The sequence below is a fragment of the Cyprinus carpio genome, chromosome A19 (assembly GCF_018340385.1).
Source record: "Cyprinus carpio isolate SPL01 chromosome A19, ASM1834038v1, whole genome shotgun sequence".
Classification (NCBI taxonomy): domain Eukaryota; kingdom Metazoa; phylum Chordata; class Actinopteri; order Cypriniformes; family Cyprinidae; genus Cyprinus; species Cyprinus carpio.
The window spans coordinates 7,429,632-7,501,720 of record NC_056590.1 but is presented as its reverse complement, the minus strand read 5'-3'; the positions used below and the strand labels follow the sequence as shown (position 1 = coordinate 7,501,720).

The 72,089-nt window shown below is 38.7% G+C and overlaps 5 pseudogenes; 3 read left to right on the top strand and 2 right to left on the bottom strand.

Annotated features, from left to right (window-relative positions):
* Window positions 1-1,040: 1,040 nt before the first annotated feature.
* On the bottom strand, window positions 1,041-7,525 carry LOC122148722 (annotated as a pseudogene).
* Window positions 7,526-21,001: 13,476 nt separating this feature from the next.
* Window positions 21,002-27,543, top strand: LOC109112459 (annotated as a pseudogene).
* Window positions 27,544-35,731: 8,188 nt separating this feature from the next.
* On the bottom strand, window positions 35,732-51,223 carry LOC122148767 (annotated as a pseudogene).
* A 5,272-nt stretch (window positions 51,224-56,495) lies between these two features.
* On the top strand, window positions 56,496-62,787 carry LOC109082809 (annotated as a pseudogene).
* A 2,559-nt stretch (window positions 62,788-65,346) lies between these two features.
* On the top strand, window positions 65,347-70,392 carry LOC122148721 (annotated as a pseudogene).
* The last annotated feature ends 1,697 nt before the right edge of the window (window positions 70,393-72,089 follow it).

The window sequence follows — 72,089 nt, the reverse complement described above, 5'->3', positions numbered from 1 at the left end:
ACAAAACATACAAATGACAAGTCGTGTGTGCAATGGAAATAATCAACTTAAGGGAAATAGTTCATTCAAAAAACAAAAAATTTACTGAAAAGTTCCAACACAGGCTGTGATAAACAACTCCCAAAAAAACATTATCCACAAGGATTTTTTAGCAGATTGTTTGGGGGGGGGACCTCTTCATTCTGACGGCCACACATTCACTGCACGGATAAATTGTTGAGCAATGATGTAATGCTAACATTCTCCAAATCTATTCCCATGAAGAAACAAATAGTCATATCTGCATGTTGGAGGGGTGAGTACATTTCAGCAAATTTTCCATTTTTGGGTGAACTACCTTTAAAAAGACCAAACGCAAATGTTTGCACCTCAATTCTGAATCAATTCAAAGCTTCAGGGGTGCATTTACGATTAGTGTTATTAAATGTTCTTAAATGACATAAAATAATGCTTATGAAACCTCGAATAAGCTAGCACATCATATATCCTCATTGCCCATTTAAAACAACACATAAAGTATTTAATGATAACATGTTATATACCAGCTAATATGTTGCTAAAGCCTGTTTACAACCAGTATGTAGTAAACAAAGCTTTAGCGAATCCTCCTCAATATTTGAATGGGGGGGGGGGGGGGGGGGGGGGGGGGGGGGGGGGGGGGGGGGGGTGGGGGGGGGGGGGGGGAATTCATGCCCATCTCTATTTATTTATTTTTTCCCCCAATCCAACATCAAAATTATTTTTGATTTTTAATTTTTTGGAAGATTTCATTCTTGCGTATATTGAATACATATATCATAAACGGTAGAAACGCATCGAGAGTTGAGTTTGTAATGGGATGAAGTGTGTTTGATGCTCTTGAAGCTGTGTGAAAATCCAACACCCTCATTTCATCCCAAATCAGTTTAAATCACCATTCAGAGCAGTTAGCACCACAGCAAGAAAACATGAACTCGCCATCATCGCAGAGATCTGCACGGTGAATGCCAAGAAGCTACATGACTGCCAGTCCCGTGAATTTGACAGTAATAACAACAATGTTTGAGAGCATTTGGTTTATTAAAGAACCTCAAACAAGAGAGGAAGCCAAGCTGGTTCTGACTGATTGCTGGACTCAGCGGTTTCTGGCGCGGTGGCAGCCGCAGTGGAAGTCTGCATTAGGGTCGAACAGCAGCGAGTCTCGGTTGTGGTTGTGCGTAAGCATGTCGAGGTGTGGGTACCAGGCATCGCAGTCGTCACCCTGGATCCACTGCACGGTGGTCCTGCTGCGGGAGACGACAGTGAGCCGCTGCACAGGGCTTCAACGCCCTGAGCCACAGCCATCTCATCATGGTCTTCTTCAGAAGGCTGATGATGAAGAAGAGGAGGAAGAGCTGGAGCTAGAGGAAAGATGATGAAGAGGGAGACGGCAGGGAAGGCTGTGGTAGCGGGTGTTTTTCTAGGCCTTCCACGTCGACGCCCTGCCAAGAAAAAAAATTAACAAATGCAATTAATTCATAAAAAGGAAACTATTGATAAAATTTTTTAATGGATTTATTTTTCTAAAAAATGTTTTGACTTATATTTATTATTGTACTTTTTATTTAATAAAAAATTATATTATACATTTTAATCTTTAAGGAAAATATTTACTTTCCATCACATTTTTCAGGACTTAGAATCACAGATCCGAGATATAGATCTATAATATCGATATTAAATATATCTATATCTAATATATATTATATATATATAAAACATCTTTATTTTTAAATTAATAAAAAAAAAAAATTAAACAATTTTTATGATTAATTTACATAAATTGCCCAGACTTGGAATCACAAATTCCTTCATTTTTATATTAATATATACTTCTTTTTTTTTTTAAACATATTCATATTAGACTATTAATGACTAAACACATAAGTATATAAACATATTAGTATATTTCTAATGCTAGTAAATATTAGAATAAAAAATGATATGTACTTCTATATAGCTTTTTTGCTTATCATTCCATATATTTTTCTTTCCTTGAAAATCACCAACTTCCCTAATATTTTTATCTAAATGAATGGAATTAAACTACAACCCCAATACCAAAATCAAGAATAGTGATGTGTTCATTCTCTTTATTTACTGATAAAAGCAACTACAAAGAACAGATTTCCAATGACTTCATGGCCAACTTAAATAATTTTGTAATATGAATAATTTTGATAGCTATAAACAAACTCCAAAAAGTTGGGACAGAGGGCATCGTTTATAACGACGGTCAAACAATCAACTTCCTTTTCGAATTGACACATTTTATCGTCTCTTCCCAATATCACTTGATACAGGACTGCAGCTGCCTCATACAGTTACTTCAGTCTTCGTAGTATTGCCCTCACCTCAATGAATCCCTTACTCACACCCATGCCAGTGCACCACACTGCTGTTTCGCACTGGAGTACAGGCCATAGACGTCGAGTTTTGCTCTGTAGAGAAATGCACCCTTGGTTTGCCTTTATGGCATGCCTTTTGTCTTTTACCCCCCTCGTGTGCCTGTCTGTTGTTGTTTTCCCCCCCCACAAGCTGAAACATGGGATTATCTGAAGACAGCACCCATTTTCCACTGTCTTTGGGGCCACCTAAGATGAACTTGCTGACAATCCCTTGCCTAGAATTGATATTGTATAGATTTCTCCTTGCTGCGTAAATAGAGATTCAAGTTGCCTTTCTTGATGCAGCATGTTTTCTGAGGGTACTCCTGAGAACATGTGGCTATATATAGCACGGACGGTGTCTATTGCAGGGCCATTGAGGGTCAAAGGTCACACACATTCAGCTGAGGTTTCCTGCCTCACCCCACAGACTCAGAGGATAATTTCTGGAATTCCCTGAATCTTTTCACAATATTAGCATGGCAGGTTGTGTGAAAGACCTAAATTCTTTGCAATTTTGCATTGAGAAATGTGATTTTTGATTTTCTTTGGCACAAAGTAACGAGCCGTGATCCAGCTTTCCTGGCAAAAGACCTGAGATCCTGCTTTACACCCCAATCCCACCTTAGTACCAATTCACCCTGCTTTTTGCAAACTTTTTCAAAACAGTTTAACATGGATATTCTAAAATCTTTTCACTTTTATTATGCGTCTTTGCCAAATGTTTTTGGACTCGTTGTGGATGGCTGACAGTTTCAACATAATATTATTTCTATATATATATAAGAATTTACCATAGTTTACAAAATAACATTTAAAGGTTTGGTCAGTACATAACAAATTTGAAAAATCTTTTTTTTCTTGTGTATTTTTGTTTTGCCCCCCCCCAATTTAAAATTAAAGGTTAAGTGAGAAATAAACAAGTAAACCATGAATTTCTTGGAATTTTATTTGCATTTTTTAAACAAAAGTCCCAACTTTTCATAAGCATTAGGGTTATAGCAAAGTACAACTCACTATTTATTTGTAGAATTTTTCCTTATTATCTTTCAAGAAAATAGAATTACCAATTTAAGAAGAAAAGAATTTAGAATCAACTTTCCCATAAAAATTTTTTCCCAAAGACTTGGAAACAAAAACCACAGCATTAACGACTTATTTAAAATGTAATTTAAATAAAATGTAGTAATAGATACCTGGTTAGAAATATCAATTAACAGTGTTTGTAACTTTTTTTTTTTTTTTTTGAAATGGAGAGAGGCCACAGAATTCCACAAAAATCACTGTTTTTTTGCACTAGGTTCTTCCTGGACTGTGGACAATTCCCGTGTGTAAAAACTATCAAATTATTACGCACCCCAGTTTTTTTGGGCAGGCCTGGAAAGGCTGAGGAAAAAAAAAACAATTTGACCCTTGCTTTTCTCTGGTTATTGGGGGCATTCTCCCTCGCTGAACGGGGCGGGAGGGTAAGGTTGGTTAATTGTCTCAACTTTCCCCACATCACCGAGGGTTGTGTATATCGGAGAGAGTTTGCCCTTTGGTCCTCCTTCAGGGGGGAACCAGAACATGCAAGGGGGAAGCTCTGCTGGCGGGAGAGGGGAGTTCAAAACTGATTTGCCGTTTTGGCCTCTGGGTGGTGGTGGAAACCGATATGTTCAACACATATGATTGAAACTGCCTGTTTGGGTGGGCATATTGAAAAAATGTTTGCGTGCCGGGGCCGGGGCGACCCTGGTGTTGCATACCACATCGGTAACTGGGGGACGGCAGTATATGATCGCTGCTTTTTGGGTCCCCCTAGAGGGGGGGACTAGGACAACTCAGAAACCCTTGTGAATCTGACTTTGTAAAAAGGAGGGCGTCTTTCTCTGGCCTTGGTTTCCAACTGCGTCCGTAATCCCAGGGTATCTTGCAGGTTAGAGGGATCGTAAGAAAACTTGGCGGAATCAAGAAGACAAACGGTGGGGGACAGGGGAAAGTGAGGCGGATATGGGGAGGGATAGGGGAGGGGGGGGGGAAAAGGGAAAGGGGGAAGAAAAATGGACCAAAAGAGGACCCATCTCATTTGCGGATATTTCCCGTGTCTACTTGTCCGCTTCGTCGCACCCCTGTGCAGCAGTGTCTCCGCTTCGGACTTGTTACCTCCCAGCGACACCTCCCAACCCCTACGTCGACACGGCCCACCAGCCGGTCCGGGTGGCCCCCGTCCAGCTTCGGTTTTGTGGGGCCCCACACCCCAATGAGCCAGCCTGACCCAAAACACAAAGGGCGTAGTTTAAGGTGCTTCGCTTTCTGGCTCTTTTTTAAGGGTCGAGGCAGCTTGCCGTTTCATCTGGCCTTCAGGTTTTGGGGCCGGATTGGAGTTGGAGGATGGGGACCGGGGGGCTATGGTGATGGCCAAGCTTTTGAAAATGGGTCCCGCCGGGGTTGGTTACGGTGGTTTTTTCTTCTGGTAGTTTGTTGTTTCTTTAGTGTTGGCAGTTCCTCTCACCGCTCTGCGATCTGCCACGGTGTGTTTGTCGTTAGTGTCCGACTCTGGTGAATTGGACGTTGAGCAAGTGTGTTTTATCCCCTCTCACCCACCACGCCCCCCCGCTTTGGGCCAACAGTGAATGGCGTTTGTTGTCCCCCGACCCGACCCACCCCTTTTTTTTTTTTTAGTTTTCGATAATGGGTTTTCTCCTCCCTCCGCTTTTCCGGTTTATTTTTGTGCACACGAAACGTTCTGGAAGGAGGGGAAGTGCCCAAGCACAAAGAGAACGACTGACGTCTTGCCAGTCTGGAGCTAGGGCCCGTCCTGATTGGGACCCACCCAATGTTGAGAGGGTTCTGTCGCCAATCAACAGATTTCCTTTTAAGGGGGACCCATTGCTTGGAGGCGGCATTTCATTTACCACATGGTGACCTGGAGGGGGGGACAGGAGACGAATACATTTAAGAAAGGAGCTTTATTTGTCTTCCAGCCCGGACTCATAATAAAATAATTTACACGTTGTCCCAGGAAATTGCAAGGTGTGTAGTTTCATTTGCCCACACATACAAAAACTACCAATTTAGGGGACAGTACAAGCAGGGAATTATCTGAAACAAACCCAACAAATAACACTCGTTTCCAGCAATACTGCGGGCAATTTGTGAATAGTTTTTTTAGATATTGAAAATTTCATCAAGTTTATTATTTCAAAACTGTTATATATGCAAACTCTATCTTACAACTATTAATGATTTATAAATTAAAAAATTAAAATTATATTTTACTATAAATACTCTGAAATCTCATCATTAAAAAATAGGATTGGTATCTAAAAACATCGTACCATAAACAGTTAATATACAAATTTATTACAATATAAAAACTGATATTTTTTCACTCAATTTCACTTCCACTTCTCTAGAGTATTAATAATGTAAAACACATTATATATGTAAATACAAAAATATAAACTTGATAAAGATTTCTAAACCAGTTATAATTAAATTTGCAATATACAATATAGTCGGGGGAAAATAAAAAATATATAATTGTTTTTTTATATATTGAAATCATTCTTAAAATGGTAAAATCTATACATACACACATACATATTTATACTATGAAACTACTTATAATGGATATATATATATATATATATATATATATATATATATATATTTGTAATTATAAAAATAATCAATATAATAAATATATTGTATATGATATGCGTTCCTAACACACCATAGCTGCTGCGGTCCTTCACTTGAACTTTCCAGCTTTCTTCTCCAGAGACATCAGTTTCTCTTTCCACATGGAGCTCTGCATGGATACGGGACACGATCGTGGACTCCAGAGTGACGTCACACAGCTCTGGGGCCCGTCCCAAACGGAACACACACTGGGTCAGTGCGGGCCGGAAAGTGTACAGGTCACGGACGGAGTCTGGGCACTCGTTTCCATGAGCGTTGCTATTGTTTGTGTCAGACAACCCAATCTCAACAGCTGAAAACACGGCTGGACTCCTAACGACATTCTGACATCCCACAAATAAATGTGCAGGAAAAACTGCAACACACCCGGCAAACCGCAGAGCCTCTCACATAACACTGGGCTAAACGTCCTCCATCGAAGATCCTCCAGTTACAAAGACTTTCGAATATGACCCGTATTATGAATGCTTATTATGCCCAGTAAAATAAAATCTGACATGCTAAAAACAAATTATTAAAATATTTGGAGGACAAACTAAAACACTGCAGCACAGATATTTCAGCACTAAATATCTAGGTAGACGAAATATTAAAAGTGGATATGTAGCAGCCCCGCCAGATGCTCAATTGCTGGTCTTCATTCTGGAAAACAGAACAATGCAGGGCTTTTAGAGGCACTATCAATATCAACCAATAGTTGTTTTTTAAATTGCATTTATTTTATTAAAAGTGCATATTACAGTATAATATATATAAACATTTTAATATTATGCTATTACTCTTTATACAGATTAATACAAAATATAATAAAAAGGCATGTAAGAAATACATTTATTGCATTAAATACCCATATGTATATGCACACAAACATATTATATATATATATATATATATACACACACACATACACAAAATATATACAAAGACTTGGTGTGTGTGTGCGCGCGCACAAACTGGAACATGGTTTTTCTCCAACAATACATAGATTTCTTTACATTGACACTTATGCATGCCCAAATACCAAAGATACAGTTGTGCATCGTCTACCAACGCCTCTGATGTACACTGCATTGTAGCTTAAAGATTTCCTTCCGATACAAATGCTAGTTTAAAAAGCGTGTCAAATCAGTTTTCCAAAGTGTAAAGCATTTAGCATAGCACGTCGTTCGTTTGTTTGTTTATAGATATTCGCTCGTCGCTAAAGGAAATTAGTCGCGTGCAGGCAGAGCAGTGATCGCGAGCACATAAAAACACAGTCACACAAAGCGACCTGCAAACAGCTGCATTACAAACGCAACCACTTCATTCCGTCGAACATTTCGATGATTATAAAACACTTACAAAAGCGTGACATACCCGCAATATCAAGGTATATGTTTTGCGAAACGCTACATAAGTCCTTATTTGTGCTCCGTGGTAACTCTTATCTCCTCCTCTCCCCAGGAAGTGCTTTGAAATTTGGCGCGCCAGGAGAAGAACGAGTTTCCTTGCGCGAAATTTCCACTTCCACTTCCGTCCGTGTTGTCAAAGAGACCGTCAATAATGACAAAGCAGAGCTTTTACCATATTCAGTTTTTTTTTTCTTAACATAATTATTGCAATTATTTCTAAACTGTCACGCACTGATGGATTATTCAATATACTTTTTTAATTGGAATTACAAATTTGAATACAGATGCAACACACACTATATAAAAGGGTTTAAAATTCATTCATTTTAAAACAGAGAAAAAAAGACAAGAACACCAACCATGAGGATTTTTAAAGTCATCGTTTTGTCCTTTTCCTCTCTTTCAGTCAAGAGAGAAAATCGAAGCTGTGCTTGAAGTAAAACTATAAAGCCCCATGTACATAGTACTAAATTAACAAAGCAGCTGACAACAAGATCCTCTGCATTGTACTTTGAGCATGAATGTTGAAGTATAGTTAATATTCTTGTGTTTTATGCAAGTCTGTTATTCATCTGTTAATATATCTTGTCGTGAGAGATGGTTTTCAATGCTCATCTGAAAAAGGAAAAAAATGCTATAATGTTACAAATCATCTTCAAAATCACAAATGTTCCAAGATAGCTAAGATGAATAAAGCACTTTGAGAAACTTGTCTCCTGAGAATTCTTACATGTAAGCTGACAAAAGATCAACTGAACAATGAAATCTCCATAAATGGATGAAGAAAGCACACACTCCTGAACTCATTTAATGTGTGTGTAAACCACTGCTCAAACCTGAGCAGACTTTACAGGATGGACTTGTATTGCCACGCCTCCTATACCATCGAAAAACGTCTTTTCAGTGCAAACTTTTCAGTGTGAAAAGTGCATATTCAATGCAGAATTATAATTTATCCAACTCAAACTAATCAGGGTAAAGTTCACTCACATTTCAACACATTTAAAAGCAATATCCTTTGTAAATCTGAATCACACTTAACTGAGGGGTGAACGCATTTGTTCAAGTATAATCAAGCTTAAACTCTATATACAACTGTCTGTAGACGTGATTTCTGTCCTAGTAAGAAATAAAAAATTATATCCATTTCCTCTAAATGACCAGCTCACCAGTTGTGATTGTGCTCAGTTATGCCTGAGGATTGGAAATGTGCGCACCACTCAAAAACTGTTTTCTGTCCATGATTGTAAATTGCATAATCATAAAATCTGACATCCATTTTTACCAAAATATAAATCAAATTAGAAAACATTTCCATATTAGCTGCTAAAATAACACTGACGTTAAGAATACTTCTCATCAGGGATTCAAGATTCAAGGTTTGTATTTGTCACATACATGGTTATATGGAGAGCATATGACCAGCAGTGAAATGTAAGTCAGGTCCACTCCATGGACAGTGCAATTATTAAAGAACACAAACACAAGAAAATTATACAAAAAAATATGATATGGAAAAAGTAAGATACAAAAATAAGAATAAAATAAGGTTATAGAAAAAAAAATGCGCGGGACAGTATACTGTAGACTTAATAAACTTAATAAAGACAAAGTAATGCAATGAAATCTCATCTCTAATAGGTAACCTCTAGTTCAGCATGCTTCTGCAACGCTTTTAATTGTGTATATAGTAGATCTATAACATCAGAGAACATATAGAGTATAATTAGCAATAATATAGTCTCAGTGAAGTGCAAAGATTCAGAAGGGTTTCTGCAGGTTTTGTAAAGGTAAATTTAAGGCTATTGTAAGACGACTAGTAGTAAAGAAATATAAGAAATATATTGAAGGAATGCAATTCATCACTATGTTCTCTAAATGTCCAGGATGCTTACAATGAGTTGTATTAGTAACGAGTAGTGTTAACTTAAAAATCAAGTGCTGTGAGAACATTAAAAAGAGAGATATTATAACTATACACTCTTAAAAATAAAGGTTCCAAAAGGAACCAACGTGGAACAATTTTTGAAGAATATTTTAATAATCTAAGGAACCTTTTTCCACAATAAAGATTTTTTTGTGAAATGAAAAGGTTTCAGGCACATAAAAGGATCTTCATGGAACCACAGAAGGCAATTAAAAGTGCATGAATGTAAAAGGATTCCTCCATGGAAACATGCATACTGCCAAGCAAAGAGCCCATTATTTGTTAAGAGTGTATGGTATGTCAAGATGATCCTTTTGTCCAATTATTAAATCTGAATAATTTCTAAATGTTTTCAGTAAGACTGCAGAAGCAAAATGTTTGAGCATGTTACAGTTGGAAATATAGATGTGTTTTATCCTGACTCGTAGAAATGAGTCAAACACAAATGATTCAAACCTACATAATGAAACCAGATTAAATATTTTGAATATGAATATAGAATGTTTCCTGCACTATAGAAGTTGGGTCTTATTGGCAACTCATTTCTCATGAATAAATGTCAGTGTCTGAGATTTCCAATAAGCAATTTTCTGCAAGCCTTACACAATCCAAACCTGCTAAAATATATTCAAATGAGACCTGAGAATAAAGGATCGCATGAGAAGCGCTAGAAAGGAGATCACCGGAAAGGCCCAGATCTGGGGAGACACCCCCGCAGAATCAGCACCTGAAACTGCTGAGACAAGCCGTTCCTTTCAGAGGTGTTCCTCTGATTGTGGGGCCAAAACCTCCATCACAGCCGCTGATCCTATTTACAGTGGTAAGCCCCGTGATCAGATACCTGTCTTCCATACGACGCCTGATTCATCAAGGTGTTGGCAAGGATTAGCAGTAAAGCACTACAAAGCCGGCGTAACTGCAGACGGTCAAAAGGGAAACATTCGCACCAGGTGTAGCGCTGGGGAGCAGTTCTCCAGTAACAATGCATTCAGGCTGATTTTGAAATAAATCTATCTTGATTTGGAATTCTCAAAATCTCTCTTGTGTTATTTTGTAGATGTAAGATCCACTGCAAATCTGCTTCAGGTGTTTGTTTGTAGAATCCGTGGAGTTTCAGGCATTTGGACTCTCTCATAAAAGTTCATTGCTTAGTAAAAATTAAAAAGTATTAAGTCTTACATGTGTGTCTTAAGATGTGCTTTTCTTCTTCACATGCACTACATGGTCACTCTAATCAAGCCCTTGGCTTTAAACCAGTCTTTAAACTCCTCAGTAATTCAAAGGCAAGTTATTTCTTTGTGAATTTTGTTGACTTCTCTTGGATTTGTTCTTTTGTTCTTCTAGAATCAGTGTTTCTGCTTGTTCGACAAACTATTCCATAAACATCAAATGTCATTTTAGACGTCAAACGGTGAGATGTTACGAATGAAAAGTGGCCACACTGGTTAGTGTGACTCAGTTTACTTTAAAGTGCTCTAGTTTACATTTGAGAAGGCTGGCTCAGGCGTGGATAGGTTGGTAGACGCACAGAAAATTACTTGGATCCAACGTCAGCATGGTGGTGAAGCATCTTGCTCATCTTTGCATCCAACTCATTTGCTTTTTGCCATTTCCTCACAAGAAATGCCGGCAGGACGCCAGTGAGACTGTTAGGAAGCTGGTGAGAGGCGAAATTGACAATGGGTCCGTATGTCTCACTGGGTCGCAGATGGAGTGCAACACGAGCGGAACTCAACGCCTGAGTCAGTCATGGTCCTGAGGTTCGTTCCTCAGATTGGAGGGCCTGGTACTCGACCTGGTTTTGATACGTCACCGACCCTACAAGAATTAAATCAGAAACCAAAAATTGTAAGATGAACTATACAAATATCTAAATACAAAAAAAACTATATATAAACTATAAAACAACAAATAAATAAAAAAACAGACCAATAATGTTCACCACCAAAATTTGGTCATTATTTATTATCCTTATATGTTGCCGCCTTTTTTAACTGTATTTATGTAATTTTGATGGAGCGTTTGAACTAATGACAACAGTTTTGGCATAAGAGTGGCATAGAACACTTCTTTTAAATATTAACAGAATATTACTGCAAAAATTAAAAATATTGATGTATAAAAAAGTATCCACATATTGTGCTTTAGAGGTACTGAATTAGAAGAACCAAATATGAAAATTACTCTTTACTTAAATTTCCCACAATTTGTTTATTGTATTTTAACTAAATATGGTTCCATAGAGAGAAAAACAGCCTCCATGTTTTGTGTTATGTTTAGCATTATTATACATACTATTACAGTGTTTCTTAATGTTTTGTATCATCTTTTTTTTTTGTATATCATATGCGTTATTATATGTAGTCATATTATAATTTTGTCTATATTAATTAGTTTCTTCCTTAAATATTACTATTTTAGTGTTTGAACCTGATTGATTTCAGTTTTATTTTTTATTATCCAAGCTCAGTACTTAAACTTTTTAAGGGCATATTTTCTAATTTTTCATTTCCATTCCTCAGTCTAACGGTTCTCTTCATCTAATACTTATACATTTAATTTCATTTTAGCGTTTTCAATTAACAAAATGTTTATTTTTAGTTAATAAGAATAGCCTTGATTTGGAATCACATGAGGGTGAGATCATTTTAATTTTTAGGTGAACTATAATTTTAAAATCATGTTGGCAGACTAACTAACTTCCAAAGAAAAACAAAATCACTTAATCTAATCCAAGCCTCTGTGTTTTTGGTGTTGTTCTCCCATGTGGACTGTATGGTGGGATCCTCTGTGAATCTAGTATAAGCTTCATGAACCACCTGAAAAACATCATCACACACATGTGAATCAGCATACTGTGCTGTGGGGGGTCTCATAATAAAATAAAAATCATAGCAAGGGCTTTTTCACACTAAAGCTTGTGTGTTTGAGTCCATGTGACGAGTTTGTTTTAACTCCCTTAACTGTCACGTCCCAACCTGTGGACCGCTTGGCGCTCTTTTTTTTGTTGTCCTTTTTTCTCTATAAAATCTTTTAGTAATCATCATAAATTTATATTCATTTGAAAGCTTATAAGCCCAAGAATCGTGCATGAATCTAAAAATTGGAAAATGTATAATTACAAAATGCATTACGGTCTTTTTAGAATCAAAACTTTTTATAATCTTGCAAAAATCATATCATTGGAACGGTCGAGTCTAAGTGAGGATTCCATATTTAGTGGGTATTTTGTGATAGGAAGTAATCATCGAACAAGACATCTAGACATTTTGGACGAAAAAGCTTTTGAAAAACTTCATGGAGTTTGGATTGCAACCCGGGGTGGCTGTTTGTGGGGAATAAACCGCCCTAAAATAAAATCTCACAGGACAACTCAGTTTTTTCATATCACTTCAAATTGATGGGAAACATAATTGGGATTTTTTTATAGCAAATTTTAAGAGTAAAAATCCTGTTTGTGAAACATTTATTTTTTATATAAAAAGAAATTAGCCCATGGATGTATTTTCTGGTTCTTCACAGTAAAGTTAAACTTTATAACTTTTTAACATATACTTTAAGCCTTTTGAAATTCCACTTTTCCACATATCTGCTGGTTTTTCTAGGGTCGTATTCCAGGGGAAGAAGAGTGTTTCATAATTACAACTATTTAAGTGGGTATTGGATAGTGCAGGGGGGGGTGGGAAACTAAAATTTCACGCCTAGTACAGGGGAACAGTTAAGGGATTAATCTTTGTATATAAATGAATGTTTCACACTATACCTCCAAACCCGCTGACATGTTCTTTTACCATGTTTTGTAGTATCAGTGTCAGTGTGGGGGATTAGACAAATGCAGGTACTTGAACCTGTTTACAAAAAAAAAAATATTTACAGCAGCTCACATTCCTCCACGGCCATAATATTATATATTTGAAGACTATTATGTGTCCCATGACTGAACTGCGAAGGCTTGTGATTGTTGTCTGTAATTGGGGGGGCTAAAACATCTGGAGGATACACCTCTAACACCAACTCCGCTAACTAAATTATGATGTGAAACAGATTTTAGAACGGACGATAATGTATCTTCCTAAAGTGCAGTTTGATATGATTTTCCTAACTTAAAGTACTAAAAGTGCGTGTAAGTAACTGTGTATTTTGATGCTTTTGTGACAAATCAAAATGATTCCAGCATAAAAAATCAAAGACTGACTATAGATAGCACACGTATGTCGCAAGATGTCTGTATACAGCGATTTCAGTCTTGAAGCATCTTGCTTGTTTAAAATCGTCAATCTAGCATAAAAATCTTCACAGAACAGATACGTCTTGCAGAGTGTAATGCGATGAAGAACATCAAATAGACGCTGCCTTCGTGAATGTACTGTCTGATCCTTCACATGTGCACTCATCTCACGTACACAACTGTACATAACCCTTTGTGACTCTTTATAAGTGCATTTGAAGTGACAAGGTGACTTTACAGATCAACTATGGTAACAATCATGAATTCCATTGTTTCATTGGTCAACGATTAATTTCTAGAGTCGTGGCGGACTTAAGATTTATTTCTGTTTATAGCAAACTACCTTTGACTTATATGTAATTTTGTGCATAGTGTGCAGTTGTCTGGCGGTGGTACAGTAGAGATAGAGGCAGCATGAAATTTGTATCAGGTCAGGTAAACTGGGAAATGTTATGACGAAACTGTGAGTTTTCACATGTTCAGCAATTGTCCACTTAATTGATAAGCCTGAGAGATTAAGTTTTGAATTAAACCTGAATGCACTGAAAGCCAAATATTTTTAACAGATGTGATAACGACTACGGCTCACTGAGTCAAGCGCGGACATAAACACTTATGTTACATCTGTGGCTTCATTCCGCCGCAAGGAAAATTCCGATAAAACGCTGCCTTTTGGTTCAAGTTTTTCCCCAGTGAGAGCTTTGCAGACCACCCACATAAGCAAAGTTAGGACCCCATTTTCCCAATGACCGACAACGTGGAATAACTGTTTGAATGAACAAACATGGGAATCTTGAGCTTATGGTATACTCATGATATATCTAATTAAAGTAGATACAAAAGGGATGTATTGGTTATACTCTAATGGTAATGTTTTCCACTCCTTACACATACACGTAGCACAAACAGAAGTTGCTCTCTTCCCAAGTGGTTTATTATCTTTTTGCAACATGAGGCTGCTTAATTGCACACCACCCTGTTATCCTAACTAGCTGAATTACTCGTAAGAGCGTGTCTGCTAAATGACAATTCAACACTGATGCTGAATAGAGACATAAAAAAAAGTTGACGCTGTCTATGTGTGGAACAGATGGGATTTTCAGAAGGAGCGTGGCCCCCGGAGAGGGGATGCAAAAAAGGGTGTTTGGTAGTCAGGGGGTCTGCTGCGTCCGTGATTTCATTCTCTGGTACTTTTTAAACATCAAAATATTTCCTGACTCTCACACCCCGCTCAGAGCGGAGGCAAAACAAAATTGGGGTACAATTGACAACTACGACATGTTCTCAATGACTGAATATTTAAGAAAAACTCTGTATAGTGGCGTGAAAGAGCAGTATCTGGCTAAACAGAGCTCTTAGGGAATGGACCGCTGCATAGCACTCAGTTTTTGTTTATATTGTGTTCATTAAAAAAAGTAATTGCAGAAAGAACCGGAACTCATTGACCCTAAGTGAACACGCTATGTTAGAAGATCTGGACCCTTTGTTTCTTACATCTTTCCAACCACACAATACACATTCACCACAGCAGCATACAAACGGCACAGATAGACACCAGGAAATATTATTCACGGCTCCATATATATTTGCTGGGTGGTTTAACACGGCAGAAGGGCCTTTAAAGATGCCCAGTGTGTATGTACCTGTTATACCTATTGTCCTATTAAGAGTTCAAAACTAGCAGATCACGTGCAATACACCTAGAAGCTATCTCATCTCAGGAGGTAACTGAGAGGAAACTGAAGGGAATAACGGAGCAGAATACACATGTCACTAAGAGTGACCGGAAAGACTTTGTCTCCCCGTTGTGCTATTAGGCAGACACCAAATAGCAGATTCATGAAGTTTAGCACGATGGGTAAAAAGTACGACACCATAATTGTCAAGCTCTAATCACACCCGCAGGTGACGCCGTTGACGATCCTTTAGGAGGGAGACATGCAACGCAGCATGGAAAGTGTATATGAGCAACCATCAATACAAAACCCTCTTTTTTGCCAAACAAATGTGGTTAGTGTGAAACTCAAGGAATACAATCATTCAACCTAAAATAACACGTCTATAGTAGGAGCAGATTATAACTTGAATAGACAGATACTGTGAAAATAGGTAACCGTATACAAAGAAACCACAACAGTGGACAACGCGATGATTTGCAAGTACATCAAAAAAAGGGAATATTTTCGTAAAGTACTGCAGCATTATGCTTTTAACACGTTTTCTCTCCATAGTGTAAAAAGGGGGTAATAACGGATTTCAAGATTCAGGAATAGTTTTTTACTTTAAAAACAAATAAATTATGATAAATAAATGTATAAGTGATTTTTTTTTGGGACATAAAAAGCACTACAGATATAAGAGAATAGCTTTATTTAAATTAGAATATTTTTAGAGCGCTGTTAGGGGTAGTTATCTAGGGGTCAAAGTTCTAAAGTATCTTTTAAGCAGACATAAAACAGAAAAAATAATATACAAACTGAACAACACTTTCCCACAAGAAAATGGCAAAGAAGTTTCTCGTTTTATTTAATTGCTAATTTTGACTTTGTTTTTCTGAGGACAAATAAATATCTTACTGAGACCAGCCTGGCTTACGGAAGCCGCACAGTTACAACCCATTCGGTGTATAAATCTTGTCAAAATTATTTCTCATCAATACCGACTTGGATGAGATATGTGAAAGACTGAGATAACGCTGCTCGCTAAGATTTAAGAGAGCTGTATTCGCAAATTTTTATCGCGCGTTGCTATCCTAGGCTCTAAAAAAGTTTTCATGTCTGATAGTTCACATCATTAATTTTGTTTTCAAATAGGAATAAGGAATAAACTAGATTGTATTGTACAAGTGCAATGTAAACCGCGTAATTAGGCGAATGAATGAAGGACATCTTTCTTTAAAAAAAATTATTAATGTGCACTAGATGGACTCACCATCACTTTTGAACATTACAGGTACAAGAGTACGAGGCCAGAAAAAACCGAAGGGGGGCATAAGACGGGGAATCCGACTGGCATTGTACGGAAATAATCATGTTAGTACACCAAGCCATTGATGTTCCCAATTGATAATTACAATTCCAAGTGGTCAAAGATCATGGAAGCCTGAATAGATCAAGTGAAAAAAGAAATTAAAATGAGAGTTCCCAACAGGAGAACCGCTAAGATCCCCCCACAAAACCCCCACTAAGGTACTCCGGGAAGCAAGTCACATGATTCCTAAGAACGATATCATAGAAAACATTTAACAGAAGATGATAAAGGGTAGATCATTTAATATTATTTTCGTTATGGATTATTTTTCGACATGGGAGGGAGAATTTGTATATAACACTATATTAAATGTTCACTTGTACATGGTAAATAATAAAACATCACCGCATATAGTATATAATAACACCTAAATGAAGGCTAACTTAAAACTTAGAACTGCATATTCCACTAGATGTCTTAGTATAAGGGCCTTGTAGATATCTATAGATGGTGAGTAGAATACTATTTTTATTGTAGTTAATATATCAAAATAGAAATTTATTATTCTACAACCTTTTATTAATAGTATAAGTATTATTAATGTTATAATATAATAAATGTATTTTGTTATTATTATTATTATTATTATTATTGGTAATAATAAGCATTTATTATGTATTATTGTCAATACTGATATCCCCATCATTGTGCCAGTACCCGAAATCTGTATGTTCAGCTTTGTTTTAGGGCTGATTTTAGATTTATCCTGCCAAAATGTCACATTAAATTGTGCTTTTCACTTTATATGGTCAGATGGTCCTTTTTCTAAGTAAACTGTTCTTGGCAATAAGCTGCAATGTGGACCAAAATCAATACTGATAGATTAAAGTCTGACAATGTGAGTCTACTTAGCCGCTTGTCCTATTTTTGATCTTTTATTTTCTGTCTTTTACACTATTTCAAGACTTTGGCACATTAGTCATCTAGGCCTGCTGAAACAGTCTCCTCATATAATGCACTCACAAACACTGATTTTTTTCACCTTTCAATGTTGAGGCAGGCCCTCATTCTAACCTTTTCGTCACTGTCCACGATGGCGTAGCTGCCCACGTCAGCTCCGGTAACCAGATGGAGGTTGACCCTCTTCTCGCACACAGTGAGGCGGTGCTCTTGCATGGGGATGCCGGTCTGGTTGAGAACCAGCACAGGCGGCTCTTCTGTGGTCTGGTAAAATGCAGTTTGAGCTTCAGGCCTGAACTCAAGGGAGTACAGACCAATCGAAGGGTTGATTGGAATATGATACGTGTCTTCATATTTCACCACACTCTCTAGTGCACAGTCTAGAAGAAGAAAAACAGATTTTGAAATGCATTGACACACTTATGAGGATGCTGACTTTTTTTCAGCTACACACTTGGAAACAGAATTATGAATAATTCTGTGTAATGTTTTAATTGTGATTCAGTGTCTAAATACAAAAATATCAATAATAATGGTCTCATCTTCTCTCAGCTGTGAATGTTATATCTATAATCATTTTCAGAATTCATTCTAATATGCTGATTTGTTGCTCAGCCGCCTGTTACAGTAGCTAAATTTCACAAACAAGCTTTATTGGCTTTCCCCCAAATAAGTTATGTATCTTTTCTTAAACACAAAAAATCTCTCTTCGTTAAAAGTAAGTAGGCTATAAAAATAACATTAGTTAAACAACTTTTAAATTCATGTGAATATAATTATTATTTAGCATTTATTTTGTCCATCACATTATTTCTTGCTAACGCATACCCTCTCAAGTAGATCTGACCACCGCCTGAACGAAACTGAATGGCAACCTCATCTATGGCAGCTCAGTATGCCTATCCGGGCCTATTATGTACTTCCTCAGGTGTGGGCACATTATCGCTTATGCTATAAGTTACGAAGCGAGCTCTAACATAAGCCACTATCGACATTAGTTCACCACAGAAGGAGAAAGTCTATTAAAATATGTAGCAAAGCAACATGAAAGCCTATACAATACAAAGTATGTATTCAAACTCCATACATTGTGTTCAGCGTGTTTAAATTATTATGACAGCTGGGATTTAAATTGCAGGATTGTGTACAGGTTTTTAAATAGTTAAACTTACTGCACGACAAGCTGAAAAGACACACGGAGCAACAGTCTTTAAAATCATTACATTCATTATCACACTTGTAATTTAAGTAGCTTCGAAGTCAGTTTAACCATATTTCTCCACTCTGCTCCCTTCTCCAAGAGGGAAAGGACATCTAGTTCAGCATTATTTATTTCTGTTCCACCTCGGGCTTCATTAAAGCGCCTCCTATTTCTAAGCTACTTCCACCGCTTCTGTAGTTCATTTCCATCGTTAAGGTCTTTTCGCACTTCTGATATTTTCTGATGTATAAGGAGTTAGATGACGTCTTAAAATTTATGTGTATGATTGGGAAATCCCATATCCACGGAAGCTATAACTAAAGATTTAAAACACAGCTGCAAAATAATGGTTCTGATTCTACAGTTTTCTATTGTCGGTCACGTCAAAAATATTTCGTTATAATATAGTTTTTTCCCTCTCTCCATCTGGATTGCCCTCATGGTGTTCTGTATTCAGTTTGTTTCCTTTCGTATTTGAATTCTAATAATGCAATAAATAAAAGGAGCAACTGTCAAAGACGTTTAGGAGCATGTTTAACTAAAAAGTGAAATGCGAAAAAAAAAATTACTTATGTGTGAACAGACCCTATTTCACAAAATAGATGTTGATTGGATTCTCAATTTGAGGTGGTGATGGGATTCATCGATTAATCGCATTCCTGTGCTCCAATACCGCAAACGTAAATCTGCAAACTGATTTCACATGTAGTGGCCATAGGATATAGTGCCACACACAGACCCATGCGAACGCGTGCTCCACACCTGGGAAGAGTGATCCATGAGATGGCGCCAGTCGGGCTGCGTGTCCGGGCGGGGCTAAATCATCATCATCATCATCTATCCGTCACCATAACCCATGCTATAGTCACAGCCGCGGATTACTGCGCCTTTACGCATTGTTGAAAAGCACCCAGTATCGTGCTGTTAGTCTACCTCGAATTACTATTTTCTATCCCTTCATCCAACGGTAAGAGTTTTTCTGACGTCATGAGGTTCCTGTGCACGCGCGTTCCAATAGCTATTAGGTCTGTCGTGCCTGCTATGTAAAACAATCGCCCGATACCATGTTGCGAAGTTTGAAGGCGATGTTATTGTTTTTATCTGTTATTTCTCCCGTTCTGACTTTAGAACAGTGCAGTCTGATGATGTTGCTTCAGTAGGCTGAGATAACAGGCAAAATGTACTTGGTTTTAATGTTATTATATTACTCAATGACAGTATAGGAACACCTCCTAATGCACGCTGCGCGCTTAGACATCTCCACCGTCCAAAATTAATAAATAAAAAAATAAATGCAATAGCCTATTAAAAAAATCGTAAATGTATGTAGGCTAATATGTATTTAAATCAAAACTATTTATGAATAACAACGGGAGAGATGCTTTTATTTGACAATCTGTTACACTTAGTAGGCTACAATTTAATAAGTTAATAGACTTGGATGCTTTTTCTCCAGAAATGTATCAGTAAATGTGTATTTAATAAAAGCTACCACAAGCCCCACCGTTGCCCAGAAGCGAACACGCATCAATCAATCGATACTACTTCAAAGGCATTACTGGGTTTATGATGCAGATTGTAAGCATATTGTGCCATTCTGTATACACTAGTAAATACATACTTTAAACAGAATTCGATTTCAGGTCGTTTGAATAGATTTCATTTTATTTCCTTAATTTATTTGAGTTATTGGACCCCCTATATAAATAAGATATTTTCACTTTCTGCGTTTCAGCATATTTGGTAAGTACACACACACACAACACAATCACACACACACACCGTCTGGTTCACTATCCTTTGTGGGGGGTACTCTCATAGGCCTAATTGTTTTTATACTGTACAAACTGTACACCAATCCTACACCTAAAACCGAACCTCACAGAAAACTTTTTGCATTTTTACAATCTCAGAAAAAAAAAAAAAAAACTTATCCTGTATTATTTAGAAGCTTCCATGGGGACACAAGTCCTCATGAGTTGGTGTGTATTCAGGTTTAAGTCCCCATCAGTTATAGAAAAAATATGTACACACACACAAACACACACACACACAACATATATATAGCTATATCTTTATACTATATATATATATATTATATATATCTATAATAATAACAGTTGTTGTTATGTGAAAAAATTAATCCATACTGACTTGCTTTTTTCCCTGCGCATATGGTTCTCAAGTGATTTTAATAGTGTTCTGCTCTTCTCCATTCCTCTTGGTTTCTCCATAGTGTGAAAATGTTTTACACTTGCGGCCCCAATGAAGCAATGGTGGTGTCGGGTAAGACTAAACATCTCAGAAATACGTTAGAGAGATATTTTCAGTAGAAATCATGAAATCATGTTCACGTGTGTGATGTGACTCCCTGTCTCAGGTTTCGGCGCTCTCCACCCGTCATGATCTCTGGCGGGAGAGTGTTTGTTATATTCTCGCCATGCGTTCAGCAGATACAAAGGTTATCATCCAGTCTCTGTGTTTGTGTATATGTGGTGGCATGGTTTGCATTAACAAATCTCAGCCTTTTCTCTCTCTTCCCCCACAGGATCTCTTTGAACACCCTGACGCTGAATGTAAAGAGTGATAAAGTCTACACACGTCATGGAGTGCCCATCTCTGTCACTGGAATCGCACCACATCAAGGTTAACTGTCCATCACAGACTCTAAATATAGCTGCAGCTAAACAAGATTCCAAAGCAGGTTCTTCAGAAAAACTCAGAACTGTCGCTGTATTGTTTTTTTTTTTTGCTTTCAGTCTCATTTACCATAAAACAAATGTTTTTGTCCCCGATTATATGTGCTGTTTTTAACAACTTTTCTGTAAAAAAAAAAAAACAAATTAAAATAAGTATAATAATAATAATTGATTGTTATGTGATTAAACTGAACCTGAACTCTCTCCAACAGATGAAGATTCAAGGGCAGAATAAGCAGATGTTGGCTGCACAGTCATGGTCAGATGTTTCTGGGGAAAGTTCAGAGAATGAGATTGCGCACATCGCCTTGGCTAAACACTGGAGGGTCACCAGAGAGCCATCGATTGCTCACCTGACCGTGGAGGTAAATAGACATAGTTAAAAGGCACAGATAATGCTCACCCTCTCAAATGTACTACACTCTGCAACATCACAAACACGCAGTAAAAACTAGATATAGTATTTAAAATCTTCCTGACTTCACTGAGCATGGGGACTTTGATATTTCTTTACAAATAAGGAACTAAGCAAGTGGGTTTTGTCTTTGTTCTTTAGGAGATCTACAAAGACCGCAAGAAGTTCTCCGAGCAGGTGTTCAAGGTGGCTTCATCACGAACCTCGTCAACATGGGCATCAGTGTGGTCAGCTACACACTCAAAGATGTTCACGATGACCAGGTCTGTCAGGCCCATCCATTTGTGGTGTTGTGTTTTTATCGACCTTATTAAACAAGGCCAATTAGGCATGAGAAACACAATCCAACAAAAGCACAGATGAGAAGATAGAAGTTTCTGCAGATGATTTCCTGGAACAAAATGCAGTCTTCATAATGACCGCTGCAATCTACCAAGAGCAGCACAAAAAAGCATAGGGTTGCAAACATGTGGAAGCGGATGATAATCATGTTGCATCAATCTACAAACAACACAGGTGCAAAATGGGTTAAGGATTTTTTCTGGGTGCAATTACTAGTAAACTGACTACCACAGACCTTAGTAAATCACATAGCATGATTCATTTAAATATTCTCCTCCTACAGTAAGGTTAGCAAAAAATAATGTGTCCTTTTCATTGCGTCTCTTTAGTAAATCATGACAGTAGTGTAAAAGAGGGTTAGTGTTGGATCGAGCTGTTAGTAAATATCTGTCCCCTTTAATAATTTAAATGCTTTAAATATATAAGAAAGATCTGTGAGAGCGGTGAAATCAAGGTTTTTTCTTTCAGGATTACCTGCACTCTTTGGGAAAAGGCCCGTACGGCACAAGTGCAGAAGGATGCACGGATTGGAGAAGCCAAGGAACAAAAGAGATGCAGTGATCAGGGTGAGCCTTTCCTGAACTCCTTTTCCAAATACAACATGTTTTTTAAATCTCACTGAGCATTCCCTGTTAACGTCTCTCTCTCATTTCTCTCTTTTTTCTCTCCTGTAGGAGGCCAATGCTATACAGAAAGGTATTTTGCTCAGGAATGAAGGTATTCTGCTCAGTAACACGAATGAAGATCGAGGCTAATGAGCTAAGGCTCAGAGAGACTACGAGATGAAGAAGGCTGGTCTACGCCATTGAATGTCTTCACCAAAAAGCATTCAGTCATCTGAAATGGCCTATCAGCTCCAGGTAGTAAACACAAACTACAACCTGTTAAGCTAAACCATTTTTGTGAAAGAAGATTCAGCATTGGTGAAAGAGACTTCATTTAATTTATGATAAAGCAAAATTCCAATCAAAAATGTCAATTCTGTCATCATTTAGTCCCCTGCTATGTTGTTCCAAACCTGTAAGACTTTCTTTATTCTGTGGAACGGTTTTGGTTCATATTGATTACCACTGTATGGACAAAAAGTACCATGAAATCACCATGGTTATCAATCTGAAATGTGACCCTGGGACCACAAAAACTTGAGAGATGAGAAGTTGATTTGTACATCATCTGAAAGCTGAATAAATAGTTTTTCCATTGATGTATGGTTTGTTAGGATCTGACAATATTTGGCTGAGATACAACTATTTGAAAATCTGGAATCTGAGGGTGCAAAAAATCTAAATACTGAGAAAATCGCCTTTACAGTTGTCCACATGAAGTTCAGAACAATGCATATTACTAATCAAAAATTAAGTTTTTATATATTTATGGTAGGAAATTTACAAAATACCTTCATGGAACATGATCTTTACTTAATATCCTAATGATTTTTGGCATAAAAGGACAAATTTATAATTTTGACCCATACAATGTATTTTTGGCTATTGCTACAAATATACCCCAGCGACTTAAGACTGCTTTTGTGCTCCAGGGTCACAAATATATTCTATTGTGTTCAGCAGAATAAAAAAAATACATACTTGGATGATCTGTCCCTTTAATTGTAGAAACATAACTGTGACATAATTGTGTGGGTAAAAAAGAATTTAAATTTACTTACATTTATTCAGTAAATCTTCATCCTCCTGTGTAACTGTTGCATTAGGTGGCGAAGACAAAGCAGCAGATCGAAGAGGAGAAGATGCAGGTGATGGTGGTGGAGCGCTCGCAGCAAATCATGCTGCAAGAACAGGAGATCACACGCAAGGAGAAAGAGCTGGAGGCCAAAGTCAAGAAACCAGCCGATGCTGAGCGATACCGGCTGGAGAGAAACTGGCGGAAGCTGAACGGTGAGAGCCCTGTTGGTTTTAAAATCCCATAAAACATGATGGTTATACTCCACAAATATTCACCAGTTGATTTTGTCTTAAAAAGTGTGTAATTTCCACACTAATGTCACCATACTGAATTGCAAAAATGGCTCCGCTTGTATTAATATTTTTAAATCAATAGTTGTTCATATATGTTAATAATTAGGTTTTGACTGTAAAGAGTTCTCTGTCTGACACCATCTGGTCATTTTGTGCTCTCCAACAGTCTTCAGCTAATCATGGAGGCAGAAGCTGAGGCCGAATCTATCAAAGTAAGTGATCAGCCATCTTGGCTATATTCAAAACAAAATAGTTTGTGTTATACATACTGTGTCTCTGCAGATGAGAGGAGAGGCCGAAGCATACGCTGTGGAGGCTAGAGGTCGTGCCGAAGCCGAGCAGATGGCTAAGAAGGCCGAGGCCTTCCAGAAACTACAGGAAGGAAGAGCGATGGTGGACATGCTGCTGGAGGAGAAACATTTTTTTATTCTAATGTGTAGGCCAGATTTTTTCATCAAAACTTGCACTCCAGGTCCAAACAAATCCAGACATTTATTTCCAAACCTCATCAAAGATTTTTGCATTGTACTGCAAAAATAGTAATCATCTTGCAAGAGATGATCCTGCATAGAGAAAAAGCAGTTTAAGTTGAAGTACTATATTGATGGTTAATTGTGTTCTTTCTATCCATTAGATGGCAGAGGAGATCAGTAAGCCCCTGTCAGCTGCCAATAAGGTCACCATGGTTTCCAGTGGAGGTTCAGAGATTGGTGCAGCCAAGCTGACAGGTGAAGTGCTTGACATCATGACCAGACTGCCCCGAAACCATTGAGAAAAACTAACTGGGGTCAGCATTTCCCCAGGTAAAAAACCGTATTTCAGTATTTCAAACAATCTATTTTTGTATTTTAAGTGAATGCAGAAAATGTCGTCATTCACATGATCATGAATTTATTTTGTGTGCATATTCTCACATGCATAATTGATATAACTGACAGAATGTCTCTTCCTCTGTAGGTGGCCCGTACTGGTTGAAGAAATTCTCCGACACTCTCTCTCCTCCATCTGTGACAGTTCATTTATTTTCCTTTTACTGTATCTTCCACACGGCATCTCTTTTGTTTTCCCTTCTTTCTCTCTCGACGTACACTTCCTGTCTGTCTTGCCTTGCTGCCAAAACCCAAAGTGCATTTTAATCTAAAACTCCAGGGAAAAGAATGCTGTACTTTATATCTTTAATGCAATAATAAGAAGACAGTGAAGTCCAGGATCTGTCGAAACGCCATTACCTACACCGCCACTTTTGACATTTTGAAATGTTACACCTTTAGTTTTTCTTCTAGAGTACTTTTTAATGCTGCAGTTCACTATGAGCATTTCGTTATATTTGAGCTCTCCGTTAGTAACCTTTTGGAAGCCAAAGTAACATGACGGGATTTATAAGGACTGATGCTGACGTCTTGAATAGGATATACATTCACTTTACCTCAAAAGTGTATTTTCACTATATTAGTTAGACGTAATGGTGTAGGAATTATTGCAGTTATCTGCTTCAAATGGTACTGTGCTCTGAAATCTGAAGATACTGCCAATAATGTCAGATCTTCATTATCTGTGTTTTAAATGTTTACTCAAGTCAACAGTCAGATGTCTATATGTGTTATGCAGAATTATAGGTCAGTAATTATTCTATTAGTAACTTATTTATTACACACAATATCATTTGAAGGTTTTTTGTATAGTTTGAAGTGTTTTCATGCACCGATTGAAGTGTGCGATTATATAATATATATATATATAATATATGTATATATATATATATATATATATATATATATTATATATATATCTGTACTGTTTTGTCCTAAAGCAGATGTTGAACATGATCATTACCATGCCTAGGATGGAACTTATTTGTTCCATCTTTAGACCGTTCTATTCATTATATGAGACAGAAGCTGAATTTCAAAGTTGTGTCATAAAAACGGGGGATTTTAAGGAGTTCTAAAATATGTTTTGTTCATAATTATACAGTATTTAATACTGGTTATACTACATTGTTCTTTGATTGCATTATAAACATTTTCTTTTCAAATGATTAAATGTCATTAGATACATAAGCATGCATAATTCATAAGCACTAATTACATAATTTCTCACTAATTTTATCATTAATAACATGACTAATGATATGTTGACAGAACAATGTTACGGTACTTTATAGATGTTTGTGTGTAATGCAGACTGAAACTAACTACACATTTATGTCACTTTTGTATTTGTTTTGAAAAATCTTCATATTTAATGATTTATGACTAATACATGTGAAGTGGGATGCATCCCTTGAAGGCTAATTTTTTTTTAATTATTATTATTATTGGTGGGCAGATGTTAGTTAAGCCTATGCAGTGATGTTTGGATTGATTTAGTATGCTGGGGCATTAGGTAGACCTGCTGATATTCTGTGTAGGCTAGGGCTGCTATGAAAGAAAAGCTGTATTGTCAATAGATGCTTTTTTATTCTTCATACAAAGTATCTACAATTATGTTAAACTGATCAAATATTTTAACTGTTAGAATTTTATCTGTTTGAGCATGCATGCAAAGACTAACAAACCAAACCACTGTATGTCTGTCTGTACTTATGATGCCTTAAGTAACCTCCCTACTAAAATAAACATTTACTAAATTATGTGTTCAGTCTAAATTAGTTTAAAATCATCTCAAACACACATTCCCGGCCAGGAGAATGCCCAACTCCTGGAAACGTAAACACGGTAAAGTGCTTTGACATACCAGCTGCTTCACAATCTGTCATCTACCTTTCTAACAAATGTTTTCAACTGTTAATCATTTTGAAACATTTAAAGCAGGCAGGGTTAAACTTACAGTAGTACTCAGCACTGATTACTGTTAGAGATTCAAAACCCTTCATCACTTAAATTAAGATTATGTAAGGAATAATTGATGTAAATCCCTGAATTTGCAATACATTTGAATTTTAAAGTTATTTTAAAAGGCAAAAATCTTAATTTTAAGCTTTCTAGCTACCCACTGTGATGGGTATTGAAGGGAGAGGACTCAAATGCGAGGGCAAAATGACAGTCTTTAATCAAACAAAGGAAAGCCACAGGAAAATCCAAATAAGGAGTACAAAAGGTGAAAACCAAGGCAGACCCGCAGGCTGGGTAATAAGTAACACAGGAGACCCTCTGTGGCTGGAACAACCAGCAGGCTGGCGAGGCGGACGGCTTGACCGGGGACTCAGGGGAGATCCGGGGATCGGAGCTCGCAGAGCGGGGGGACTCGGGGGGAGGCCGCGGCGTTGGACAGAAGGTAAAGGTTCTGTGGGGTGCAAAGGGGTGTGAGCACAGAGACGAACGGGCAGGGATAGCAGAAGACTAACCTAACCCCGATTAGACCGGACAGGACAGGTGACAAGACTCAATCTCTTGTGCAGACGGCAACAGCTTCATTAGGAGTAACAATCTGACAAAGAGACACGAGAACGAGAGGGTAGAAGTAGCCCAGATAACAAGGCAAGTATGAGAATATGCAGGCTGGTAGGGGAAATATCTTAATGAGAAGTGAAGTCAGCTGTGACACAGACGCGAGAAGGCGGGGGAGGACAGGAGGGGAGAAGAACCCAGCAGGGTACAGACAGAGAAGAGAAAAAGAGAGAGATAGAGACAGGATCATGACAAGACCATGACAGTACCCTCTCCTCAAAGAGCGCCTCCCGGCGCTCCAGCGGGGAAATGCGGGCGAGGACTGGAGGAAATCATCAATGAGCGAGGGGTCCAGGATATCCTTAGGGGAGACCCACCTCCTCTCCTCAGGACCATAACCCCTCCCAATCGACTAATTATTGGGTGACCACGACCCCGACGCCGCGCATATCTAATGATCCTGCGGACGGTGTAGACCGGGGAGTCCTTCGATACGAACGGCAGAGAAAGAAGTGGGGGGGGGGAGCGGGAGAGACCGGTTTAATGCAGGAGACGTGAAACACCGGGTGAACACGACGAAGATTTTGCGGCAACCGGAGTTTGACCAGCGACAGGGTTGAAACGACTCTTGATAATGCGGAACGGGACCGATGAAGCGGGGGGCTAGTTTACGGGAGTCAGACTGGAAAGGGGTAAATTAGATGTAGATAGCCAAACCTTCTGACCCGCGACATAGCGACGGACTTTTGACACGCGATCTATTAGCAGCCACGCACATGCGTCTCTTTGAACGACATAGTGCAGATCTCACCCTCTTCATCAGGTTCGCTTACAGCGGCACTGATAAAGGTCTGAACGGACGGGCAGTACTTGAGAGTCGGTCTCTCCTTGGATGAAAATAAGGGTGGTTGATAGCCGAGGCAAACATTGAAAGGGAGAGAGATACCAGAGGCCGAGGAAGGGAGGGAATTATGAGCATACTCAGCCCCAGATAGCTGTTCGGCCCAAGACGAGGGATTGCGAAAAGGCTAGACTGCGGAGATGCGGGGCAACAATCTGATTGGGCTCGCTCGGTCCTGGCCATTAGTCTGTGGGTGAAAACCCGAGGAAACAGGCTAGCAGTGGCAACCTATGAGACGGGCAAAATTCTCTCCAGAACCTGCGAGGCGAATTGCGGGCCCCTATCGGACACGACGCCGTCGGTGGGCAAGCCCGCCATGAAACTTAAACACATTATCAATCATAATCGGGCCGTTTCCTTAGCAGAGGGCAGTTTGGTAAGGGGGAATGAATGCGCCGATTTTAGAAAAGCGGTCGACCACCGTCAGGATGACCGTATTACCGGCCGAGGGCGGAAGACCGGTGATAAAGTCGAGAGCGATACTGGGACCGCACGGGCGAGAGGGAACAGGTAGCGGCCGGAGGAGGCCAGCAGGTGGGTGAATTGCCCCTCCTTGGTCTGGGCACAAATAGATACAGGCGGCGATAAACGGCGCGCATCACGTTCTTAAAGAGGGCTCACCAAGAACGCTGGCGGATAAATGCGATAGTACCCTCGAACACAACACCGGGATGAACCGCTAGTCTAGAGGAATGAGCCCATTGTAGAACTGCCAATCGTGTGGAATTGTGCACGGGGACAAGAGGCTGCCCCCTAGGGACAGTTACGGGGAGTAGTGCGACGTGAGAGATCATGTGCTGCGCCGCTTAACCTGTTTCTTTCCTCTCGACTTCCCCAGACCGTAGCCCCCACCACCCGACCGGGAGGAATAATTTTTTCCTCTCGGGGGGTGCGGACCGATCGAGGGCAGTCGAAAAGTCGAGACAACGCGTCCGGCTTACGTAGTTCTTAGAGCCCGGCGACGGTATGAAATGACAAAATCAAAAACGCGTAAGAAAAGGGCCCAACGAAGCCTGACGCGAATTCAATCTCTTGGCGGAGCGAATGTATTCCAAATTGCGATGATCGGTATTGTTCAAAAACTATGAAAGGGACAGAGGAACCCTCTAACCACACTGCCAGCCATTCACCCAATGCCAGGCGATGGCGAGGAAGCTCACGATTCCCCGACATCGTAATTACGTTCAGCGGGGGAAAAAAGGCGGGCGTGGGAAAAGTACGCGCAAGGGTGTATCTTATTATCCGACGCTGACCGCTGGGAAAGAAACGGCTCCCACCCCTACCCGGAGGCGTCGACCTCAACGATAAACTGTCTTGAGCTTATTCTGGTAGTGGTGGAGGATAGGCCGCGGCCGTAAAAAGAGGGTCCCCTTAGCCGGTCAAACGCAAACGCCTCCTGCGCAGAACCGGACCAAGACCGTAGAACGAGACTTACACCGAAGTGAAGGGCGGTGAGCGGCGCGGGCCACCTGGCTGAAGGTTGCGTATAAAGCGGCGATAGAAGATTAGCAAAACGCCGAGAAAGCGCTCGTAAGCGAGACACGAGAGAATCCAACGAACGGGCCAATCGTGAGCCACGGCGCTGAACCTTGGATCAGGAGGTCCATACTGACTCCGGGGCTCCCTCTGCTGAGATAACTGGAGCCTAGAAACGTTATAGACGAAGCATTGAAGGATCACCTTCTCGGGGCAGCCCTTAACAAATGAGTCGGATTCTCAACCGCAAACCTAACGTATGGAGCAACGCGTCGAACGTGCTGCACGCTTGAATCTGAGAGAGGGCGAAAAAATCAACAAATGTCATCGAGATACGACAAAAACACGAATAAATGGAGCATATCCCGAAGGACGTCATTGATCAGGGCTTGAAAGACGCTGCGGGGGCGGGAGTTTTTAACCAATCCGAAGGAGAAGGAACCCTATACTCGAAGGCTGGCCGAGGGGTGTGTTAAAGGCCGGGTCTTCCACTCTCGTCATTCCCTCCCGAATCAGCGTACGATGATGGTAAGCGTTACGCGTAGGTCGAGCTTGGGTATAAAGACCTTTGCCCCCTGCAATGATATCAAAGGCTGAGACATCAGCGGCAGTGGGGTAACGATTCTTAACAGTGATGTCGTTCAGCGCCCCCGATAATCGTAAGCATGGGCGCAAAGAGCCGTCTCTTTTCTTAACACAAGTGAAAAGAATCCGCGTCGCCGGCAGGCGACGAGGAAGGTACGATTGTGCCGGGCACTGAGGGACTCAGATAAATATGGAATTCTCTAAACATGCCTCCCGTTCGGGGTAGCGGAAAAGAGAGTAGAGCCTACCCCGAGGGGGCCGATGGTCCTCCCTAGGGCGGAGATCAATAGCGCGAGTCCATACGGCGCGATGGGGCGGAAGAGACATGGCTCGGAGAACGGCTGAAAACCCCCCGCAAATCGTGATACTCTCCTCCGGTACCCCAGTCAGATCTCCCCCGTCTCCTCCATGCAACACAGAAACAGAAGACACGGGGGGAAACAACGCCGAGGCTAAACACTTAACATGACAGCATGACACTTCCAGACAAAACAGATCCCCTTCGCCCAGCTCACCTGTGAATGGATGTCGCAGTTCTAACCAAGTGGTGCCCCAGTACTAAAAGGAGTAAAAGGAGGAGACTGAACAAAATAAAATAGGAAATTGTCTCTTTATGGTTGCCCAGAGATGGTCAGAGTTGATGAGATCGTCTGTTTCGTACCCTAGTAGGGTGCTGCCATCAAGGGCAAATAAAAGGGTGGAGTCTCCTTGGCGGTGTGAGCTGAATCCATTGTTTGGAGCGCCCACTCTTCATCCAGCAAATTTCTTCCCTCGGCCCCAGAATCCGCCTGAAAAGGCCCTGCACAGGAGGCCTTTTGCTCCTGACAGACTTCCCCCTAGCCGCCACTGGACGATGCTTCATGGCAGTATTATGTCGTTCCGCGTGCAGTGGAAGGTGGCAAGGGATGTATGTGTACTTATTGGTGGTTGGTCACTTGGCGCTTCATTCATCTTCTTTGCCGCGCCAGATTACCAACCCTCTCCTCTCTACGGGCTGGTCTTTCTTCATGGGACCTGCACGAAAGCGTCTTTGGCTTTTTTAATCTAACTCGGACAGTGCCCCAGAGGGAAAGCATCAGCTAAAGTGATGGAAGAGCATCTAGCATCAGTACATACTCTCGACGGCGCACTGCATGTGTTCTACGAAATCCCTTCCGCTGACGCTCCTGATGAACCGAAATACGGCAGACTGGCTCACATACCAGCGGCAGAGGTTCAGCTTCTGTAGTGGGAGGGGCCTCGACACGTAGGCGCTAGAAGAGAGTATCCGTGCCTGGACTCGCTGATGCACCTCGACGCGCCAGCCGTCTGAATCAGTCAACAACGTGTCTCCTCCACAAACGCATTGGCCAGGTCTAATTAGATCGTGTCGAGTCCGGGCGGAGGGATCTTCAACGTTCACGGACGAGGACCTCGTCCCGCACCTCTGGAGACAAGCAGCTCCCAGTGAAGCCGTCGCGGTGTGTCACCAATCCATGCAACCTCCTCGGGCGGTTGGTTCCTAATTCCGCATGTGGTAGCGAGGGTCCGGACTTCTATGGAGAAGTCCGGCAACGGATCGCCATCCCCTGCCCTGATCATTGTGGAACGCCGACGGGAAGCCTCCTCTCTCCGTAGGGGGAGGCGAGCGTCGAAAGAACCCGGATCATCTCCTCCTTTAAGTGCTCATAAAGCTTTGAGGTATTCACTCCGCCTACATTCTCCGCAGTTTGGCCGTTCCCCACTTCGCAGAACCCGCCCGTGGAGGAGTGGATAAAGAACGAAAGCAACCTTGGCCCTCTCCTTAGCATATGTGACGTGCTGGAGCAAGTATAGACCACCTCGCACTGGGTAATGGAAAGCGGCGGCACTGTGTTTGGCTCACCCGAATAGGCCGGAGGATTATTTTATCCGAGGCTCCGTCTGAACAGGAGGACACTGAGAGGCGGACGCGGAGACGGAGGTTGTGAACCTGGCTGACAGCTCGACATCTGGGCGGCCAAAGAAACCGACGGCGTGTCCCGGGTAGCGAGATGTCCTCCTCATGCTTCCCGATAGGACTCCCTGGTGTCACGGCGGTCGGACGGGCTGCCACCTTCGCTGGTAGAGTCCATCATATGGTCGATTGTTCTGTGATTGGTATTGATGGGAGAGGACTCAAACTTCTAGGGGCAAAATGACAGTCGTTTAATCAAACAAGGAAAGTCCAACGTGAAAATCCAATAGGAGTCACAAACTGTGAAAACCAAGGCCATACCGCAGCTTGGTTATAAGTAACACAGGAGACCTCTGTGTCTGGAAACAACCAGCAGCTGCGAGGCGGAGGCTTGACCGGCTCAGGGGAGATCCGGGGATCGGAGCTCGCAGAGCGGGGAGGCCGCGGCTTTGGACAGCAGTAAGGTTTCTTGTGGGGTGCAAAGGGGTGAGCACAAGAGCCGAACGTGGCAGTGATAGCAGAATGATTAACCTAACCCCGATCAGCTAGACAGGACAGGACAGGACAAGACTAATTTCTTGTGCAGACGGCAACAGCTTCATTAGGAGATAACACTCTCACAACAGAGACACGAGAACGAGAGGGTAGAATTAAGCCCCAATAAACAAGGCAATATTGAAAATCAGGTGGATGGTCAATTATCTTAATGATAAGTGAAGGTCAGCTGTGACACAGAGAGCGAAGAGTCGTGTGAGACAGGATGGGAGAAGACCAGCAGGGGGAGACGAGAGAGAAAAAGAGAGAGATATAGAGACAGGATCATGACAAGACTCAGACACCCACGAGCAAGTTCTCCTAACCTAAATACTGGTTTATACAAACTGTATGAAAATGAACACAGTTAAAGTTTTAGCTCAAAAAAAAAAAAAAAAAACATACATACATTAAATCAGGCCTTTCCATCAGGACTTTTTCAGAGGGAAAAATATAACTATAAAAAAGAAAGGCATTCAAAAAAGATATTCAACCTCGATTCTCGCTAAAATAAATTTCCAAAATAAAGTCAAACCACCGGGGGGGGGGGGGGGGGGGGGGGCAAATTGTGATTATCAAATTGCACTGGACAGTAAACAAACACTTATTCCAGATAAATGTTTTATCGTTTTTTTTATTGTTCACATTAGAGAAACAGTTACGTCAAGATGAAGGGAGTGGTTGATCTTATGACAGCAAAGTCATCTTAAAGAGTAGTTAATAATAAGTATTATGAGCGACAGAAGTAACATTAATAATGAATATTGAGAGAACCGTGTTATTTTCCAAAGGACATATATATGGATACAACAAGGTTATACGTGGGGATCAGCCAATCACTTGGCTGCTTACTGGAGACAGATGGCATCATGTAGGTCAGGGATCAGATGGTTTAGCAATATGTTAACATCCCATTCTCTGATCTCTAATGTTGCCTTTAATACATTTTTTAAAAATCACATTTCAGCTGGACCAGAAAGACAATCCTTCCCCTTTTTGAATGAACATGTCATCTCTCTCTCTCTCTCTCTATATATATATATATATACACACACACACAGAGTAACTCCCAATGGATAATGATGATAATAACTGCATAAAAAACAAAGTTAATATAATAACGGTATTAAAGGTTTTAAAAAAACACTACTAAATAGTACCTTGTAACACAAATTGTCGTCTACTAGATTTTTTTCCCTCACCTCCTCTCTGGAAAAAACTCTCTTTGTGGGGAGGGTCAAGAAAATATAAAATGACTAAACTCTTAAAAAAAAAAAAGACAACTTTATAGATGCTTTCACACACATTCATCTCCTTTTAAATGTTCTCTTACATGCTCTTTCAACCAACCCTTCGTACACTCAAACACATACAAACATACATACACAAGACGATAGAAAAATACATATGATAAATGGCTAACATGTAATGACGAAAACAGAAACAATGAATAAAAAAAGTTCATTTACGTGCACATCTCCCATAAACCATTAGCTTCTGTTTTATTCCTTCTCCCCTTTAGTGCAAAGTCTTAGCTCTTTCCAAACAGGTCTCTCGGCTGATAGTGACAAACCTTGCAACGTTGGCTTTAATGTCAATCAGCAGGCCTGCAAAGCAGTGTCATAAAAGGCTTTAAAACTTCATAAGAGCTTAGAAAGTCATGCAGATCAGTAATTTAACTTGATTTGGGTGAACTATTACTATAAACCTGCTCAAATGCTACAGATGTGTGTCTCTTTCTGTGAAATACTTTGTAATGTTAACTTGTTGCAGTTCTGTACAATTTCATTTGGTGGAGTTTGTTCATATTTTCTTGTTTACCCCCGCATTTGTAACATTTATCAATATAGAAAAAAATGTCAACTTGCTGGTTTCAAAGCATGTGCTAGTCTTTGTTAGCTGGCATTCGTAACCTTCATCACCCATTAATAAAGCTAGTGTCCTTTTCAGTTAATCTTGCACAATCCCTGCAACAAAATTAACTTTTGTTTTTGGATGGAAAAATGTGCCATGTAAAGAAAAAAAAAAGATCACTAATGTAAAATAAATTTGCTCAGTTATCCTTTCTCTCAACTGACGTGCTCTATTATATTTCTCTGTCATTCTGAAATCGAATCATTAAAAAATATCATGCAAATCAATTACTATTACTATCAATTGTATTCATGGTGACCAAACAGTTGATGGTAATCACTGACTTCCATAGTATTTGGAAAAAATAGTATGTAAGTCAACGGCTACTGGCAACTGTCTGGTGACCATTCCTTCAAAATATCTTCTTTGGTGTTCAACAAAAAGGTTTGGAAACAACGTGAGGGAGAATAAACAATGACAGAAGTTGCATTTTTGGGTGAACTATCCCTTAACCAACCTTGTAGCTCACAGTTGATCTGTCTTCACTGGTTTGTAAGTATTATCAAAAGAATTCTTCTATGGAAGGACACGAATGGGATTTTAACTTCCGTAACCCGACTGGTGCACTCTATAGTTTGCAGCTGGGGCTGGGAATTGTACATTTCAATTAGCTGCTAACTGAAAATGGCCACTATGACAGTTTAAGGCCTTTTTTGTGACACTGCAGAGTAAGTCTAAAGAAAGACAACTCATGCGCTCCCCCTTCATCTCTCCTTTTCTCTTAATTTTGCAAACCTGCCCTCCCCTCCTGCCAGTTTGTATTTGGAACATCCTCCTCTGTCCCAAGGCAGTGTTTTATTTCCTTCCCAATTCCATGGTCCATTTCTCCTCACCCCACCTCCTCGCTCTCATTCTCCTCAAGTTCCTCTACGAGTTCATGTGCTCCACCTGGATGGCAGAGGTGGCAGACGGTGAGGCAGAGGTCTTTGTGGGCCGTCAGGTCGGCCACGGTGACCGGTTTGTACTGGATCTCTCCAGCCGGTACACGGTCTTGTACTGATGCAGGTCGAAAGGGCAGGGTATTCCCTCTGTAACAGAGTAACTGGTTGGTCGGGGCGGGGTTGGGCTGGTTCTGCGCTTGTGCCGCTGCAGCTCCGCCACCCCTGCCTCGCCCGCGACCCCTGCCGCTTCCCGTGCCCGAGGGCTGAGCCGGATTGTGGCCCTGCTGGGATTGCTGGGCAGCCACAGCAGCTGCCACCGTCAGAGGGTCTGGGTTGTGTTTTCTCATGTGTTTCATCAGGTACGTCTCCTAGAAAAGTAACACAAAACAGAAAAAATGTGTCAAAAGTAGGGCTGCCCGATGAATCGTATTTTAATGGCGACTTCTCCTCGATTTTTTTTAAGCAAAATCGACTGCGATAATTCTGATGAAATTACAAATAAATAGGGATCTAACGATTAACCGCGATCCGGTTGAAAATCGATTCAAAACGGTTGAGATGCTAAACAAATCGCGATTCAATTAGGGGGAGGAGTTTATATGAATGTATGTCTGAGGGAAACTTACTATCTTTAGAAAAGTTTAGATTGTATTTTTTCTTTTCATCTTGCCTCTGTATAATGCATAATAAAGTTCATAAGTGCAGCGCTGCTTTGTTTACAGCAGAAACTAAGGAAACACTTTAAGCTCCACCTGCTGGCAAGAGAGTGAATCTGCGTCTCGTTCAGCTCGTCTGCTGTTTCTGTTTCATGCAGATATTTTTTTCTGTATAGTTTCACAAAACTGAAGTCAAACTATTCTGGTTTTGCATCAAATTATGAAATTATACAATATAATTAAGATTAAAAAAAAAACTGCTCATGTTGTATGTATGCAGCATCTTTGGATCAGGATTAAAATGCAGTGGTTGCCTCTAATTTAAAATGGAAAGAGCAGAGACTTCTTTGAAGAGATTTCTTTTATGTGTGTTATTTATTTGATTTGGGGCTTGTTTTAAAATTTTAATTTAGTTTTGTTATTTACATTTACATTACATTTAAACTTTGTTATTTAGCAGATGCTTTTATCCTAATCGACTTTTTGAGAAATTGAGGACAATAGAAGCAATCAAAACTAACAAAAGAGCATAATATGCAAGTGCTTATTAGTATATTATTATAGTTTTATACTTAGTTTAACTAAGAAATGTGCAGCATTTTGTCCAAGCAAAAATAAAAAGACGCAGTTAATTTATCATTTGTCTTAAATATAATTTTGTAAAAAAGAAAAAAATTGTGAATCGAATCGTGAAATCAAAACCGTGAATCGAATCTAATCGTGAGTGGAGTAAATCGCTACATCCCTACAAATAAACTTGTATCTATAATTTTAGGTGGATAAGAACAATGACAAGACAGAGGATCCAGGACTGAGGTATCGTGGGTGGGATCTTACAGATGTGTAGGCGCGGTTGCAGAGGCCACAGGAGAAGAGTTTGGCGTGTTTCACCGTATGTGTCGACAAGTGAACCTCCAAGCTGGGCGCATCTGTGTAGCCGCGGTTACAATTGTGACATTTGTATGGCTTGTCCTTGTTGTGCTGTCTTCGATGAGACTGAAAAACAAAAAACAAATAAATGTCATGAGGGCGGCTCTGATGTTAATGTTAACATGAAATTCACAAGCAGATTTATGGAGACAGTTACAGCTACATATTTGTAAAATATGTATACTGGTCTGAATTAATAAATAACACTTAGAAATAACATAAAAAAAAGTTTATTTGGCTATGATTTATGCAATTACAGTACAACAAAGTGTCAGTTTTGGATGGGCATCATAAGGACTGTAATGCAATTACATAATTTGTGGCCAAATTATAAGATAATTTCACATTTTACATTTTTGCAAAATGTATGTTTACAGACTTTTTAATGGCATAAATGCAGTCTAATATTTGGTCACAACTGTTCAAAAGTTTGGGGTCTTTTTTCTTTTCAGCTTCTTTTCAGAAGTTTTGAAAGAAAATAATACTTTTATTCAACAAGGATGCATTAAATTGACCAAAAGTGACAGCAAATACATTTAAAATGTTACAAAATATTTCTATTTTAAATAAATGCTGTTCTTTTGAACTTTCTATTCATCTAAGAATCTTGAAAAATATATCACAGTTTCCACAAAAATATAAACAGCACGACTGTTTTCAACAAATCAGCATATTAGAATGATTTCTGAAGGATCATGTGACACTGAAGACTGGAGTAATGATGCTGAAAATTAAGGATTGCATCACAGAAATAAATGACATGCAATATATTACATACAATACATTAAAACAGAACATTTTAAATTTTAGTAATATTTCGCAATATTAGTTTTGACTGTTTTTTGATCATATAAATGCAGCCTTGGTGAGCATAAGAGACTTCTTTCAAAAACATTAACACATCTTACCGACCCCAAATTTTTGAATAGTGCATATATTAAATAAAAATACTAAATATAATAATTGAATGAAACAATTTATTTAGACAAAATATCATATGAACATCTAGCTACTACACTAATTTAAGTCTCACAAGCCACATGATATTTAATGTACAGTTCAGTAAATCAGTTAAAAAAATTCTAAAGTTTTTTGATTCACTAAAATTAACCAAAAGATCATTCATTTCCAGACTGAATTGGAACTGGACTTGCATTTGCATTTGGCCATCTTGAATAGTAATTGTGTATTTTAGTACAGTGTTCAGTCTGCAATGAAACCAAAGGTCATATAAAAAAAACATTTTGTTACAGTATTTTACAAAAAACAAACTCGGATGCAATTTTCCTCATGAACCACAGAGTTTCAATCACTTTCTGTAGAAAGCGCTGAAATGTGTGAAATCAGCTGAAGATGGTTACCTGGAGGTTGGGCATAGTTGCGGGTAAAAGCCTTCTCACAGCCGGGATGGGAACACTTGTATGGGAACCCGATCGCCAGTATGAATCCTTCAAAACAAAACAGAAGTTTTTCTCATTAGAATGCTTGATCTAAATTTCATCAAAATCAACATGATTGGAATACATTCTGCAGGGCTCTAAAAATATGTTTCCAGGAAGCCTACCACATCCCTCCCAATATAGCATGAAAGATGATGAAAGAAGGAAGATGAAGCAAAGAGGGAAAAGGGTGCAAGGAGAAGAGCAGGACTGCTGCTGTATATGCTTCATTACTGATTCTGTCTGGCCCTGTCTGTTACCTGTTATGCTGCTGGTAAGTGACTGAGCTGCCTGAAGGTTTTCTGGCAGTAGGAGCAGGTGTAGGGTTTGGCGCCGTTGTGGATGCGGATGTGCTGGGACAGGTAGCTGGAGTTGGCGAAGGATTTGGAGCAGTGAGGACACTTGTGCGGTTTGCCCTCTGTGTGGTTTCTAACAAGGGATGAAGGGAAGGGGATGAAAAGAGAGAAAAAAAACAGAGAGAGATTTAACAATGAATCATTAAACGAGTCCTACCTTGGATCAAATCATGATTGTATCAGAAAACATGTCATATGTTTCATGCTTTTAACAATGTGACGGTGCTCATTGTGGTGTCTGAGTTACGAAACAGCACACAAAAACATAAGCCACTTCATCTTATCCTCTCTCTCTCATTCTCTCTCTCACCGGCTTCCTTTCCCCTCCCTAACTATCAGGTTATATCAAACTATCCCAGAGCCTTTAAACCAGACATGATGAAGATAAACAGAGTGAGACAGAATTAAATTAAAGACTCATTCTTGTCCAAAAGCATAAAAATGACATGGAAAGCAGAGGAAGAGGACATGCCACAAACCAGATAATGCAGAGAAGAAACACAGATAATACAGAAGTAAATGGAGACAAAAAGACATGCTTTTAAGCCTTTCAGCCTGCTAGGCTTCCATTAAATAAAGTGTATTTTCTGTAAATACGGTTACTGTTAGTTTATACAAAAAATATTACCACACACTTCGCATTGATGTCAAGTAGCTAAACAAGAACATACTTCGCAATAACAGAATATTACATTACATGATGTCAAGTAGCTAAACAAGAAATAGGTGGGGGGGTATTGACACAAATGTACAATTTTCATAAATTCAGCTATTATTTTGTCTTGTGGACTATATATCTTTTAAGTAAAATATCTTATTCAGGACAGTACTAATTAAAAAACAACATGCGTTTTGTATGAATTTGTCAGACTCTGCATGGTCTATCTATGTAAACGTTCGACCACAACAATATAGATGTATATAAACACACACAAAAACATGCATATATAGTTTTTATGTTTTATATAATATATATGATATAGGGTTGGGCCTATACCAGTAGAAATTTGTCAAACGGTAGAGATTTTAGACTATCATCTTTATCGCAGTTACACGCTCATGTGATGTGGCTTTGCTACGTGGTCACGAAAACTTATTGTTTGCACATGTTTTTAAGCCCTGCGGTTTAAAAACAAGTGATTTTAAGCCATTGAAACTCAATCAGCAACGAAAGAGAACTCATTTCGATGTATGGACGTGCTGTCTGAGAGACTGTTTCTGAGCGCTGTCATGGAGGCGCGTGCACGTGTATACGGTTAATTATAGGCCTCAAACGGTTAAATACACACTTGTATGTGTGAAAATGCCCATCTTTGCAAGCATCCTCATAAACACAGTAATTCAGTTCTTAAGTGAAAGCAAACAGCTGAGAAAGAAAACATGTGTAACAGTATATTGGATCCGGGCAGCTCTTAAAGTGACAGCAGTCTAATATTTCTGCTGTCTGCCATTCATGTTAATCAAACAAGAAGATCTCTCACTGCACTTGACTAAATCATTTTTGTAACTTCAATAAGAAGAAATATATATTTAATTTACACAGATAAGAATATGCAGTGTTTTTTATACATTTGATGTATGTAGCATTTCTTATTTATTTGTTCTACTGTATTTTTTTGTCCTGTTGTCTGTAATTAGTTTCTTATTAAAGCTAGTATTTTTTTTTTGTGTGATATTGACAGACAAAAATTATTACATTTCTATGGTATCAAATTGATATCATAAAGACCTTATTTAAAGGAAAAATAACTAGGCTATATTGTGATATATTTATCATTACAGTGAAACAAAATCACATAATATTATTATTTTCATAACAACAACCACCAAAAATATAATATATATAAAATTAATATGATCTAGGAATTTAAAAAATAATTTATATACATTCTGCACTTCAATTGCTATTTATGCATATCAACTTAAATAAAATTAAATTTTATTGTGTAAGACTGTTATTATAACTACCTAAAAACGCCCATAAAAGAGTATAGAAAAGCTTTGCATGTGTCTATAAAACATATTAATATGGATAAATCAAAAGATTTCATGTAGAAAAGTAACAATATTTTAAAAGAAACAATACTATCTATTCAAAATCAACACAGCTGCACACGCTAAGCACATGCATAGAGTAAAAGACTGATTTTGGGATTTTAAGAATAAAATGTAGATTGATTGAGTAATTGGAAAAACAATATTTTTGACATTGACAGACCTAAAAGGCACCAAAAGAATTAAATGGAACAAAAGAAAGTTAGACATTGTGGAGTGAAATAAGACATAAAGATCAGTGATGAGATTAGCATGAGAAAAAAAATACACCTGGATCTATCAGCAGGGAATATATTGTCCAGTTTATAAGCTCAAATGTCCCCGCATCAGGGTGGGAAAAACAGGGAGGTATCAAGAGAAAGAGAGAATGGAAAAAATGAAAGATAAACATGCTTATTCTAACCGAAAGCACAACTAGGCCAACTACACAAATCCCTGGCAAGATCTGGCTTCTTCCTCTAGCAGGTGTAGTAGTGCATCCTTCAGTAAGTCTCACACACACATATGTACCGTGTATGCTGCTGTAGGTGGCTGAGCTGTCTGAAGGGTTTTCTGGCAGTAGGAGCAGGTGTAGGGTTTGGCGCCGCTGTGGATGCGGATGTGCTGCGCCAGATAGCTGGAGTTGGCGAAGTGATTTGGAGCAGTGAGGACACTTGTGTGGCTTCGCCTCCGTGACTTACCTGTCATGAATCTGCATGTCTGATTTGTTGAAGAACGTCACCGCACACATCCGGCACCTACAGAGAAAAATCAGCATGTGCATTTGAAAGATGCCCAAAATTATCATCTTAAAAACACTAAAATGGCCTTTTGAGAACTTATACTGAAAAATGTATCACAATGTAGCTCATGAATTCCATTTGTATCACATTTATCAAGCTGAGGGAAAATAAAGTGATATTTTTGTAAGGTGGCAGAAATGTCATGACTTTAAAGTTCAAATAAAAGCACTAATACCCGTTCAAATAGTGTCAGTGTGTTTTTTTCAGTGCTTAATACACACTAAAAATCTCATGATCAAGTGTTAAATTAAAACCACTAAATGACCAACAAAACTTAAGAAAATAGCAAATATGAAAGAAAATAACTAATTATTTCTATAATTCTGTTTAAATTAAGAGTCCTTAAGCAATAATTGGCACCTGTAGGACTTGTTCCCATCTTTGCCTTGATGATCATCCTCATCATTGGAAAGGTCGTATGGGTCACTTGTGTTATGCTGAAAGAGAAAAAAAAAACAGGTAAATTTTTACTTATGCATCAGTGGACAACTTGAAGGGTTAGTTCACCCAAAAATGAAAATCTTCCCATAAATTACCCCCCCCACCAACCAAGGAATCTTAGGTGTATAATAAAAAAGACAAATCTAGTCGGAGTTATATTAAAAATTGACTTTGATCTTCCAAGCTGTTTAATGGCACCCAGCAGGTGCTGCAGTGCATCCGTCCAAAAGAAGTGAAATAAAAAGTGCCCATCCATAATAAAAAAGTGTCTTCACACAGCTCCGGGGGGTGAACAAAGTCCTCCTGTAGCAAATCGATGCGTTTTTTTAAGAAAAATATCCATATTTAAAATGTACTGTTTTTGGACTGATTATGTATGTATCATTAATTTCACGTACAATCTGCAAAAGAGTGGAAAAATATGCACAAATACTCCATTTATATGGTCAACTGACCATTTACATCACACATAAGTTTTATGAATAAATAATCTTTTGAATTTTTTTTTCCCCCACAAAATCGTGTAATATCAGGGCTTGACAATTAGGACTGTCCGATGGCTCGGCACCAGCGTGAAAGACGTTTGGGACAGTTGATGGGTTTTTCACTGGGGCGACTGTGCCACTGTTGTGTCGTCACAACGATTTATCATTTGCATGTGTGTAAAAGTCTTGCCAATGTAAACAATCAAGCAATTTTTAAACAGCAATTTCAAGCACAAGACAACACAAAAGACAACTACATTCAGTTGAATTATGTCTTTACGTGAAGAGTTGAGAAAGAAATCGAATGTGTATCATTATGTTTGATCCATGCACTGACTCTACTTTACCGCACCATAATTTTACCAACTGCTGGTCTTTGAAAAAAAAAAAATTAAAACATTATTATTTATTTGTTCTGTTTATTTATTAGTGCTATTGCTTGTGATTTGTTGCATATGCATCTGTTCTTATTTACAGAATGTTTGCTTATCTCTAATAGTGTTTGAACTTTATATTTGTTAGGCTAGTAGTTTTTGCTGTGGTATTGAAATAGGAATCGAGAATTGTAAAATTGAACTGGTATTTAAAATGTTGATATCATATACGCTTATATTTAATACGAATACAAGATAACGTGTCAAAAAACAACAAAAACTACTACTATTTTATTTTTTGTGGCCGGGCCAGTGAAAATGTTGGCAGGGGAAAGTAAAATTCTAAGCACTGGCCCGACGGGCCATTAGAAAAAATCCTTAGCATTGAGTTATGAATATCTGCGGTTTGGATGTAGTAAAAACACCCACAGAAAAATCTGGGTTCATGTTTTCATTTTCTTCTGGTCACTGGCCATAATTCTAACCTTGAAAACAGGGTTTAGCCAATAAAAATAATGTCTTCAGAATTATTCATACATGTGAAAATGGGGCTGACTTTCATAAAAAAGTAATCTGGCTCAGAGGAAGATGGAAATCATGTCTGTGTGGCAGTTTTTCTGCTGCTTAATGGATAATACAAGACTTCTTCACCTTACAAATGGTTGCCAATTGCTGAAATGCTACGAAATGCATCATATTTTGAGAAAAAAATGTGACGTGCTCATGCAAAACAGGCACTGATTTTGGAATCAGCACCCCAAAATTATTAAAGGGGTCATATGATGCGATTTCAAGTTTTCCTTTGGAGCGTTATAAGTGGTGCATAAAGAAGATCTGTAAAGTTGCAAAGACTAAAGTCTCTAACCCAAAGAGATATGTTTTTTTATAAAAACAAACCCCCAACGAGGTATATGATGTCACAGTTGTCCGTGTGTGAAGAGGTTGCGAAGCTGAAAATCCGTGAATGAATGTTCCGAAGTGAGGTAAACTTCAACAGATTTCCCCTGCTCAGGGAGTAGGGAGCAATGAACACTGTGTAGAGACCATGTCAATCGGAACACAGTTCATGCACGGAGCTCACTTCTAATGAGCTGATTATCTGAATCAGGTGTGTTAACAAGAGAGATATGCAAAATATGTAGAGCTGGGGGGAGCGAGGACTGGACCTGAGAACCGCTGGTGAGTAGAGTAGAGCTTGCTTGTTTGTGGGTGTTTCTCCGATCACAAATGCAGACGTGGTTTCCCAATCTCTATGTGGGTTTTAGCGGCGGCGCGATGCAACGCAACAGGTAAAAACAAAGGTATAAGTCATTATAATCCGTAATTATGTCCCCCTTATCTGGATGCAACAAATGCCTCATTTATTTATTGTTATCGTCTTGTAGCATCGGTGTTCTAACAGGGACACACATCACAGCATGACAAGAGACGTAACATCACGAAAAACTGGATAGCTGGCCAATCAGAGCACACCTTACTTTTCAGATCAATGAGCTTTGTAAAAAATGACGCGTTTCCAGAAAGGCGGGGCATAGAGGAGAAACAGTAAATGTACAGTATGTGTAAAAAAATGTGTTTTTTTAAACCTTAAACCGCATAAACATTTCATTACACCAAATACATAAAATAATGTTCTTTTTATCACCATCATATGACCCTTTTAAGAAGCAAGTACTGGACTTCATTTAGCAAATCTGATGCAGGGCGGTGTTATATAAACAATAACTTATGTACATGAAGGTAAAATTATGATGTCTCACCTGTCCCCCAGTGGCCAGGTGCTGCAAGAATCAGCGCATCACTTCCTGTGGCAATGTGCGTGGGCTGAAACGGGACCTGCCCTCGGCATTTTTCATCCCCCCCCTGACTTCTTCTTTCTGCCTCGCTTTGATGAGGGAAGTGGCGTCATGACTACAGCGGTGGAATACTGCCATCCTCTTTCTTGTCTGTTCATGTCAGTGGGGGAAAGAAAAAAAAAAAAGATTATAAAACATAATCTGTATAATTTCTTCCAGCAATTCTGCACTAAGGATAAAGGCTTGTGTTTTTGTGAGTTTTAAACTTGTGACAGTGAAGGTCATTACTGTTATTTTCAAAGAAATCTCTGAAATTCAAAGGTCTGACATTAAATCCTTCACCACTGATATGATTAACTCGATTATTTAGTAAACATTTCCTATGAATTTCAATTAAATGAACCTAAAACGTTGCACTAAGACCCCCTTTTAATCATGTATTAGTAACGTTGTAATGTCCCAGTTTTAAAGGTGCTGTATGTATTGACCACTAGTGGTTGAAATGGGCATTGCAGCCCAAATTCGGTTATACCGCCCTTTCCTCCTCAGACTCACGCGGGTTGCCAGATTGACGACACACAACAGGAATGACACACTACAGTCTCTGCACTGGCTACCTATTAAGTTCTGTATCAGTTACCAAAATATTTTTACACACCTATAAGGCCCTAATGGTTTAGCTCCTGCGTTACCTAACTAGTCTTCTACCCACGCTACAACCCATCACGCTCCCTAAGGTCACAAAACTCTGGACTTTTGGTAGTACCTAGGATAGCAAAGTCCACTAAAGGAGGTAGAACTTTTTCACATTTGGTTCCCAAACTCGGGAATAGCCTTCCTGATAATGTTCGGGGTTCAGACACACTTTCTCTGTTTAAATCTAGATTAAAAACCACCACCTCTTTGGCAAAGCATCAAAATAATGCATCTCAGAATTTTGGACTGCAGTTATATCTGATCAAATGCGCATTATTATTCTTTAGCTTGGGTTAAACTAATTAATTTAACGTGGTTGGAACAGCAGCTACGCTAATTATGTCTCTATTTGTTTCTCTGCTTTGCCACGGGATTTACATCCCGTGCTAACTAGGATTTACACAAGCTCCAGTCTGGATCCAGAACACCTGAGAAGAGATGAAGCCAACCCCTCAGAGGACCTCAGATGATGCTAACCCCAGAATACAACATACAGAACTACCACATTTTGCTACAAAGTTTGATTGCATCATATAACTGCTGTTAATAGTGTTCATCATCTGTCATGTTTTAACATGCCTCTGCTAGATCAAAGAGAATTTTTAGATGAATGCCAAGGTTTTTTAGATCGGAATCTGTGATTTATGATCCACGCCATTTGCTGGCTTCCATGGATGCAATACGCTGTGTTTTCAGTCAACTGGCAACCCGGGATGTGGAAATACTATTAGTTAAGTTGGCAGTGGGCCAAATCACACAGACCAAACAAATACCAGTCATTTTTTAACAGGTATTCTTAAATATATGCATATTAATTTTCTATGAAAATAGTATGTGATCTTGAAAACATACATAAATATACACATAAAAAATACTACATAACATAACATATTAAGGTATTTTTATGCTTCTGTACAGTCAATAAATGATTAAATACATAAATACAAACTACAGCACCTTTTTTTATAGGTCTATCTGGGCAAACCATTGTGGCTCCCAAACCAATAATCTTATATGTCTGACCCAAACTGTGAAGTCAAATGTGTCTATAACATGAAATAATGTCTGGTTTGATATTTGTATTTATAAAAATATCCAAAATCTAATCAAAGCAAAAGTGGTGGCTGGCAGGTTGTGTTACTGCTCTTTCAAGTCAACAGCCACCAAATTTGCTCTAATCTGTGCAACTGCATAAAGTGTTATTTCACTTTAGTGATGTGAGTGTGATTGACTGCAGGTTTCTGGTAGAGATGTACACGTGCTATTATACTTACAGTGGCTGTGGAGATAGAGGGAAGGGGGCCGGGACAGCCTCTGACAGAAAAGAGCAGAACATACTCAACATATAGAGCTCGCTGTCCCTCTCTCTATTCATCCATCATCCATCCCTTCTCACTACCTCCCACAGTCACTCTCACTTTCACTTCCTACAGCTCATTTGGCTGTCAGACTGACTGAGTAAGCAAACATATGTGTGTGGCGTCTGGTGCTTAAAACAGTAAAAGTGACATGAAAACAATTAGATTTAATCAGTATCATGGAATGTGTGGCATATTATCTGTTATTAAATAAGAAGGAAATGCTCAATCAAGCACAATGATTAAGAACGATTATAAGAACACACCCATCATGAATCATTTGTGACTATGAAATGCTAACATAACGGTTAATATTTACTGTGTGAAAAATGGTGAGCTACTGATTTTTTGCATAATAGCAGGAAACATCGATTTTAGAAATTAAATAAGTAATTGTGTGCAGAAAACTTGAATGAACAAAATGTAACAAAGCATGTTTTTGGCTGGTAGTGGGATGTTACACTTTTGGATTCAGCAAGGACACATTAAATTGATCAGAAGCACAGTTAAGACATTTTATAACCTTACAAAAGATTTCTATGTCAAACAAATGCTCTACTAAAAAAATAAAAAATAAATTAAGCAGCATAACTGTTTCAACATTGAATAATAATAAATATTTCTTGAGCAGCAAATCATTCAACATTGAAAAAAAAAAAACATTACCAGAAAATCAAATCAGTAAATTAGAATGATTTCTGAAGATCATGTGACACTGAAGACTGGATTAATGATGCTGAAAATTCAGCTTTGATCACAGGAATAAATTACATTTTAGAATATGTCCACAAACAAAACAAAATGTAACATATAAAAATCAATGTTACTCTTTTTACTGTATTTTTGATCAAATAAATGCAGAATTGGTGAGCAGAAGAGACTTCGTTCAAAAAACCTTATCTTACAAACTCTTGAATGGTCTTGTACCTGTGTGTAGACAGAGTGAAAATCTTTACCTGTGTTTGTTGGGTGCAAAGCGGACACAATCATGGTTGTTTGTGGTGCGGTTCCAGAAACAAAAGACGGAGAGGAGGCAGAAGGAGTGACCAGCGCCCCCTGAGGAGTCGTGATCACTAACCCCGCTGAGAGCCAGAGGACAAACACATCAGTTTGACCAACTCTGATAACCTCATTACATTAACATTTGATTTCATTTGATGTGTGTGTGTATATTAGGCATGTGCCGATATTCAGTAATGCGATATATCACGGCAATGAATATGCATGATATTGTTATTGTGGGCACTTCTTAATACCATGAATAATTATACATTACAAATTATTCAGAATTTGGGATGCATTTTAAGAATACTTTTCTCATCAACTGGTCAAAATGCACAACACTGCTGTATGCTGCTTGAAAGATGTGTGCACTCTGATGTAAACAAGCACGCATGAGAAGCACATGAGAGACGCGCTGAATGAAAGCACATTCACTCTCTGACAGCAGATGGCGCTAAACAACAGAAAATGCAGCTGTTACCCTGGAAACCCCATAAATATAGCACCTGCCCTACTTTCTAAAAGGGTATTTAAATAGCCATTCAGGATATGTGTATTTGCTATGGTGTTCATCACAGCACCAAATACTTAAATATTTTGACTTAATAGGCTATTCATTTTCAAACTTTTTTTTTTACATTTTAATCTGGCCTACAACATGCCCTAGATATTTTTAAAAAAAGTTTTGAATTTTTTATTGTTCATTCACAGCCTTTACATTAGGGCCTTCATTTATTTAACATTAGTTAATTCATTAGTTAACACAAACTTCCAATGAAAAATTCTTTTGAACTTTCATTCATCTTAGGTATTCCAATATTTAATAACAAGTCGTTAAAATCTAAAGTTGCAACTGTGTTATTTAATGAGCTAACATGAACTAAAACTTCTGTAGCAAATGTAGCTATTGCTCATTGTGAATGTTAATGGTTAACTAATTAATGAGGTCTTATTTTAAAGTGATCCCTATTGGTCTTTATAGTTCTTTTGCACTTTAATCTGTGTAAAACGTTTAACTTTATATATTTTTCTGTATTGCTTTATTGTATTGAAATATTCTGTTATTTTTGTTATAAGAAAAAAGTTATTAAACCTGTTTTACTGTATTATGACCACTTTTTTTTAACTAAATTTCAATATCATGATAATACAGTATACCGTGATAAAAGCATTAGCAATTAATCGCAACATGAAAATTTGATACCGCCATATCCCCTACTGATATGTGTGTATATATATATAGATATATATATATATATATTATATGTCGATATATATATATAAGAAGAGTTCAGAGATGCAAAAGCCTCTAAGTACATTTTTGTTTTTCTTTAAAATGATCATTTCTTTCTGGCTACTATGCATAGGTTTCTATAGGACCTTTCGCACAACTTTAGTTCCACAACTAAATGTACAGTACTAAAGTACTGGGACGATTTTGCATGAACTGTTTCCCAGTACCATTAAAAGGGTTGCATTCGCACCGACAGTGTGTACTAGTAAGTGGCGTAAGCCGGTCGACAGCGATGTCATTTGTGTGCGGCGTTCAACAACATTCGTTAACAAAGAAGAACAGGAGGATGGAGGACGCTTTGATCGGAGCTGTGTTTTTGTTGTGTCTCATGAGTTTCACAATAATGGACATGGAATGTCGACGTATACGTAAAGCAATTGAAAGAACGGAAAGGAGGACTAAGAATCTCCAACGACAACTGGCAGTGCTACATTTGCTACAAGTACCTGCACTTCAGTGTCCGTATATTTATCGCTGTTTGTCATACTTGTGAAATAAGTTTACACAATGTTTACAGTATGTTACATAGCGTTTTAAATCATGGCGGGTGAGGGCGTTTTCAAACATGTTTGGCCAATGAATGTCTACTTACGTCACGGGTAGTACCAGTTGTGCTGGTTAGACCCTTCTCTGGAGGTAAGAGCTAATTTGGTTCTCGAAAAAGGCAGTGCAGTCCAGTACTAAAATCGCACCCAGTTCCTGCAGTGCGAAAACAACCCAAAAGGGGTAGTTCCACAATGAGTTTCTGGTTCTATGAAAAGGTTCCTGTGGTGCGAAAGGCCCTTATGTAAGTAGTGGTACTTCTGAATGGGTTGAGGCTGGGATTTAGCGCATTTGAAGTGAAAAGTACTTGATGAACATGTACTATGTATGGAGAGCATTCACTCAGTACGTTATCTCATTTTTGACCCAGATGGCTTTTAGAGGCTTTTGCATTTGAACTCTTCATATATGCCATAGATTTTTCAAAACTTTGAACACCCACCTGCCGTCATGATGCCCGTAGACGGGACGGGCAACACCGTGATGTTTTGGGATGTGTGAGGTGGGTGCAGGTGTGATCCCAATCCAGCTATTTGTGCCCCTGATGTCCCACCTGCTCCTCCTCCACCTTCCTGCTTCGGCAACCTCCCGATGGTTCCTGTGTCCATGGCGACCGAGCCCGGCACCGTCAGCACCGCCGTAGGGTAATGCGCCGCGGATGAGTGAGGAAAAGGGCCCCAGCTGCTCTTTCATCTTATTCAGAAACATGGCGTTCTCAATCTAAACTCGCAAGAGGGAATGAATGGAGAAAAACAAGGGAGAAAAAAAAACAACAAACAAGGGAAAGAAGGGAAGGAGGAAGAGAAAAAGGAGGATGGATTGAGAGATAAATGCAGATGAAGGATGAAGGGGAAGAAGGAGAGAGCAGCGAGGGGTTACTTTTTCTGGATGCTTTTGCAGGGCTTCCAGTGTGTTACTTTGACATGGATCAGTGCGAGGCTGGTGTTAGCCATCCCGGACTGGTATGCATGTTTCATTTTTTATTTTTTTTGGTTTACTAGATTGTGTGTTCTAAAAGCATGGCGTGTCTGTTAAAGACACGAGGATTTACTGTACAAGAGAGTCCAATAATAAGGTGTCTACCTGTCCTTGTACTGTTGGTACGGGAGACCAAAAGTATGATGAGTTGAAATGGGAATCTTCCATTATTTCTGCAATTGAAAAGCAACATAACTTGTAAAACACCCACTCTGCCTTTGGCAACACTTGTGAAATGACACCTCGCCTTTATGTTTCTCGTGTGGCCGGAAGGTTTATTCACTCACTTGGTCAAGACCGTATTCATTTTGGCAGTCAAGTATCTTGCATAACGTAAAAAAGGCTTTAATTTTCTCTTTGGAACATCTGCCAAATGTCATGCATCTTTATCCTTTTGACAATAAGTACTTTATTTCTCTTTAGGCGAAAGACTTAGAAGCAATTTTCTGGTGGATGCTGGGCAAAGAGGCGTGTTGGGTTAGGAATCCTGATGCATGCACGACCCAGTGTTAAAACATACCTGACATGAATAAAATAAAAAATACATGCATGCCAGCTCAGCCCGCACAAACAACCTCCCTCCAGGAAAAACAGACTGAACCAGCCTAAGAAGGATTGCGGGTCTCTCAGTCTAGCCAAGATGGTGCTCGGCTGGGTTAACTTGTCTGCCAACTAGTCCAGCAGAATGACCAAACAAAACCCCTCTTAAAGTTGCAATGAAACAGAATTAGTGACCAATCTTTTCTTCTGTATTGTAACACACATTGGAATAAGTGTTATTTTAGTATCACTGATATACTAAGTTAGTTTTTGTTCATATTTTGAATTCGATTTTATTTTTAGATTTCCTGTTTTCACTTTAATTTTTGTTAAAGGGGTGGTTGACTGATTTTTTTTCTAGGCTTTATTGTGTTTATGGGGTGCAGGCTAACATGTTAATGTTTCGTTTAAAAAAAAATGCATTCTTTTTCCCATAATTTACCTTTATTCTACACCGCACTGTCTCTTCTCCTATGAACACGGCCGCTCCGATCATTTCCTGGTTTCATGAAGCCCCTCCTCATAAATACACGATGGGTTGAGATTGGTTGAGATTTGCTAGATTCGTGTCTAGTACGTGTCTAAACGTCCCACCCTCAGCTCAGCGGCATGTGCTCCGATTGTATTGTAAACAATGCTGTCGTCTTTATTGCTTATCAATTTTGATCCTGATTGAGACGCAGAGAATACTGGTGAAGAGTATCGTGAAGAACCTGAGCAAGCACGGCTCTTAATGATACGTTTTTTGTGTGTTGTTGTCTCATTCTTTTAGATACGCTGTTATTTGTAAATGCTACTGCTTCTGTTAGCTTTTAATATACGGTTGTATCCTGATTAAAGCTTTAATACAGTTCGGCAACCGCATGCGCATCCATGTATAACGCTTCTCATAGCTATGTGAAAAATATCTGTCTGTCTATACACATAAGTGCATAAATTGGACCAGTTTAATGGAGCTGACGAGCTGATGAGCTGAATGATAGAGAGAGAGAGAGAGAGAGAGAGAGAGAGAGAGAGAGAGGGCTGAGAGAGAGAGATGAGAGAGAATGCTGCTTTAGAGCAGGTGAATCCAGGCGACGCGTTAGGAAGAACAGTATTAAGAACCGCTGCTTTTGAACACAGATTTAACAGCATGGCAACCACCTCTGGTCTCTAAAGCAGCGCAACTTGTCCTAAAGCGTGTTTCCCGGGGGCGGGGTTTTATCAGGGTTTGTGATGTCACAAACCCAGGAAGTAACTCGTAACTCGTTGTAGTCCCTACAAGCCATTTTTGTAGGCATTAAACTGACAGAATTGTAAAAGATTTTAAATCTGTTTGCATTGAACTTTCAGTGTCATTACTTTGCAGATATTGTTTATGCTCAAACAGCAACAATACACACTAACTAACGTTAAAAAAGTGAAATCGCAATCAACCACCCCTTTAAAATTTTAGCATTTTTGTGGTGTTTTTGTGTTTTTTATTATTTTAAATTTATATTATCATTTGTATATTTATTTATTTTGTTTTAGTTATTTTAGTACTTAAACTAAACCTAAACGAGAAATATTAACCTCAGAAACTTTATATATATATATATATATTATATAACATATATATATTGTTTTATTCCAGTTGACTTTTATTGAATTTCAAGAATTTTTTCATGATTTTCGAATGTCTCTACACATCTGAGTTAAGGCTGCACCTGCTAAAATCCAGTTTAAAGATGCAACGTCATATAAAAGTTAGACTAAATTACCGGTGCAGCCCTGACCCACCTAAGCCCAATAGTTTTATAGTAAAACACTTGTGAATGCAGTGTAAATGCTTTTATGCCTCCTCTGAGCAGCATTAAAACAGTGTGTAAAGACACTCAAATGCCACGTCAGAAGCGCTTCTGCGTCACCTTTGAAGTGCAAGTCCTGCAAATGTCACCAGAGAAAAGTCTGTCATTTCCACTTGAAGGTCCAGTTTACATTTGGATTAAACATAACAAAGTCAAAAAAAAAAAAAAAGGAAAAATTAAAAACACATGCAATGATAATTGTTCACAATAAAATTTAACACATGCATCAGTGTTTCCCACAGACTTACACTCTATTTGTGGTGGCACTTCCCCCGGGGGAATTTATAACTTCTATACGATATCGACACCATGGGCAAACATTTAAGAGCATAAAATTTTAGATTTTAATTGAAAGATAAATATAACAAGGCTAGAACATGACGAAGACAATGAGGTTTATTTTTACATTAATAGAAACAACTTGAGGTGATAAAACACTGGAGAAAAACTTATGGCTTTGGCTATGTTTATTTAAAATTTCTTTAGAGAGAAGTATTATTTTTCCTATTTTTACCCAAAATAGGGTGGTGTGAGCATTAGTGAGTGCACTCATGCAATGTATGTTTCATTCATTCTCGTGCAGAAACTCCAAATACGTCTCACAGATGTAACAGAACGTTCCAGGAAATCCCTTAAGACATCCAGCTATAGTCAATTTCAGCACTACATACAAAATAAAGGACATTTCTTACAAAATAAAGTTCTATCCTGCAAATCATTACATGAAAAAATTCAAAAGTGATATTTCCTCCAGAGAGTGGCTCTTTCTGTTGAAACTGTTGATCATCTATTTTGGAACGCTCCATTTACAAAGAAATTTTGGCAAGATGTTTTACGTTTCATTAGGATTTAGAATTTATAATGAACATGTCCTGTTTTGGAAGGACGTAGTGCTGGGTTTTACAGAATATGAACAGTCAAATAACAAAAAATAGTTTTATGTAGTGAATCTGATTTTGCTGCTTGCAAAACTCCACATTCACAGATGCAAATATCCAAACTACACACCTCTCTTTTGGTTTTCATGAAAGAATTTCATGAACAACTTTCATTGATCCAATTGTCTAAGAACAAAAAAGCTTATTTGTAACTCTGTAATGACATGTAAGTCTCATTTATATATTTATTTTCTTCTTCACTGTGTAATGTATTAAACACACCCTTTTTCTTTATTTTGCTGTCATTGTCTATAATTTTTATTAGCTGATATTTGTGTTAATTAAAAAAATAAACTCTACATTGAAGTAAGAATTTACCAATTTTTATTACTAAAATAAAACATTTACTGGAAAAAGGAATATCTATTTGTGGAGGTCAGTGTTGATGTGTTGTGGATAAATCAATGTAGTCTATGGGAAACACTGATGCATTTAGGAAATATATGGGGTGAATCTTCATTTCATGCAGACTTTAAATAAGACAATAGACCATCCTGACGAGACTGAGGATCCAGCGGACCAGTTTACACTGATTTAGGCTTTTTTTTTTCATTTTAGTAAAATTTGGAAAAAGAAAAAAAAGTTGTAAAAAAAAAAAAGGCAAAATAAAACCATAACACTTTAATTTTTATATATATTTGATTTTCTTTTGCACACACACATTTGTTGTTCTGATGCAACAGCAAGCGCACAGTGGGTTTAGCTGCAGACAGATGCAGAAACTTGCATGAAGATTGGCTCTCGCTATAAATAGATATCAAAACAAAAGCTTCGCGATCCTGCGACCAAACCTGTCTGCGATTGCTGATAAAAAGAAAAAAAACCAAAAATGTGTAGACCTTACTCAGGTTCTGTGCACATCTGACAACAAGTCGTTCATTTCGTCTCCACGCCTAAATACAATCAAGAGAGGCAAAACAACGTCGCGTTTTTTTTCGTGTTGTAATGGTTGCATGCGGTGTTTTTGCTGCAAGTGACAGCTCACTTTGCATGTTGCTATCGAGTGGGGACAATGTTAATAGCATAAGCACAAGGAAAGTTTAGCTGGGAAGTCAACAAAACCATCCATTCATGATCTATCAGGACTTCCTCAACCAGCCTCCATTAAAATGGTCAGCTTTTGTTATGGCACGCAAAGAAAGAAAGCCGATCCAAAAGGCTATGCAAACATGTAAACTTCCGCTTGCAAACCATAACGTCCCCACATGCCTCCATGCCTCTCTCGGCTTAGTCTCGCTGAGAAAATAAAAAAGAAAAAAAACCTGGAGGATAAAAAAAAAAAAAAAACAACAGAGAAAAAAAAACCGTCGACGCCAATGCGAGAGAGACGCAGCTTCATGCAGACTTCCGGCTGGCGAGACAGGGGGAGAAGCGCCCGTGTGAGTTGCTCAAATTTGGAGAAATAATGCACAATTGACTGATAACTCTGTGTTAATTACCGGTGCTGGCGATTCCCTTTTCAACCCCCCAGGGCTCCTCCGGGGGCCGGGAACAGTTCGGAAAACTTCGTCCAAATCCGCCCGAACCCCTTGGATTCACCGATTTTTTTTCCCCTAATTTTTTTTCTATTTTTTTTCTCTCCGTGAAGGGCTTGCCCGAAACTCCGCTCGACTAACACTCCTGTGAATGAGGTCAAAATGACAGCAAGCATACCGCCAAAATCACTTCCGAACATGTGAGGTCACATATTTTCCGCAAAAAAAAAAAAAAAAAAAAAAAAAAAAACATTAAAATATGCGTTCGTGTGCTTCTAATTTAACTTTTATAAGGATCACGATGTATGTGCATATTACGCATATTAATAAATATAATTGGGAAATAAGAAATGTGAACACATTGCCACCTCCATCAACTTTATATGGAAATCCATATGAGACATGAGTGCCTTTTCAATGCTTGTACTGTGCATGTAATAGTTGTTTTTATTTTACAGCTTTATATTTATGTTACAACCTTTTATTTTACTTATGTAAGTACTTATTCTTTATATAATGTATTTTAAAATTTCCTTTGAATTTAATTGTACTGCTGTCTTTTTGCAGATTTTGGTAAATAAATAAAAAAAACAACTTTAATAAAGCCCGTTATGGAAAACAAAACATAGATATACGTTTCTCTGTGTTTATATATCTTTTCGATATTGTATTTGACAGTTGATGCTGTAGGGTTGTGTCTCCGCCCATTTGGGGCGGGGTTATCTAATGTTTTGTATTGATTGGTCCCGAGCCGACCAATGAGAGATCAGCGGGAAAAGCGACTACGCGCAGACTTTTCGATTTGAAATCCAAACGGCTACGAGAGATTATTACTGGGCTGTGTTTTCTGCTATTCTCAGTCCCGTGTATAAAAGGTTTGTTGTTTTGTGTTTTAATTAACACACATCAACCGTTGAGTATGATCATTTATGATTTACATATATATATATATATTTTTAAAGATAAATCAGATCGTATGGATTTGTACGGTTATTTTGCTAAATTGCGTGAATGACGTCGGCTAAGCTGCGACGGTTTCCAGCAACTGTTTGTTTTCATTAATACACTAAATGTGTTTATTGGTAATTTGGAGTTTATTAACTTAAATGTGCACTTGATAGTCAAAATAATTTGACTAAACAGCGCGAACTTACTTTTTTAAATGTTATGTTTTTTTTCGGCTTGACTTGAAGATCTGAACAAGATCCATGAACAAAGAGGTAAGATTATAAACATTTAGAAGTTAACATGCAAGTTAATATCCACATGCAGCCAAAGCTATTTATCATTACAGTTCAGTACAGTACAAAATGTTTATGCATCTCATCAGCAGTTTACGTTTGAGTGCTGAATGCATTATTTTTAGACTACAGCTGCTTTGTTTTGTATTGCACATCTCAGAAATAGCTCTGCTGTCATATGCACCTTTTCAGAGTCTGTTCATTGTATTTTCTTGGTTCTTTTGCAGAATACAACTTCCCGTCTCCCTGTTATGTCTGGGAAACGTGCTCACACCAGCAGCACAGATGGAGAGCAACAGCAGCCTGCACAGGTGTGCTTTTAGTCCATTCAGATTGCCCTTCCTCCTGCTTTCATCACACATTTTCATCTTTGGATTATTTTGAATGTATTAAATGGAAAAACATCCTCAATTTTCTACAGAAGAAAATGCGCAAGGTAGAGATAGAGCCGCCTCAGAGGTTCAGATCCGCGGCTAGTGTCGCGCCCCCGAGACGTCCAGTGGCAGTCAAAGCTCCTGGTAAGTTATATTTAAATTTAACATCATGTTTTCATTTTGAGGGGCCATTTGATTAAAATATCAGATGGGGGTCTTCATGTTGTCTCTCTTCTTTCAGCCAAACCTCTTCGTCCAACTGGAGCCGCAACAGTTGCCGTTGCCCCCGCAAGAGGTATTGCAAAACATATGCTTTAACTAATCATAAACACCAAAAACATCACTTAACACTTAAAATATTTTCTTATTTATCCATCTGTAAATATTCAATCTGCTCATTTCAATGAGCCCCATTAAAATTATAGCCGCAGTAATATCAGACGTGAATGTCAACTCAACATCAACATTGTTTTTGCATCAAGGTGACCAGAGAAAACCAGTTGCAGCAGTCCCTAAAGGTAGAACATACATGCATATGTGTGGATCAAATATTCTCCCCTTTTTTTGGACTGTAATATTATGATACAGTATAATACAGTAGATGACTAATGGCTAATTTATCCGCTTTTAGCTGCCGTTGGTCCAGGTATGTCACGGAGGCCAGGATGGGACTTGAAGGGCAAAGTGAGTGACATGGAGACCAAAGTCCAGAGCTACCAGGGCAAAATAAAATCTGCAAATCAGGAAAATGAATATCTAAAAGAATCCATAACCAAAGCCCAGAAGCATAAGGCTGAAATCGAAGAGGAGAACAGCGGTCTCAAAAAGCGTCTCAGGTAAGCATGTTAAAAATAACTCATAATGAATCAGAACCTGATGGTCTTTTATTTATTTGTCCGATAATATTCTTGATTATTTTGTAGGAATTGTGAAGAGGAGCTGGTAAAGCTGGCTACTGTGAAAGATGACCTGGAGCAGACCTCTAAAGAGAGAGATGGTCTTAAGAAAGACCTCAATAAGCTAACCGAGGAGCATAAGGTTTTGGAAGGACTCAGGGACCATCTGGAGTCTGAGCTCCGCAATATACAGGTAAACATTTACACAGACTCATTTACACCTCATATTAACATCTGTTTTGTGTAATGATACTCTCAAAAACTCCCCCTGTGTCTTTCTCAGACACATCTCCACATTCACACCTCCACACTGCCCCTGTCACAACACATTTAAAAAGAGACAAAAAAACTCCACAAAACTTGATGAGGACAACAGCCCCACATCAAAGAGAAGAGCTCCACCTTGGAGAAATGGAGCGAAGGAAACTCCACAACACCATTCAGGAGCTCAAAGTGAGGATGCATGGAATTTTGTTATTTTTGGAGAGCAATATAAAACTATGTTGTTTACTTGGTATGTGTGACACTATAAAGCGATAAATCAAAGCAATTTATGACTGAAATAAGCAAAAATACATATATGATATTTAAGAAAGAAAGAAGAAAGTGACGTGACATATAGCCAAGTATGGTGACCCATACTCTGAATTCGTGCTCTGCATTTAACCCATCCAAAATGAACACACACACACACACAGCAGTGAACACACACACACTGTGAACACACACCCGGAGCAGTGGGCAGCCATTTATGCTGCGGCGCCCGGGAAGCAGTTGGGGGTTCGGTGCCTTGCTCAAGGGCACCTCAGTCGTGGTATTGACAGCCCGAGACTCGAACCCACAACATAACAGTTAAGATTAAAACAAAAACCAATACCCCATCACTAATGTTTGTCACATTGTGTTGTGTAACTTTGCTCAAATTGAGACTGTCCAAAATCCCACTTATGTATTCAGTCAGGTATGTTCAAATATGCATTAATGAATCTTCACTCCATTTTTAAGGGCAACCATCCGAGTCTTTTGTAGGGTCGCCCACTGTTGACCGGCAAACAATCTGATATTCTGCACATCCAGCTGCCGGCCCATGACAACAAGGCTCTTACGCTTGCCAAAATGGAAGAGGTAAATGTTTCCCATCATACTTCTGGTCTTAGGGGTGTTACGTTTGTTATAGGCTGCATCTGAAATCGAATACTTCCCTACTATATAGTAGGCAAAAAAACAGTATGTGACCACTGGAGAGGATTTATGAATGGCAGTGACATGACACAACTGATGCTGGTAGAACACATGACAGTGGCAAAATAGAACAAACTGTTTTTGTGGTCGCGAAGTAATTACTTGTTCAAAAACTTAAAAGATTTCCGATGCAGCCATAATCTTTGATATAGACCGTCTGACTGACATGTAAACCTGCCAGTCACAGTTTTTGTTCAGTACCATGTTTAGTGCATGAAAATGTAGAGTTGATGTCCCTACAATAACAGAGCGGCATGCAACCAGTACAGCTGAGATTAAGTTGGTATGCGTTTGACCAATTTCCTCTTCTCTTCCCCAGTCACACACCGGTCGCACGGCTGACACTCAGAAGAGCTATAACTTCAGCTTCGACCGTGTGTTTGGGCCGCATGCCGCTCAGCGTGAGGTTTTCGAAGAGATCTCCCTGCTGGTGCAGTCTGCTCTGGATGGGTACAACGTCTGTTGCTTTGCTTATGGCCAAACTGGCAGCGGGAAGACCTTTACTATGGAAGGGAGCGATCTGGAGGAATTGTGGGGAGTCATTCCACGTGCTGTCCAGCAAATCTTCAAGTCTGCCAAAGCACTCCAAGAGCAAGGATGGCAGGTACGGGCTTAGCGTGTATGTTTTGTATGAAATATGTTGTTCAAATGAAGTTAAATACGTTGAGTTTTTTTGGTTTTGTTTTTCCTTCCATGGCCTCCTCATGGTTTTGTTTATTAATAGACTGTTTCTGTGTTGGTATTTTTAGTACACCTTCACTGCCAGCTTTGTGGAGATCTACAATGAGACTCTTCGAGATCTTCTCTACACAGGAAAGCCAAATAAGAGACCGGAGCATGAGATCAGGAGATCTCCGGCAATGAGATCACAGTTACCAACCTGACCTACCAAAAAGTCAACAATGAGGATGAGGTACTGCTCATTTAAAGTTTTTCTGTGCCTTTTTTCTTTCTGGATAATAATTATTATTAGGCCTGTCGCGATTATTTAAATAACTGTCTAATCGCGATTATATGATCTACCCGATTATTGTGCTTTATACAGCACAAGGGGGCCGAGTCATACAACAACAAGAAACAGAGGCCAGCACCAGTTTGCTTTTTCATGCACTGTATCATCAGAAGCATTGCATATCTTAATGTGAGGGGACAGAATTATATTTACATTGTTAATTTCATAGCTTATATATTTTTATTCAAATATAGTTTTCCTCTGTAATGAGGAAGTGAGTATTTAGTGGAGTCTGTTTAACAAAGGGTTTAAAAAAAGAGTGACCATTAGTTCCACAAACACAGTATTGATATTCTGTAGTGGTGTAGAAAAAAATAGCGCCGGCATTGGATCGCTATTAGCCGTTTCTTAGAATTTGGAATACTCGAATTAATCTTACACTGCAAAATAATAACTCAAAAAAGATTTTTTAAAAAAGCAACAATAATATACTAAACAACTAAAAAATCACACACACATAAATAAAAAAAACAAAAAAAAAACAACACAACAAATCAATATAAATAGAATAACATAATAAACAAATAAATACACAGACAATTAATCGCAATAACCGGGACTATTTTTTAGACAATTAACCCTCAGGCAAATTTCATAATCATGACAGCCCTAATTATTATAATGGACTTGCTTGCTAAAACCTGAAGATTTAAAATGTGAGGCTGTGTTTTTTGTGGTTTATTTTATAATTACATTTGTTATTATTATCATCAACATTATTATTATTATTATTTAAAGTCATCATGAAATCATAAAGTGTTTATTATACATGATTTAACCAAACCCTACTCAAACTGAAACAAGTGAATAAAAACTATTTAGACATTTGAGAAGAAAAAAACTAAAACTTATAAAAATGTCAAACGCACAACAAAATTGCTAAAAATTTAAACCTAAAATAAAACAAAAAATTAAAAAGCAATTCAAAATATTTATAAACCATTACTTTTTCTATTTTTTTTTTTTTTTTACCAGGCTGTAAACGTGTTGTTTTCTGCTGTAAAGTTGTGCATTTTAACAATTATGGGATTGACTCCCTTTTCCAGTCAGACTCTAGCGGCCAGTTGATGAATTGCAGTTTTAATCACTCACTTCCTTGTTGGCTTCATGAGAGAGAGCAAGAGGTTGCCACTTGGTTCATACATGCTTGTGCAGTTCATTAATGTGCCTCTTTCTTCATATCTCAGGTGCACAACTTGATCATGCTGGCAAACCAGAACCGGTCCACAGCCCGCACAGGCATGAACGATCACTCTTCACGTTCTCACTCTGTGTTCCAGCTGGACATAGAGGGGCAGAACTCTGATCGAGGCACCAAGTGCAAGTGTAAGAATCACATACTACCTGCATCAACAGTAACTAGATTTAATGGATAAACTGCTCTTCTTAAAGGGGAGTAGATGCCCAGTTTAAGGTCTTCGAAGTTTTCAAAAGTAATATTGAGTTTGTCCACAATTATTCTCAGCCACGCTGTGTCTGGTGGATTTGGCCGGTAGTGAGAGAGTGCAGAAGAGTCAGTCTCAAGGAGATCGATTCAAGGAAATGACCGCCATCAACTCTTCCCTCACCAACCTGGGAATCGTGATCGCCGCTTTGGCCAACAAGGTACGTTTTCACCTGAATATATGGAAGCAATGTGGAGTTATTGGAGAATGTAATGCTCTCATCCTCATACTTGATTTTCAAAATAGTAAGCCATAGATGATGTTTTCATATAAAAGAAATAACTTCACACACTCATTTTCCTTCTCGACCTCTACAGGACAGCTTTGTTCCCTACCGTAAAAAAAAAAAAACTCAAAGCTCACCTATCTCCTCCAGAACTGCCTCGGAGGCAACAGCAAAACGTAAGTATAATGCTCAAGTACGTGCATTATACGGCATTATTTCCTTTTAGAGGTTTGCAGAATGTAAATACTGTATTTTAAAGGAATATCTTCTTTCTCTTCCTCTGTTCAGTTTGATGTTTGTGAATATATCGCCTGAGGAGGAGAGCTTCAGTGAGTCGCTGAATTCTCTGCGCTTCGCCAGCAAGGTGAGCGATCTCCTGCGATCACACGGCAGGTTTTTTAACACGGCATCTTCACTAACTCGCGTTTACTGTGTTGCAGGTGAACGACTGTGTCATCGGAACAGCCTCCGCTAATCGGAAGTAGTTCAGCTGTCATTTCCCAACATCCTCTGTGGTCATTTTTAAATGTTTTTAACTATCTGAACTTCCCTTATTTCATCTTTAGCCTCATCTCTCCTGTCTTCTGCATTTTTATATATTTCTATGATGCATTTTTAATGTTCAATATGACTGGCAGACACATTTTTTATTAATGTTTTACAGCCACCAAATGCTTATTGTACTTAAACTTGTAAGGGGATCAATAAATTTTCCATTTTGGCATGTAATGCAGTTGATGAGCCTCATTATGATGCCAAGTTGACAAAGTTTGGACAGTTTTGTTATTGTGGATATAGTTATGGAAATGCAAATGAGATTTGTTTCTCTTACAACTAAATGATCCTGGTAATTATAGTTTGTCAAAATACTGTAAAAAACTAAGATAACTTGAACTTTGCCACTGTTGTCATAAGAAATAAAATTTCACGAACTGAAAGCTTCTTTCAGTGTTCGATAGATATCCTTTGTTAATTATTCACATAATATAATTAAAGTTATAATCCGTTGTTACAATAAATGTTCGCATTAAACTCCTATAAGGGACTAAATATATATAATATTAATCTTCGGTTCGATGATTTCAACCATTGATTTTTATTTTTGAAAATATTCCATAATTTTTGGTTGTATTTTTTTTTTTTACCTTTTAAATCTTAAAATTAGAATAGAAATATATATGTATAGATAAATATATATCAAAACCCATCAGAATAAAATATATAAGGAAATTTAATGCACTTCTGGGTAAAATTGTTATAGATGAAGCATAGCTACTGCCTTTAAAACTGCTCGGCTGTTTGAAGAACAGTTTTAGTAAGACAGCACATGGTTACGGTTTCTATGGTTTGTTACTCGAAAATAGCACTTGTTGCCATGACAATAGAGAACAGGCTCCAGTGTTTGCTTCCCTTTTTAGTCGGCCGAGTCTAGAGCAGCTGTCTGGGATTTCATTAAAGGTTTGTTTAAACCAGACAGAAATCCAGACAAGCCCTGATGTCAGTCCACCATTGCGCTCGGAATTCCCGAAACGCTGGAAACGTCGATTTATCGGAATGGAAATCCCTCTTTTGAGAGCCTGACGGAGATAACTTCAATCGGTAAGATATCTTGCTCGTAAAAAGGTCTGATTTATGAGGCGATCCGCTTCCGTGCTTCTTAAGGCCACACGGGCTGGTTTCGCAGCGGCTGGCTAATGTAAATAAACCCCGTTTCTGACGCGAACACTTTTAAACGGGGCTCTGAGTTTATAAACGTACGTGGCGATTTTATATTAATCCTAGCTGAGCGCGCGCGCGAAAGCCACGGAGTGATTGTTTATCACACACCGATGCAACTTTAACGGATAGCGAAATATTCGTCATCCGAGGCATTATTATTACAGGATCCGAGGAAGCTATATTCATGATATTCGTCTTTATTAAAAATCGAAAAGGCTACTAAACACGCCAATAAAGTGAATAAATAAAGTGTTCATGCAGCGCCTGGTCAGTGCCCCTTGTTCTTTGGACCTGCAATAATAACATTTGCTGTGTAACGTTACAAAGCGAAATAAAGCATATTTGATCGAAATTAGTTGTGTTATGTCAGAGGAAAATCAAAAAATACCTATTTTTAGCAGCCGTTTGTTACATATAACGTGTGTTTTTGGTAACATTAATATTTAAATATATAGCTTATTAATATTTAATTTATAAAAACAAACACATTTTTTCATACTCAGTGCGACCTGGAAGTCAATTCATTTCAAAGTAAGTTCTATGCAAAATAGAAAAGGTCAGCGTGAGTCCAGAATGTTTTGGGAGTCAGTTTGATTATTTAATGCGGTTCTCACACTATTTTATAAGTGAACTGTTTTGTGAAAACGTAAAACTATTCAGAAATTTAAAAACAGGACTAACAACCATAATAAGATGCGCCCAAATCGCGTATTTTTGCACTATTGTAGTATAAATAGTCTAGTAGTGTGTTCACACGGAAATTTCCCAAAAAGAAAAAGTGCACTTTAAATACCCGGATGATGCACTTAACCAAAAAAAAAGGGAAGTGTTGTAATGTTGGACACTTCATGCACTCAAGTGTCGCAGCTCTTAACTTACTATAACTATCAGACTCTGATTATTAATGACAAAATAACCTTATATAATTCATACACTGCATGATTGAGTACATAGTGCGTAAGTACATAGTGTATTAGTGTATAGTGCATCATTTGGGACGCAGCTATAGTCTTCTGCTGTGTGAATGTAGCCCGTGTAATGTTCCAAATGATGCACTATGCACTTGTTCTGTGCACTGTACTCAATCGTCTTGAGTATGAATAATATAAGGTTATTTTTTATCCAACAAAGGAGTTTTTTTTTCCATAGCTCATCCTCTTTCAAGTACGTAATTTAAAGCTGCGATAGTTAAATGTCATTTAAGGGTCCAATATTCCACACTTTGTGTTTTCCTGTTAATTAAGCACATCATCTGGGCAATTGGAAGTGCTGTGCACTTTTTCTTTTTGGAACTAGTTGTGAACAAAAAAAACACAATATAAAAGCTAAAAAGTACACAAAATGGGACGCACAGTAAATTTGCGTTAAATTAGCTGTTTTGTGATGCTCACCCCTTGCAGGGTGATGAGTGCACCACCCTTGCTTGCAGGAATGCACCCAGCTCGGCCACGGCGGACGGACCAAGGCTATGGTGACTCCGCAGGTTCAGCCGCTGGTTTTCAGAGGTGCGAGGTGTGCTTCCCCAGTGGTGTGCAGGCCTCAGTGCTGGACAGCCTGAATCGGCAGCGTGAAGAAGCCCATCTCTGCGACCTCTCCATCCACGTTCAGGGTCCAGGTCTTCAAGGCCACCCATCGGTGTGTGCTGGTGCTGCATCGTCACCTTACTTCCATGACCAGTTACATCTTTACCTTGAGGCCTAGATTGCTTTAAAACGATTTCTTAAAACATTGTATTGGCGTTCATTCAAATTCTGCCCTGGCCCACGCCCCCTGGTTTTTTAAAACTGTGTTTTTTTTGTAGGTCTGACAAGCGATCATCTCCAACTAGGGAAATTCCTACTTTAGTTGCTGACAAACACCTGAAAGAGAAGCAATTCCAACTGAAGTGAATTGCTGCAGGAGTTATTTAAATAATATTCTCTATTGTCATTACCAGACTATGTGTTCTGTTAGAGCGTACATAACATTTGAATCACATTAATTTATATGAATATTCTGATTAATACAATTCCTTGCATATTGTGAGTATTGTACTCTACCTAAAAACTAGCAAGATCGTTCAGATTATCTATTAAGACCGTTTGTTGCATGGAATTCGACAAATATAAGATAGAATTTTTATTCAAATTCTAATTACATGAAATTCTGCATTAATGAAAAATTAATTGCCATATGTAAGTATTAACTGAGGGAAAAAGCCTATTAAAAATAAAAATAATTCATAATTATCTTTTGAAACACAAGAATGTGTTTTATGGAGCCATATTTTGGATAGGAAATAAATAAAAACCATAAAATTTGAAATATATATGAATAAAATAAATAGTATTACGTGTTTCTGTAACTGACCTGATTTTTTATTTTTAAAATGTGTTTAATTAAAATCATTTCTAATATTAGTTTTACCTTTTAACGTTTAGTAAAAGTAATTGCTATTATTTAGACTTTTTGTAATTAATTAGTAATAATTTTTATTCAGTTCAGTTATTTTACTTAAGTAGTATAAATTGAGATGTGCACTTGGCAACTAGCTGAAATAAATAGTTTTTTAATATTATATTTCAGTAAATGTATAGTAAATGTCTATTTTATTTAAAACAAATGTTTTTATGATTTTAATTCTAGTTTATAGTTAACAATAAAAACCCATATCTATCTATCTATCTATCTATCCATATTATGAGTTCTATTTGGAATATTAGATAATTGCAAAATCTTGTTAGACAATATGTTCTGTAAGATTTCCCAGACAAAATATTTTTCACAGTCATTTAAAAGGTAATTAAAAAAAAGCATAATAGTTTCTATCAGATTCATCTGTGCAGTGTTTATTAGCCACATTTTTATTTCTGCATTCCAGGTGCTGCTGAAGAACATGTCCACTGTCTCCATCCCAGCCGTCATGGACCCCCTGGCCTTTGAGAGCGTCCTCAGTTTGGCGTGCACCCGGCCAGCTGGCGCATGACTTCGCGCCGAGACATCGTTAACTACCTCACCGTTGGCAGTGTGCTTCAAATGTGGCACATTGTGGACAAATGCACTGAGCTCCTCAAGAGAGGGCAGGGGGAGGTTCCAGTGGACCTCAGGGATCCAGAGACAAGGAGACAAGTGCAGGGCAGAGCGGGCGCGCTAACAAGGTCACCCAAGAGGACGGAGGAGACACACCGCCGACTCCTCAACCTCCCAGCCGACCTTCCTTCAGCGAGAAGCCAGTCCCGAGCAGCACCAGTACTTCAGTCCTAGAGATGCAAACTTTTGGCGGTGATGGTGACCACGAACGGTAGGAGAGGGTGCCGTACACTCCACCCGACCTACTGCATGCCCTCGGCGGAGAGAGGAAGGTTTCATGATTGAAGAAGACGAAGAAGATGACGACGAGCTCTTGTTTCACAGGAAGAGAGAGATCAAAGAGGCAAGCAGAAGTCGCGCAAGCCTCTGCATCGATCAGGGGGTTGGGGTGAGCGACAGTTTTGGAGTTTCGTCGTATCAAGATGGAGATTCCTCACCACGGCATAGAAGCGGCCCGCCGTACAGTCAGCCCAGCATCATGCCAAGAAAACAGTGGGTGGTGGTAAAGACAGAGAACTCGAGAGATGACGATCTGATCGTGGTGTCCGGAGGAGAGGAAGGAGGGGAGGATGAAGAGGAACGAGAGATGGAGATGGTCAGAGTGAGGGACAGGACATTTAACATCTCAATGTGTTAGGACCACTCTCTGGACTTAGAGAGATGCTGAAATGGAGGCACAGGTCCAGCCGTTTTGCATCAACTTAACTTTTCTTTTTTAGGGCTGGATGATAAATATGACCCTGGAGCCAATCTTAAGTCGCTGGGGCATATTTTTAGCAATAGCCAAAAAAAAAATAGTATGGGTCAAAATAATCTATTTTTCTTTTATGCCAATTTATACCCAAGAATAATTCGGATATTAAGTAAACCATCATGTTCCATGAAGATATGTTTGTACATTTCCATACCATAAATATTATCAAAACTTAATTTTTGATAAGTAATGTGCATTGCTAAGTACTTAATTTGGACAACTGTAAAGGCGATTTTCTCAGTATTTTGATTTTTTTTGTGCACCCTCAGATTCCCAAATTTTCAAGGAATAGTTGTATCTCAGCCAAATATGTCTATCCTAAAAATCATACATCAATGGAAAGCTTATTTTATTCAACTTTCAGATGATGTATAAATTTAGTTTAAAAAAGAACTTTACCCTTTGGACTGGTTTGGGGGTTCCAGGGTCAAAATTGATAAATACAATTTTACATGCAATATACAATTATAATTATTTAAGAATGTTGCAATATTTAATATGCTTTTACTTTCCAGTTAAGTTTGAACCTGGGAAAAAAAAAAACGTTTTTTAATGTTTACTTTGAAATATTTTTTAGTTCACATAACAAACCTTGTACGGTAGATTTCCACTTTAAAACACGTATCTTCTCAAAAAGTCTCATATTATCCACTTGCTTTCAAGTACTTTGATTAAGTAGTGTCAAGGATTTTTGATATTTTCATTGAAAAGACTGTGAATATGCATTTAGTTTGCAGTGAATTAAGGTCTTGACCTTATGAGACGAGCGTCCTAGGGACTAAATTGGTTTGTAAAAAAAAATAAATAAAAAAATGCAATCAGAATAACATAGCAGGTTTTTTGTTAGGCCAGTTATGATTTTGCCTATTTTGGTAATCACTCAGCCACTGCTTGCAACCTCCATAAAAAAAAAAAAAAAAAGAGCCCATACACAGTTACAGTGGACCTTAAAAATATGCAGCCACCTTAGGACTAGACACAAAAAGGTATCTGAAATTTCATTGCATTAAATACAACAATGATAAACTCAAGTAGCATCTGCAAACAAAGACTCAGAGTTTCGCAGAACTAACTACCCCTTGGTGAGCCAACTCCATACATTATTGTTTAACCGACTGGCTCTCAAGCGTAATTCTCTCACGGATGTGCATGAAGTCAGTTAATCTTCAGGTCACCAAGGTGTCCTAACAGAATAACCATGATTTTGGTTAATCTCACATAACAGTTAAGCTTATGCTTCCAAGGGTTGCAACCAAAGTTTCCAGGATCATGTCTTTATAGTTAAACAGATATATTCCCGATTCTATTTTGAAACCAACATGACTCCAAAACAAACTCATTTTTGAGATTTGATAAAAAATGTGCTTGTGCCACCTATTTAAAAAAAAATGCAACTTGTTTTGTATTTGTTATATTATTCAAGCACAGTGATATTTTCAATATTATTGCATTGAATTGCCGGCATACTGTGTCTAAATTTTCTGTATATCAATATTGTCAAACATTGGACTTTTGTGGTACAGTTCAGACAATGAAAGAACCCTCATCAAATCAGTGACAGATTATACCCATAGATAAAACTGGATTATAATAAGAGATGGAAAGATAATAAGATGAAGTGAACAAAAATAAATTACTACTTAAAAAAAAAAAAAAAAGTATACTTGTGAGGTGCACCAACAACAACTTATCATCCACCATTTACTCAAATGTCTTTTTTATACTAGGGCTGAACTATGCCATTCCTCGGAAGACTACATCAAGTTGTGGAGAGGGGTTTGATCGACCAGACGTCCTCATCACCCTCCTGAGAATCCCGGGCCAATGCACCAGTAGGGCCGCGGCCACCCTGCTCGGCTCGGGTTCAGTCGACAGCCACCAGAGCCAGCTCTTCCTCTGGACATGCAGGGAAACCAGATTCTCCTGTATAATCGCCTCTAGAGCCAACTTCTCCTTTAGGGCTCACAGGAGGCATGTCGGGGTGTCTCTAAAAGGGAGCATCGAACACGGAGCGGTACATTTACGTGGCCATAGTGCATTGGGTAGCGGGATGGAAGGATTAGACGGCGGCGCGGCTGGAAATTCAGGCAAGGTCTTCATGTGTCATTGGGGGGAAGACGTTAACACAAGAGCATGCGGGACCGGCACATCAACATGCACCTGGACCTGCGGCCCTTCCACTGCCCCGTCTGCGCCAAGAAGTTCAAAATGAAGCATCACCTCACCGAGCACATGAAGACCCACACCGGCCTGAAACCCTACGACTGCCACGGCTGCGGGAAGAAGTTCATGTGGGCGCACAGCTTCATGAGGCATCGCTCGCATTGCGAGAGGCGCGGCAGGGCCAAAGGAAGATCGGGATCCGAAAGGTCGGGCATCTCGCCGCAACATCACATGAATCTCCCGTCAGCCAACGAGACCAATCAAGGTAGCATTGGTGCCAGAAGCGGGATTCCCGTTTTTCTCCGAAACATTCCCTGAGCAGCAATGGCGTCTCTTGTCTCAATATGGCCGCCTCTGGGCCTCTTCTAGGAATCAGTTCTCAAAGCAGTCCGCATGGCCTTGGTTCTGGCGTTCTGGGCATTGGTGGCAATCGTAGCGGGTGTGTGGAAGAAGTCTGTGAGGGACGTTTTGATGAAAGCAGCGTCACATAAGAATTTTAACCGAGCCCACCTTTCCGCAAAACCAGAACACGTCTTGGGTTTTTTAAGGGGAATATGTGCACAGCTGTTGTTTTCTTTCCCTCATGTGGGGAGTTGGGCCAACAAGATGCCCCTTTTGTGTTCGAAAATTCCCAAAGCCCAAAGGGCCCTTTTGCTAGCTCCGCGATGGTGACGGTAAAACCGATCCTGGCCGGGAAATTGGTTTTTCGCCATCGGGTTTTCGCTCCCTCACTACCCACAAAAGACTCCCCTGTTTGCTTAAAGGCCCATTTGTTATTAGTTGTAGAATTATGTTCTAGAGTTCTTTGGTCTATTCTTGATGTGAAGTTTTATTGACTGTCACCAAATATAAGTATATTACTCTCAAAGGTTTTTTTTCTTTTAAAAGGGGACAAAAATATAACTTGCTCTACACTTTGGTGCTTAAGCGATTCCCCAATAACTATAAATTTGTAAAAAAGGCGTAACATAAAGCTTGTTTCCAAAAAGGGATATAAATAAATGATAACTATAAATGTCCCTTCACCAATGGAAAAATAACTTTAAAATAAATTAAAAGGTTGTTCGCAAAAAGGACATAACTATAAAGGCTTATTCACAAAAAAGAAAACTATAAAGATAACATAAAGGTAAATTTACACAAAGGACAGAATATAACAATAACTATAAAGGCTTGTTCACAAAAAAGAATGATAACTATAATGATAACTATAAAGGTACATTCACACAAAGGACAGTAACTATAACAATAAAGGCTTGTTCACAAAAAAAAAAAAAACTATAACGATAACTATAAATGATAATGATAAAGGCCCATTCACACAAAAGACAATAACTGTAAAAATAACTAAAGTTTCAGCTGCAGTGCACTTATAGCAAACTGACGTTATCATGCTTTGTTGTGGACAGTAATATAGTCATCATTATAATTAGCGTTCTTGGTGTGAACAGGCCTTAAAACTTTAAAGGCCCTAATATGGGTAATGAAAGGTTCATATTTGGTTTTGGGAGTCCCCAACAACAGGCTGACGTGCTACAAGTTTTTAAAAAACACTTTAATTGTCTTATAATATGCATTTATTTTTACCTTACTTGCTCATCGACTCCCAAACAATTCGTTCAACAATTAATTTTTCCGAACCCCGCCTTTGCGTGATGCTAACCTGCAGTGATTGGTCCTATTTGCATTACATCATGACTATAATGTCTGATAAAGCTGTGTTTGTGAGCGCAGTGCTGCTTTGTGTACAGCGTTACCGGGGAAACTGCTATTTTTACCGCTCCAAAAGCACCTAGTGGCAAAGAATGATTTTACATTTTCATTCAGACCAACACAAAAAGACCAACAAGTGACATCAACAAGAAACGCTTGGGATTCGATTTAAAAACGACTCATTTCAATGATTTAGAGTCGACTTTTCTTTGAGACAGTAACTTTATACACAGTGCACTTTCAGATTTAAAACTTTGCAGGATGTTTTCATTCACTTAGAGCTGTGTTACACACTGCATGAAAGGTCATTTTCAAAAATCCATAATAGGGGCACTTTAATAATCATTCTAGTTCTATGAGAATACAGCAGTCCACATCACAACTTTAATGATAACAGCACAGAGGAACATTTTTTTTCTAGCTGATGAACAACAACAACAAACAAACAACAAAAAAGTGGACAGCCTATCAGAAA